Genomic DNA, 67,974 nt, shown 5'->3' on the forward strand with positions numbered 1-67,974 from the left:
CCAATTGCCAGATAATTAAATAGCATGATTTTCATTTCATATGGTTCATCCGCAATTTGGACAGTTTAAATTGAATTACTTATGAGGCATGTTTCTGCTTCTAGTATTTTTCTAATTGCCTGAGTATTATCCCTGCTGTGGAAAAGGTCAAAAGGCAGGCTGTCATCGGACGGAGTGAAGCGAAATCACTACATTGGTCGTCCGGACGATCTGGACCGGTGCAAGCTCTACCTGAGAAAGTAGCAGTCACCATGCGTACGAATGGATGGTCCCCACCATTTAAAAAATGGATTCGAATCTGAACCGTTGACGGATGCATGTTTACCTGTCCACACCCCACGGAATAAATGGTTTGCGTTACCACTCTCATACTTTGCCCATGTCCTAATAAAGTCTTAACTTACAACTTGAACAGTTACGAAGGCATGGCCCAGATGGTGGACTTCGAAGTCAAAATCAGTAGTCCGCGGACTACGAGATTAGCTCGCTAATCATATCTGAAAGAAAATCCCCCGATTTCAATGCCATTATATAAGTAGTCTATCACAAGCTCTCTCAGCTACTACTCTATACTCTGTAATCAGTCCTCTCTCTCTCTCTCTCTCTCTCTCTCTCGTTCTTACCGAATGGCTTCCTCAACCGATGGCAATACCGCTTTTCAAAACTGCTAGCGGTTTTAGATGGGGAAAACCGCGAGATGGTTTCGCGGGCTACTAGGCGGGAAGAAGGCCGGAGGGCCGGAGGTTGCGTCCGACGTGAAGCCGGCAAAGGAGAAGAAGAGATGGGGTTTCGTGAAATCTTCCAAGGACAAGGATCGTACGGCTCCAATAGCATCTGCAGAGGAGCCGAGGAAGGGGTCGTACAGAGAAGTGCCGAGCTCATCGTACGGAGACGGTTCCGTCGACCCGAACAAGCACGCGATAGCCGTGGCGGCGGCGACCGCTGCGGTGGCAGAGGCAGCAGTGGCAGCGGCGCAGGCGGCAGCGGCGGTGGTGAGGCTGACAAGCAGCGGCAGGTGCGCTGCGGCGTACGTTAGCGGGAGGAGGGAAGATTGCGCAGCGATTAAGATACAGGCGGCGTTTCGCGGTTACCTGGTATGTGCAATACCCGAAACCTCGGCTTGGAATTTCGCTTAATTACAATAATGCCATTATCGGAATCCTCTTCAGCTCCAAGAAACTTTCCTTTTCTGGTAGAATTAAAAAAACGCTTCTTACAAACGCCTGAAAATCGAAGTAATGACGGACTTCAGAAATCGTAACGATTTATTGAAGGCGTCCTCGTCAATCAGCCATGAAAACCTTTCTTGAGTTTGCATTTACTGCGGATTCGAGAGATTTTAATTACCATAGCTGCATAGCCACAGCAACTTCTCCGTTTTCTAGATGACGATTGACGAAAACGCCCTCGCCAATCCTCCCTAGCACTGCCGATTTCCGTCTTGAGATCTCAAAGGAACCGTGTCCCGCAGCCCGCTTGCAGATGATCAGGCCTTCTTCTGGTTACGAGGCCATTTTCGTAATTTAGAAATTCCTGGTTTTCCTACAAATCATTTTTTAATTTCTAAACTATTGAGTTACCCTTTTTTTTATTTTCCTCTTTTGTCCTTCGTTTTTTTTTAAATTGCTGAAGAAACGTATATGAAACCCGTGAATCAACACACGTCAATTCATGGAAGGAAAAGCCACGTTAGTGGAGAATCGATGGTGGTTTGTAAAAGGCAGATAATCGAGTTCTTCTATATGGGTGGTTAAAGCACCTTTTTCCCATTTCTGGGGTATATTGGTAATTATAGATTAATCATTCTAAACTTGTTTTTTTTTTTTTTACTTAAGTCCGTGTGGGTAATGATGTCGGAATTGGGTTTTGCTCGCTTTCACCGATACGGCTGCGTGAAGGATCTGCCGATTGCCCTTTTATTTATGGGGGAGATCCGCCATTTTCGCAACTGAAAAGAGCATTCCAGACTTTCGAGGTGTGGTTTGGTAATCCGTCGGACCACCAAATCAGTTCGATAGAAAATCCATCTAACCCACTCGTTTTCAGTTGGGTGGGTCCTGCATCTCTATGGTTGGTGTGGACGCGCGGATCGTGTAGTGACGAACTTACCACGATAAGTCCTGCTTAGTAGAATCTGTGGGGCCCACCGTTATGTATGTGTTCAATCCCCGGATCTCTACCTGGATGCAGATTGTGTAGTGGTTGACTCACCGGGCCTGGTGACTTAAAATCTTTTGAGCACAATCCACGCCGTCCATCTGTTGTTTCAGCGTATTTTAGGGTTCGGGCCCAGAATTGAAGCAAATCCAAAGCTGAAGTGGACCACACCAGAGGAAACGGTGGGACTTGAACGCCTACCGTTCAAAACTTCTCGAGGGGGTGGGCGGCACAGAAGTTCTGGATCAAGCTGATGTTTGTGTTTTTTTCCTTCGTCGATGTTTATGTGACCTTATGAACAGGTTGTATGATAAATAAACATAGCTATCAGCCCGAGGAAGATTTCAACGGTGCACGTTATTATCCCCGCTGTTTACTGTGTTGTGGTCCACTTGAGCTGTGGAAATTCTTCAATTTTGGGTTAATGCCTTAAAATGAGCTGGAAATAAAGATGGACGGCGTGGATAATGCCACACACATCACAGTAGGTCCCACAGAGTTTACTCACCCGGCTATAGCGTGGTAAGCTCCACGCAATCCGCGTTAGGTAGCCGGTTGGTGCATAGAATATGGCTACTGACTCAGTGAGTAGTCGTGCAATGTACCGTATCCAGCAGCTCCTTGGTTATACGTTCTTATCCACGCATGAAATGACTGCGTTGCCCTTGCGGATTACTCTAGGCTGTTAGCCTCTTAAAGGAGAATGGCACCTAGGTTGACCAAATGTGACGGAAATACCCCTAACTGTGGATCATCTCTGCAAAAGTCTTTCAATTGTAGTCCCTTTGGTAGTACTTGGATCTTCTATAAAGTCTAGGGTGCTTTAAATTCTTTATTTATTTATATGTAAAACATCCACTTCTTGGGTCTTAAATTTCAAGTCTTCATTGACCTTTTAATAATGAGAATTTCAAAAATAAATAAATAAGCTAAATCAAGCTGGAGTAATATGATACTCGGACAGGGTACGACGCCTGATAAGCAGGCACTCTGAAATTGTACATATGGCATCATAAATTAACTCGATTTGAAAGGATTGTCTGAAGATCATATTGTTTGGACAATCCTCACCTCTGATTTTTGGACACTTGTATGTTGAGATATAACCATTGGATGATTTTCATTCTTAACCGTCCAATATAAATTGTCCACGAATCTGATTGTCAGATGATCAGGTGCAAGTAAGGTTTGGTTCATCGTACATCTAAAGCTGGGAATCATGCTCCGGACATTTATTTAGCTCAAGTGCCTGCGTCTCATCCACCACCCTCTTCCCGAGTATAAAAGTTTCTCCCTATCTTTTTTCCGTATCTACATGTTTGTCAGCCATGCTGGAAAGATGCTCACTTTAGGGGCGGTTCCTGTAATTTACACATAACGGATCATGATGCCCCTCACAGCCCGTCCCCCACACAGAACCTGGAGTTGGTTGATCCATGCCGTTGATCTGATGGGCCCCACGCGGAGGGGTGCTTCTCTAGAGCCTCTCACCATTCTTGAAAGGGTTGAAGAATGGACGTCCAGGATCTTGTGATATAGTAAATTTTTGGGTCATCCACACGGTCGATAGTGGGGCCCATAGGATCAATGGGCTGTGTCCAACTAACCCATTTGCTATGAGTTGGCGCATCAGGGCATATGGTAATTTATCATAATAAATATACATGAGTAGTCGGAAGCTCGTGCGTTGCTTTTTCAGATATTTTTTCCAGTCTATGCAAATGTGGTGAGATGTCGCTCTCTTCTTCAATGTCAGACATTTCCCTTCAAATATTTTGACGCCAGCTACAGTAATGATTCCAGCAGCCCGCGTCTACCCCTTTTAAAATTCCCACCCACATGGCTGTGGCCCCCCTTTTCCCGTTTTGGATTTCATGATTTCGGCCTTTTTCCTTGTGCCGATGTGCCAGAAACTGATACGATGTCAACTGCTGTAAGATGGGGTATCTCTAACAGCCTGCTGGATTTCTTTTTTGCTTTTTCTTTCGTGTTTTGAAGGCGAGGCGGGCTTTGAAGGCGTTGAGAGGGCTGGTGAAGCTACAAGCATTGGTGAGAGGCCGCATTGTGCGGAAGCAAGCTGCTGAGACCCTACGCTGCATGCAGGCACTTGTGAGGGTCCAGGCACGCGTCCGAGCAGTCCGCGCGAATGCGTCAGAAAGCCGGCACGTGAGCAAGGGTTCCCAATCCCACCCGGTAAGCTAAATTCGCTTGTTTGTTTTTTTATTTTATTTTATTTTATTATTATTATTTATTTTTTTAAAGCTTGTTATTACACAACACTATCCGTTCACACTTCACTGTTACCAAGACCTCAGTGTTGAAACGAGGTGTCTTTCACTCAGTCTACCACTTGAGCTATGGATCAGGGTGTAAATCTCTCTCCCTCTCTCTCTCTCTCTCATGAATGTCAACTAAGACAATCTGATTAATGGGCCACATATAGCTATATGTTCCTAACCAGTAACCACGATGGGGCAGCCCATCTATATGTAGGGACAGCGACACTGTTTTCTTGGTGATCGTTTATTCCCTTCACTTGATAACTCCTCCTGTAATGTGCCTAAATCCAGCAGTGGATTTGTTTATTTACTGATCATAACAGAGTAATTTATACTGCAATCTGTGTGTGTGTGCTGGTTTCAGCTGTTGAAATTACTGTTTGAAGATGGTTTATTAACCTGCTGTGCCATGCTTATGGATTCCATAAATTATCTTCCTTTTTTTTTTTTTTTGAATCTTTTTGCAGGGCCCTGCAACCCCAGAGAAATATGAACGGCCAATTCATGTCAACAGTGCCCAACGTGATAGGTTTGCAATGCTCAAGGTATGTGATCAGTAGGGGGCACAATAGGCCCCGTTACTTCAATGCATAGGTTGGAATTGGCTGAATTTAAGATTGTTGATAGCACTTGCAGGGAAACGCTTCTAAACCAAATAGCACTGATGCTATCGATCTTGATAAAGTGCATGTGGGTTGGAACTGGTTAGATCGTTGGATGGACGAGCGGTCCTGGGATCATCGTGAAAATGTTACAAAAGTTGGAGCTGCAGATGATGAGAAGAATGACAAAATCCTCGAAGTAGACCCTGGCAAACCACACTTCAATTCCAAGCGACGGAGCAACAACCACCAGTCCTCACACTCTACCTTGAATAGCCAGAGCTTTGCCACATTGCCTGACTCGCCGTCAAAGGACTCCACAACCGCTCAACTATCAGCTCCAAGCCCATCTTCTGTTGAAATGCAATCGCTGAGCCCTCTGAGATTCCCCATTCAGGTTGATGAATCCGTCTTCAACACTGCTAACAATAGCCCACAGTTTTTCTCTGCATCTTCAAGGCCTGGGAGTTCTCATCGAGGGCCCTTCACGCCTTCAAAGAGCGACTGCTCCCGGAGCTTCTTAAGTGGTTATTCTGACTATCCAAACTACATGTCGAACACGGAATCATCAAGAGCTAAGGTCAGGTCCCACAGTGCCCCCAAGCAGAGGCCTGAATTCGAGAAATCTAGCTCTTTCTCCAGCTCAACAAAGAGGCTATTGTTCCATGGGTTTGGGGATGCAAGGGCGAGTGCCAGTGGGCCACAATCGACACAGAGATCTTCATCTTTGCATGCAAAGTTCACAAGCAAGGCGTATCCTGGGTCCGGCCGTTTGGATAGATTAGGAATGCCGATTCGCGAAGTGGTCGGACATCATAGTATAAACCGCAACAAATGCTAGAAGACACTATGCATGAATCTTGTTTTTCTGTTTGGTTTCCTTCCCTTTATGTTTTCTTGGTTTGTTTGCCAGTAACATCTTATATTCCGACATGTTTGTTTTCAAAGAGTTTCGGTGTTCTGTTTTATTCAGGTGTGTTAGCTTGTGTATTTTCAATGTAGATTGTGTATTGACATGAACTCATCCGTGGTACATTCTGTGGCCTCTACTTTTATAGAGGACCCACTCGGATAGAGCATAGGCTAATATCTAGCTGATTGATCTTAACCATCTACTTCTCCCACAGAATTTTTTACAGTCCATTTCACATTGAAATTACTTCAAAGTTGTATACATGGCATACAAATCAAATCAAACTGTCCCCCCAGTCTAGATGTATCATGAACAAAAAATAATACTTATTTCATTACCTGATTATTGGTCCTTGAACGTTTGTTGGACGGTTAAAGAATGAAAAATATCCAATGGGGTCCTAAAATCCAAAAATATGAAATGGGTCCTGTTTCAACAAACAAAATGCCTGGTCACTTCAATCTGATTTTGGGATTGTGCTTTAGGGACGGTGGGTTCCACAATTTGGTCCCTTCAATTGGGTTACGATTGGCGTATGATTCCTACACCGGCCAGGTTAACTGCTGGAAAAAGCTGTGGACTCCACCACGGTTTATGTGTTTTATCCAGATTCATCTGTTTTGCCCGCTCATCTTTTCAGCTTGAGCCCAAAAATGAAACCAATCAAAAGTTCAAGTGAACCATGTTGTATTTTAAATTATTTTAAAATAATTTGGTGTTTCAAAATATCCATTAGGACGGATTCTGGCTGTGGACATAGGTGCGCATGTGCCCTACAAATGTGTCTTTTCATTAAAAGGTTATATATCCTTTCAATTTTTGTTTTGAAAAGTTGTATCTTTTAAAGCCTAAGGGACACACCACTTGGATTTAAACCCAATAGTCATAACCCTTTATGAAAGAGTGTTTTTGCACCCTTAAAGGTATTTTCATAAAGTGTATAAATAGACTTTTGATTTTAAGTTTTGAAATGGATTAAAAAATTGATTTTCTTATTAAAAATTTTGTTTAAGTATTTTCTAGTTTGGGTTAAGACTACAAGTGATTCGAGCCCGTGTGCCGTGAGTGCACCGCTGGGACCAGGTGATAGTTGTTATATTCTGGAAGTTGATTGCTCTGGAAACCTGTTGCACTTGGGACGTTGTCCAAGGAGAGTAAATTCAATTTCAAGCCAAGTGACTCACGTCACGCCTCGGCTTCTACAAACCGATAAGTTATTTATTTTCTCATTTTAATTTTAATTTTAATTTATCCAAATAGTTTTCTAAACTCTATATATCCAACAAACCATACCATAGGAAATAATTTCCCTACTGTTGAAAACTTCGCGGGGTTCACATATGTTTTGGATCAAGCTGATATTTGTGTTTTCCTTTCATCTAGCTTATATGACTTTGTGAATAGGTCGGACAGCAAATAAACATTGCAGTGGGCCCGGGAAGTTTTCAATGGTAAGCCATCAACCCTCACTATTTCTTGTGTTGTGGTCCTTACCCTCGAATCAGCGGGCAAAATGGATAGACCCATAGATAAAACATTTGCATTATGGTGGGCTCACAGATTTTCTACCAGCCACCTGGCTGGTGAAGCGCTTACCAGCCAATCCACGTCCCCTTCTATCTGCACTGATGTATGCCACATGTACAGTTTCCGAGCTCCTGCTCGTCGAAGACTCTGCCAGAGTATCTTATAACTTGTCTTTCAAGGTTTGCTGTATTAGCAAAAGGGTGCCTGATTTTGGTTGGTCGGGATTGTTTCTCAATCACGCCATACCTAAAATTGTGTGATATTTTGTTCAGGCATGTCCAAAAAGCCACTCCTTTCTCAGGTGGGGGTTATCTTTAGGGAACGGATTGGCTACTCCCCCGCCACCAGCCAATGGCTGATGGTCGGTGCACTGTGGGCCCCACCATGACGTATGTGTTTCATCCATGACGTCCATCTATTTTCATAGATCATTTTATGGCATGAGACTAAAAATGAGATATATCCCAATCTCAAGTAGACCACATTACAGGAAACAGTGTTGAATGAACGTAGACCATTAAAAACTTTTTGGGGGCAATAAAAGTTTTGGATCAAGCTGATCTTTGTTTTTTCCTTTCATCTGCGTCTGTATGACCTAATCAACAGATTGGATGTCAAATAAACAGTACAGTGGGCCTAGGAGGATTTTAATGGTGGATATCCAATCACTATTGTTTTCCTGTGGTGTGGTCCACCTGATATTTATATCCCTCTAATACTTGGCATAAAGCCCTAAAATGATCTTTAAAAATGGATGAACGGAATGGATGAAATACATACATCATGGTGGGGCCCACAGAGAACCGAAAACCAGCCACGGGGCTGGTGGCAGGGGGAGTAGCCAATCCGTTTCCTTATTTTTAGGCCCTTGGCCCACGAGATTGTATTTCTGGATCATAGACTATAGGCCCCATCTTGGTGGTTTTCTGGCCCAGGTACTTTTATTACTTGTTCAGTGGACCATATGGATAGAGAAATTATATATCTGGATCTCTTTGAAAGCAACAGTTCATACTTTATACGCGTGTGAAACCGTCGGTGCACAACACATGGACCAAAAGCTATGCTTTGAACGCTATAAATAGTGGGACCCACTAAATTGGGCATGTAACACTAAAATCAGAATGGTCGGATAACCATTTCAACATTATCTTTGGGTCCATTAATGTTCCCCCATCCACAATAAGTTCTATGATTGGATGGTTTAGGTACAATGCATAGGTGCTGCATGTAGAGATGCCGGATGCGAATTGACTTTGGGCCGCACACAAAGTTCCGGTGGTCTGAAGCTATGTAGAGCCCCACAGATATGCCAGTGAGAAATCCACTCCGTCCATCAGTCTCTTCAGCTCACAATAGAGTGGGGCTACAAAAATCAAGCTGATCCAAAACTCAACTGGACTACGCCACTGGATTGAACGACCACCATTGGAAGCTTTTTGGGTGCCACAGAAGTTTTGGATCAGGATGATATTTGTGCCTACAATTTAACCTAGTGGTAATAACCTTATGAACGGTTTGGATGGAATATAAACACCATCGTTGGCTCCAGGAAGGTTTCAGCGTTGGATATTTCCATTCTCACTGTTTCCTGTCATGTGGCCCACCTGAGTTTTGGATCAGCCCGATTGTTGTACTCTCGTCTTGTGAGCTTGAGAAACTGATGGACGGAGTGGATTTCTCACGGGCATCTCTGTGGGGCCCACATGGCCATTCGCATCCAGAGAACGTACATAGACGGACGGAATGGATTTCTCACGCGCATCTCTGTGGGCCCCACATGGCCATTCGCGTTCAGAGAACATACATCGTTTGCCATCAGCCGTCTCCCATGGTATGTATCATGTAATTCCAATGGAGTTCGTTTCGCTCCTGTCGCGACTCGAGGTTCCAACATGTGTTGAGTCTGTTGCGACCCATTTGGGCCCACATGCTGCCATGTTACTACGATTTGAATCGTCCACATTCTCTTTACTGCCATACATGAGCTAGGGATCTATAATCACGCTTCAAAGATGATCCTAGCCTTTGATTTTTAGAGTTGAATGCGACCCGTTCGAAATCTTGTTTTCATTGTTCTAAATTCATTTATAGTCATTTATAAATAAAATCATCCCATTCAGTGGATTTTTTTTGGTCCTATAGGATGGCTTCCACAACGTGGACGGTTCCGATCATCGGACTACTCTGCATGTGGGCCCCAGTAGACGACGCCACACGCTGTATGCTTAGTCGCACAGGGACAAAACCACCTGATTGTATCAAGGGTACATTAGTAACTTTACGTGCTTGGCCGACGAGATGGTCAGCAACGGCAACCTTCCCACGACATGGTGGGCCCCACAAATCGCACGATTTGACGTGAAAAATCTCTGCCCCTTCAAAGTCCCGAAAGGAACGTCGAATCGTACCATTTAATGTTTTTGGCGGCAATAATCAAATATTACATTCCCAAATATCATCCGAAGCGATGCATTAGTGGATCCAAGCCGTTCATCATGTATTCTACCTGATAATCTATCTGCACATCCAGTGGGCCACGTGTATAAAAGAAAAGATCATTTTTAGTTGCTTGCAAGAAGAATACACGAAAACAGAAATTCCGGTGGGCCTGATTCAGGCAAATCGTCAACAAGGCTCCCTTGGTAATTTCCTTTTGCGCTCATCTACGACTCACGTGTATTTCAAATGGCGTGGCGTGTTTGGAAAAAGATATCGACACTGAAGGTACATGCGGGGACCACGTTGATGACTGGGACAACCTAGACTCTTACCACACATCACACTAGCATATGGCCCACCGAGTTGACGCCCTGGATCATAATTCTCCGACACTTCCACATGTGCAGAACTTCATTTTGGCCCATTCGGTTGTGGGTGCGAGCAGCATTCCTCTTGCACATGTAACTAGGTTGGCAATGAGCCGAGTAGGCTAACCCAGTTTGGCAGTGGGCTAGTAATGTAGGGTGGGCTGCCGACACTTTCATTTCCAAGATGGATCAAAGAAGGGCGGATTAGAGGTAGAAGTCGTTAAGATCGTTGGAACCTTAAAATAGGCATATCTTGCAAATCGGAATGAGTTACTCGACGTTTTATATATGATTTTGGGTAGGACAAACTACTTTAACTGACCAACCTAGCTATGTCGGGTTGCCCACACCAAGTTTGTGAGATTCCATCATATCGATGGTTGAATTCTATATTTAATTTTATTTTTACTATAAATAATAAGTTTTAGTTTAATTATAACTCTTCATCCATCTAGGAGTTGCGCAACTTATTATATATAAAAAATTTACTATTTATAATAAGTTACGAATTTTAAATAGTTTTAGTTATAAATTAGTTCATAAAATCTTAGTATCCTTATTTAAAAGGTTGTAGACTATTTATTTTAGCATTCAATATTCATTAAATTTATTTTGACTTCTAAAAATTATTTCTGAGTTCAATTTTTCCTTGTGGATTTGAGAAATCTCTACCAGAAGTCCAAAAATGCTTCATAGATTCGAAGTAGTTATCCTTGATGAAGATGGTGGTCAACCCCATCATATTTATCCTTGCATCAGCTAGTATTCCATTACAAGGTTTCCGTGGTAGTTGTTTCCATCCCTTGGTGTCTCTTGTGCCGTCTCCTTGTTACCCTTATATATATATATATATATATATATAATGTTCAAATTGATAGATAGTGAGTGTCACGTGGACATTGTGTTTTGAGTATATATATATATATATTTTTGTTGGACGGGTAAGCTGCATGAATCAGGTCTTGCAGCCAATTAGGAATGGATGCAGTAGTCGGGAAGGGAACTGGTACCATCGACCATCATTTCTCATCTTTGCTTGTGTAGCCCGCCAAATGAACGGACAAGCTTGTCCTTGGGAAAATGCTTGCATATCTCGTGACGGGAGTTTAATGAGGTTAAAATCCTGCTGTCCACCAAACTACGTACGTTACCCCTTGTTTGGCCTTTTATCTCATCCTGTTTTTACCATGGGATGGCAACATGAGTAAAGTTAGATTTACAACTTCTAAATTAACTTGGTATACTGCACCTAAGTTCTAAATTATTGTAATTTTTAGGCAATTTTATTATCTTAATGAGGCAAATGGGATGAAGGGATTAGGTGGCATATAAGCACATTGGTGGATTCTGCACATTACTAATGGTGAGTGGCTATTTCAGTTGGTGCGGCCTGCATAGTTTTAGATTATCATGATTTTTTAGGTCAATGGTTAAAATGAAGCAATGGAGATGATGGGTAGAGTGGATCTCATGAAAGACCTTCGTGTGGCTCTCGGTATGAGAAAATAATTAAAATGCGAGTGGATTTGGTGCAGCCCGCCTCACTAAAGACAATGTGGCCCTTACCTTGGGGCCACCTTGATGTATGTATTTTATATTCATGTAATTTGTCAATTTTTCAAATCATTTTAGAGTATGAGCAAAAAAAAATGAAGCATGTTCAATTCTTAGGTGGACCATATCATAGGAAACTATGGTGATTAATTATAAATGGGCTACAAAAGTTTTGGATCAAGCTCATATGTGTTTTTTTTTTTTTAACCTTCATCTGTGTTTATGAATGGTAAATGACAAATAAACATTATGAAATGTTATGATGAGCTCTAAGAAGTTTTTAACGATAGGGGGCATTCAATCACCATTGTTTTGTTTCCCATTTTATGGTCCACCTAATATTTAGATCATCTTATTTTTTAACTCATGCCTTATAAACAGTCTAGTAAAACAGATGGAGAGCATGATATACAATACATAAATCAAGGTGGGTCCCCATGATAAGCTTCACTATCTTGAGTGAAGCCGGGGCTGCTTCCAAACCCAAATCATTGGGCCGGACGGAGATCCAGTACTACCCTTCAGTATATCTAGCTACAGAGGTAATAACCGGGGTCATTCATCTATTTTGATAATAATTTTAGGGCATGAGCTAAAGAGGAGGCAAATTGAAAGGTTGAATATACACAACTCAGGAAGCATCGGTGGCAATGACGCCCATTGTTAGAACTTTACCAAGATCCACCTTGATGTTTATTTGCCATCCGACGTGTTCATAAGGTGAGACAGACCTGGATGAATGGATATCCTCAATATTTTCTCAGTGTTGCCATAACTTTTGGATCAAAGCATTCCCTCTCTTTCTTGTGGTGTAGTCAATTTGAGCCTACGACATTCCTTTTTGGGCTATGCACTAAAATGATTTGTCAAAATGGATGAATGACAGGATAAAAATTAAAACACAAGCATTAATGTCAACCTGACATATGCTCATCCTCCGTCCCTAGTTAGGTCCCCATGGTAGCACCTAATCCACAGCTGGAGAATGCACACATAGTTAGAGACTGATGGTCATGTGAGGGGTTTTGTGGGTCCATCATCATATATATGTTTTACTAGCAGAGTCTTTATTTTGACAGGTCATTTTATGGCATCACCCAAAATTGTGTAGGATCAAATGCCAAAGTAGATTACACCAGGAAACCAACTACACCATAGGAAGCAGTGGGGATTGAGCTCAAAAAGTTCCTAAGACACGCCGAGATGTTTATTTGCCATACAGCTTGGTTATAAGGTCACATGATTCGAAACTTCTGTGGTCCCAAGAAGTTTTGGACAATGAGCTTTCAATCACTACTGCTTACTGTGCTGTGATCCACTTGAACCTTCAACCTGCCTCTCTATTTTGAGTTAGTGCCTTACAAAATGTATAAATGGTGTGGATAAAACATATACATCATGGTGGCCCCACAGGGGTTGTACCCAATATGCGACCACACACGGATGCGTATCTCCTGCGAAAGGCTTTCCCAAGAAGTCCCTGCAACATATGTAGGGCCCACCGTGATGTTTTTGATAAATTCACTCATTTTAGAACAAGAAGTCAAAAATGATATAGGTCCAAGACTCAAGTGGGCCAAAAAGAGAGAATTAAACGTCTGCAGCTGAAATATCCATGGGGTCACATAAGTTTTGAATCAGGTTAGTATTTTTCTTTTCAATTCATCTTACCCCATTATAAATGACGTTGTGAAAGGTAGATGTAAGTATCACTGTCGACCTTAAGAAGGTTTCATTGGTAGAAATTCCCCTGCCCACAGTCTCTTTTACTGGGGCCCACTTGAGTCACGGATCCTGCTTATTTTTGCCTTCTCTAATATAATGAGCTCAAAAAATGAATGGACGGGTTGGATTTACCAAAAACGTGGCCTGAACTTACTGCGAAAGCCTTTAGCAGGAAATCCACGTCCTACACACACGTGCGACATGCTGACACACACGTGTGACATGTTAACACGTGTCCCACGAGAGTTGAGTGAGTTCGCCAAGCGTTCATCGCGTGTGAATAATAAAAAAATCAGCATTTAATTCATGAAATGGACGCGACTAAAAAGGACCAAAAATCGTAGCCTGACCGGCACTGAGCCATCCCACCGACATTTCCCGATATGGATCGCTGTCCTCCTGATTCCCTTGCCAAGGATAGATATAGCGTCCTCGTGCATCAGGACGGGAACAGTTTAAGCCCTGATACGCTCAGTTGATACAAGTGGGCCCCATGGTGAGATGATCCATAACATTTACATGATGGACCTCCTAAAGGATTGTGGAAAATTTTTGAAATCTTTTAGATTGGAAGATCCTGGACATCCATTAATCTAGCGTATTTGTCTGGACCGTTTATGTGTTGTTGTAGGGCACCATGGAGTAGCGAGGATATTCCGAGTTACAAGAAATTTTGGACTCTCTCATCGAAGATAAGGCCAATCTTTTTAACGGTTTTGATTGTCTAAACGTGTGCCTGGTTGGATGGGCTGGTGGATCATGGCACCGTAGACGTTTTTTTCATCGGTCTCTTATGAATATAGGTTCCTGATGCATCAGTACGTGAATAGTGTCTTGATGCGTCTGTTTTGTAAAGGCGGGGCAGGTCTATGTCATCCAGACCGTTGATACGACTGGACATACAATGGATGGTAACTCTATGATTTTTTTTTTTCAAATTAGATCTTATCTGTCCCGTTCAGGGCTTTTATTTTGGACCCTAGCCGTCTATCTTGAGGCTACTGATCTAAAGGTTGGAGTCGTCTGATCTTGGATGATTTGTAGGTTGGTTCCTAATGATCAATGGCCTGGATTCCCGTGTAAGAAAAGGCACGAAAGAGGCTGTGGGTTCAGCGATTCAGCTCCGTCAGCTCACTTGACTCGTTTTGGAAAAGCTCGCCTTGGGTTTAAATTGGATTTGGACTTAGCTGAACTGAATTTTGGAGCTTATATAAATTTCGAATTGAGTTTGAGTTTGCTTGAGCTCGACACGACTCCAACCTCAACTTGAATGGACTTGTATCGAATCAGCTCAGTGATTCAGTTGTTTTGGTACTGAGATTGATCACGAGTGTTCCTCAACTTGAATGGACTTGTATCGAATCAGCTCAGTGATTCAGCTGCTTTGGTACTGAGAAATGGATGCAAAATAAATCACTAAAATAAAAACTTATGTTATAAAACTATTCTCGTATCTTGATTTCGATGTTCCCTACCAAATGTTGGATGAAATGCCAATAAGTTGTTATTATTTTTTATATTACGTGAAAAATTAAAGATACACTTTATATGATTGAGAAAATATTGCAGTGGTTTTAACTCACCTCAAATTGGTCGAGCATCAAGCTGCGCTGGCCAATCAAACTTGAGGACCAAGTTGTGCCAAGCTGGACCGTTGAACTTCTGTATGGCTGCTTTAATAGCTTTTTGCCAGGGAAGCCACAAGCCCAGCCTGGCACATCCATTTCTAATGCCATCGGAACCATTGATCTAGTCCGTCAGCTTACATGAAATCATCTTAGCTGTCAAAGTGATGCCTTCTAAAATGAATGGTTAATAAAAGGTCGATACAAACTTAGGAACCAAGAAATGGTGATCAAACCACCCAATTGGCTAAACTTGCATCAATTAGATGCCTAGTGACTTTCAGGTCACGAGCTCTCTGCTTTGTGGCCGATAGAATAGACGGCTGCGATCAACAAAAATGATCAGATTTAGCCCACGTGGGCTCATCCCATATGTCTATCACATACAACCGGTCCACCAGCTTGGATCCACCATGAAGTTCATCACTGCACAAAAATCAGGCTAATCCAACCATATGGTAGACCACACATGAATGTGGAGTTGTTTTGGACCGCTCTCCATCGTTTTGTATGATGTGGATTGGATTCGCCTGATTTCATAAGAAGCCCGTGCAACAAAAGGTTAGGTGGGTCCCACCGTGATGAGTGTGTGACATCTAGTTCATCTATCATTCACCAGCTTATGCTAGCACGTGTGCCTGAAAATCAGACCAATCCAAAACTAAGTGGGCCACACCAGAGGGAACACTGAGGACAGGGAGGCCTACCCGTTCATAATAGGTCGAGTCCAATCAGGTTGAAGGGAAAATCCAAATAGCCATATCCAAAAGTTCAGTGGGCCCAAAGAAAGTTTCAGTGGTAGGCGTTCCTGTTCCAGCCCACTTGAGTTTTGGACTTATTTCTGGGCTCAAAGTCTGGAAATGAGCTGGCACAGGTGATGGACGGAGTGGATGTCACACACGCGTCACGGTGGGACATTCAGACCTTCAGCTTCGTAAGATGGTCAGTGACGTAGTAAACATGCATATGGTTGAGTAAGGTCAAACGTCTACTCAAGGAGTGGTCCACGGCCACATGGGCTGGAGACGTGAATTGACTCTACAATAGTATAAAAAGACAGAATACGTCCAAGTCATCCAACATGCACGTACAGCGTTATCTTCCCTCATCAAGGAAGGGTGTGGACAGCCTAAATGCCTAATGATCAGATAGGCCCACTTTTGTATGGGTAAGATGGCCTTGAAAATAGGCAATGCATGGTAAGTGAGCTAAACCGAGACTCGGCTTGGCCACTAGTTAACCCTAGCTCAAACTCGGCTCGGCTTGGTCCTCGAGCCTGATTGGCTAGCTCTGCTCGGTTCGGTAACTTCGGTTAAGTCTCAAACGAGTTCAAGCCTATGAGGCATTTTCTCAAACACATGGAGTGCACTTTCAATTTCTCATAGTACAGAAAACAGCAGCAGCAGTTTACAAGTATTTCATCAAACACTTGGTACGCAGCATCAAAATAAAGATATAATGATAGTTTTATAATGTAATTTTTATTTTTATTTTTTGTAGTGATTTGTTTCATATTTATACCTTCCTCGCCACTGGCCTATCCTGCAAAAAATATATGCACCCAAAACAACATTTCGTTGAGTCATTTCATCAAACACTTGGTAAGCAACATCAATATCAAAATAACTGAGTCACCGAATTGGTTTGATCTGAGTTCGATTCAAGTTGAGGTTCGATTTGAGCCGATTCGAACTCGACTCGAAATTTCTTCGAGCTCCAAAAATCAGCTCGACTCGACTCGAACTCAATTTCAAACCGAGTCAAATTGAGCTTTTTTGAGTCAAGTCAAACGAGTTAACCGAGTTACTGAGCTAACTCAGTTCGTGTACAGCTCTAGCTTTAGGTGATATTCTCCGTCAAAAATGGAAAATGAACTCTTACAGGTGTTGTTTTGGATGGGAGTGGATAAGGCGAGGTCCTTACCATGGGGCCCACTTTGATGTATGTATTTTATATCCACTCGGTGCATCCAATCATTTTCATCCATGGTCCCAAAAAGACGTAGGTCCAAAACTCACTTGGACCAAAACACATGAAACAGTGGTGATTGGCGGTTAAAAACTTATTATGGGCTACAAAAAATTTGTATCGAGCTGATATTTGTTTCTCCCTTCATATAGGTCTGTGTGAGTCATGACGTTATCAACAAGTTGGATTTAAAATAATCATTATGGTGGGTATTAGGGAGTTTTTAATGGTGTGCGTTCAATCACCATTTTTTCTTATGGTGTGGTCCACCTGAGTTTGAATTTATTTTTTTGGGCTCATGCTTTAAAATAAGCTGGAAAAACAGATGGACGACTCAACTCACCACCCAAAGAGTCAATCTTAGTCCCTGTGTCTTGAAACCAGGGTCTCTTTTCTTGCCATGTGCTTAGGCATCCGCAAGACATGAAATTTCATATACACTGGGAAGCTGTGAGATGGACGATTTGTGGGCCTCCATTTTGGAAGTGGACTGTTGCATTACCCAACATTGGATGGTTATTGATTGCTTGCCTTCAAGTGTAGAGGTTCTTAAGTAGTATCTCGTGAATACAGGGTCGATCCCATGGGGAGATGAATAAAAATTAATATGATGATTTGATTTTGGGATTTTTGAATGGATGTAATTCAACTGAATAAAATAACACCCAAGCTTCAAAGTTCTACACATAGGTTAATGTTCCAAAATCATTATGACTTGGATAACACAACTAGGATATGAGCATTATGGTCAGCCTAATCGGAAAATAAAACAATTTAAATATTTTAATAAATGATATAGAAGATTAGAAAATAGTGGATTTGCACTATTAACATATATTCTCAAGCGCCAATGATTTTAAGTATTCAATATCTATAGGATAATGAATATCAAAGAAATATAATAGGTTGAGAACATCTCCTATTTAGGAAATCTGATTGATCTAGGGGAAGCATATCCATCAATGTGGATCTCATATGATGGAAACATATGGATCTCACAAGAGGATAAAAAAAATAAAACCTAAATAATAGATAACATACATACACCATTCTTCTCATCATTAAAACAATCAACCATCATAATCTTAAAGAATTATTAAACTCATGTGCTTCCCTTCTATCTTGGGCTAGAAGGAACTTAAAAAAACATAACTATAATAGAGAAAGAAAGAAACAAGAAAGAATAAATACAAATAGAAAAGATCTAAAAGAAAAAAAAATAATTTATAAAACTTAATAAAATTGAAAACCCTCTAAAAACCCTAAATATTGCTATTGAATGCTTTGAATGATATTTAAGAATGTCCTACGAAGTCCTATTGATAAGTAGAGAACTTCAATTTTCGTACAAAGTTGAAAAACCCTAGAAAACGCCTCAAATATACGTATTTTTTCAAAATAGACTTCTCGCTGCATAGTTCGTTTAAAACAGACTTCATGCTGTGCAGTTTTCTAAAATAGACCTTAGAGCTTTAGAATACACTTTTCAGGATGATTTCAGGATTCTTCACTTCAAATCTTCGATTTTTTTCATTCCTCACTTGGATTTCTTGGATCTTTGGCATGTGAATTCTTCAATCTTGATTTTTTAAGATTCATCCCTTGCCTCAGTGATTTTTTAGCATCAAATTCTTACTTTTTAGCACCCATTTTCAATTCAAGCTCTTAAATTTACCTTGCAACACATACATGAGTAAAATAGAATATTAAGATGATTTATGTTCACATAACCAAGATATAAATGGAAAAAATTATGTAATATTTGAGTCTCAACACACCCTTAACCAGTATTTTGCTAGTCCTGAACAAAATGAGTGAAGAAAAATAAAAATAAAAATAAAAAATAATTTTAAAAATAAAATGAAAATGAAAAAAATTCTAACTACACCACTTTCACAGGTAATCTCGATTGCATTTAACATATGCAACAAGCCTTTAAACCCCTAGGTTTCCCCCAGTGGACGAGTTATAGTCTCGTGAGGGTTTCCAGAAATGTTACCCACAAACATTGAAAACATGAAAAACAGTTCGACACTTAAAAATTTATACAATTATGCCTCCATTCATCATATGAATTCCAAAACAAAACAATACTTACTCTAAGTCTAAAGTTAGTTAGAATCTCAATTTTCTAATCCATCACATCCTTGAGTTCAGAAACCTAATCAAAATTTAGAATAGTTATGATCCAATATACTTAGGCTCCATGACACTAGTATAACTTTGAGAAATATGCATATTCTCTATCTTAACTCCTTTCAATCATCCCAAGAATATGAAATCTTTAGTTATCTCATTTTCTTCATGTCATTTCTTCTTTTATCATCATATCCTCATTATTATAGACCACCCTTAGATGAAGATTTCCACCGAGTTTGCTTCATAACCTAAGGTATCGTACTTGTAATGGTAACAGTAATGGATACTTAGTTATTCGGATTACTGACACGATTGTTATGATCATTGCATTCATGCTTTATAATAAAATTTTCTTTTTCCATCATTTTTTTCCTTCAATATTCTCTCTTTTAAGCATATATCAATGGTACTAGTTCATTTTAACCTTGTTTAAATTAAAATTTGTTATTCTAGTTCAGATATCATATTCCTCACTTAGTTAGCTAGGGTGTATTGTGAATTCAGTATATCAAATTACAACTCACTTTAAACTAGTGATTAGATAATTGAACTCAAGTTTATAATTTTCAATTGTTAGAATTCTGACTTCTATCAACCTAGAATAAATATTAACTTTGCGTTTGGAATTCGCATAAAATCATGTTTACATTCTTGTATATAAATATGTTATTTTGAAAATGTTGAAAAAAAAATTCTCCATAAACCTTAAAAAAACTGAAACCTAAAAATAATAATAATAATAATAATAAAATAAACTAAAACCCAAAAAAAAAAACCTTCACATGGATGACCATCCACACCCCCAACTTAAAATCTATATTGTCCCCAATGTAATGATAATGTAATGCAGAGAACATAAAAACAAAAGAAAGGGTGGATAGTACCTACCATGAAAAACTCACCTGCTATGTGACACTAAAAAAAAATTGAATATGATACAAATCCTACACAAATACTCCGTTTGACTAGGAACATCAATATGAATATTCTGGCTCATGAAGAGGGAATGACTCCTCTCCCAAATGAAAGTTTTCCACATAAGGCTTCAATCTCTGACCATTAACCTTGTATACATTGCCATACGTGGATTCTTAATTTCAACAGCCTCATAAGTATAAACATTTTTCATAATGAAGCGGCATGTCCATCTTAACCTTAACTTTTCCGGAAAGAACTGGAGACGGGAATTGTACAATAGGACCTTTTGCTGAGGTTCAAAATTCTTACTCAGGATATTTTTGTCATGAAAAGTTTTGGTCCTCTCTTTGTAGATTTTAGAATTTTCATAAGAGTCTCTCATTAGCTCCTCTAATTCATTCAACTCTAATTTTCTTTGTCCACTTGCTTGATCCATATCAAAGTTTAACTTCTTTATTGTCAAGTAGGTTCTATGTTTCAATTCCACAGGCAAGTGACAAGCCTTCCCATACACTAATTTGTATGGAGACATTCCAATCGGGGTCTTATAAGTAGTCCTATAAGCCCATAAAGCGTCGGATAGTCTGAGGGACCAATCCTCCCTATCTGGCCTTATAGTTTTCTCTAAAATGTGTTTGATTTTCCGATTAGAAATCTCAGCTTGCTCACTCGTTTGTGGGTGGTATGGGGTGCTTATTTTATGCTTGATGCCATATTTCTTCATTAAAACCTCAAATGTCTTATTGTAAAAGTGAGACCTGCCATCATTAATGATGGCCTTTGAAGTTCCAAATCTAGCAAAAATATTTTCCTTGAGGAATAGTATGATCACTTTGTTGTCTTTGGTCCTACTTGAAATTGTCTCAATCCACTTTGAAACATAGTCCACACCAACCAATATATAAAGAAATTCAAAAGAAGATAGAAATGGGCCCATAAAATCAATACCCCAACAATCAAAAATCTCCAATGGTAAAATTGGGAATAAAGGCATCATGTTGTGCCAGGACACTCTTCCCAACTTTTGACATCCATCACAAGCAACACAAAAAGCATGGTTGTTTTTAAATATGGTGGGCCAGTAAAAACCACACTGTAGGATTTTTGCAGTAATTTTCTTAGTAGTAAAATGGCCACCACATGCTTCCATGTGGTAAAAAGAAATAACACTCTAAACTTCATCATCTGGGACACAACGTCTAAAAATTTGATCAATCCCATATTTATATAAATATGGGTCATCCCAGAAGAAGTTCCTAATCTCGGTTTCAAAATGCTTCTTATCTTGTGACTTCCAATGATATAGCACTTTTCTTGTTACAAGATAATTCACTATATCCGCATACAAAGGCAATTTGGAGATCACAAATAATTGTTTATCAGGAAAAGTGTCCTGGATATGCATATCCTCAGTGGAATCATTTAACACCAATCTAGAAAGGTGATCGGCCACTACATTTTCTATTTCTTTCTTATCTTTTATCTATAAGTCAAGTTCTTAGAGTATGAGGATCTATCTCAAAAGTCTCGATTTTGCATCCTTCTTAGATAATAAATATTTCAAAGCTGAGTAGTCCGTGAAAATGACCACTTTGGATCCCAACAAGTAGGATTAAACTTATCCAAACAAAAACTACTGCAAGTAACTCTTTTTCAGTTGTTGAGTAGTTCACTTGGGCCGAGTTTAGAGTTTTACTCGCATAGTGAATAACGTAGGGCCATTTATCTTTCCTTTGGCCCAAAACAGCCCGTATGGTATAATCACTTGCATCACATATTAGTTCAAAAGGAAGTGTCCAATCTAGTAGACACATGATAGGTGTAGTGGTAAAGGATGATTTAATTTTATTAAAGGCACTTACATACTCATCTGTCCACTTAAATGGAACATCCTTTTGAAGAAGATTAGTCAAGGATCTAGTAATGGCACTAAAGTCCTTGATGAATCTTCTATAAAAACCAGCATGCCTTATAAGTGATCTAATATCTCTAACAGTTCGGGGGATAGGTAGATTAGCTATAATGTCGAGTTTTGAGCGATCTACCTCGATTTTATTTTTGGAGATAACATGGCCCAAAATAATTTCTTTTTAAACCATGAAATGACGTTTCTCCCAATTTAAGACAAAGTGTTTCTCTTCACACCTCGACAAGACAAGAAATAAATTGTTGAGGTATTCCTCAAAACTACTCCCAAATACAGAGAAGTCCATGAAAACCTCAGGAAACTTTCCAACCATATTTGAAAAAATATTTAACATAAACTATTTGAAAGTTGCTGGGGCATTACACAATTCAAATGGCATCCGTTTGAAAGTAAACGTGCCAAATGGACAACTGAACGTGGTTTTCTCTTAGTCTTCCAAGGCTATCTCTATTTGGTTATATCCAGAATATTCATCAAGAAAACTATAAAAGGAGTGACCTGCTATCCTCTCTAAAACTAGTAGAGGGAAATGGTCCTTCTTTGTGACCTGGTTCAATTTTTTATAGTCAATGCAAACACGTCAACCAGTAGTGACACGCGTTGGTATGAGTTCATTATTAGAATTCTGCACAATAATTATTCCAGATTTCTTTGGGACTACTTGAGTTGGACTCACCCAAACACTATTGGATATTGGGTAGATGATTCCCACATCCAATAATTTGATCACCTCATTTTTTTACAACTTCCAACATGTTTGGATTGAGACGCCTTTGAGGTTGTCTAATTGGTTTGACGTCATCATCGAGGTGAATTCGATGGGTGCATATGGAAGGACTTATACGGTTATACCCTTGATGTCAGAAATGGTTTAGCCCAAGGCTCCTTTGTGGTTCCTTAGAACTTTCAACAATTTAATCTCTTGATCCTTGTCTAAAAATGAAGAAATTACCACAAGATAAGTTTTATTTTCACCTACGTATACATACTTAAGCTCATTTGGTAGTGATTTTAAATCAAGTTTTGGAACATTGGTTGGTGATGGCAAAGGTCGCAAGTCCTTGATATATAGAATTTGAGTGCGCGGTCTCCATTGATACATACCGATGTCCTGAGTGGTAGTGCTCTCATTATCATCAGAAATTTTAGCAAACACTTTTTCTAAATCATAATTTTTCAAGTCCCCAATTACTTGAATCAATTCCTCAGTCAGACTAGGTTCCAATTCTTCTTCTTTTATCAAGCAGTCCATAAAATTCAGCTCATGGATCTCATTATTATCAATGGGCTACTTACATAGATTGAAAATATTTAACTCTAGAGTTATGTTACCAAAAGACAAGTTCATCATTCCATTCCTACAATTTATGATTGCATTTAAAGTTGGTAGGAATGGACGACCTAAAATGATGGGAACTTGAGCACTAGTATTTACACATAGTTCAGTGTCTAGTATAATAAAATCCACGGGAAAATAGAATTTCTCCACTTGGACTAGCACGTCCTCTAAAATTTCCCTTGGTACCTTAATAGAGCGATCAGCGAGTTGGAGTGTAATCATGGTTGGTTTAAGCTCGCCTAACCCCATTTGTTTGTAAACTGAATAAGGTACTAAGTTGAGACTTGCACCCAAATTTAGCAAAGCATGCTCAATTTGAAAATTCTCAATAATACAAGGAATAGTGGGACTTCCCGGGTCTTTGTATTTGGGTACAACCCTTTGTTGAATGATAGTGCTCACTTTCTCAGTAATGAAGGCTTTTTTGTACACATTTAATTTCCTCTTTATAGTGCACAAGTCCTTGAGATATTTAGCATATGATGGAATTTGTCTAATGGCATCAAACAGAGAAATATTGACAGTAACCTTTTGGAGCACATCCAACACCTCTTGATATTTCATGGGGACAGTTGGATTCCTGAGTCTAGATGAGAACGGAACTAGAGGCTCACATGACTTAGTCTTTTTATCCTTTTACTGTTGCGGCTCTTGAACCATAGCCGGTTCATCATTTTTTTGAGACAGTGGTTCATCCTCCGGTATTTCTACCGGTTGTATTATCTTGTTATCGACCTCTTTTCCACTTCTCAAGGTAATGATAGCCTTAGCTTGTTCATGATGTACCTCACTTGGATTTGAGTCTCCAATAAAATGTGTGTTTCTAGGGTTTGACACAGGTTGAGAAGGAAGGGTGCCTTTTTCCCTAGCGTTTAGTTGAGTCTCAATCCTAGCCACGGCTGTCATTAATTCCTGATTTGATTGGATTAGAGACTGATTCATTTAAGCGTGAGAGTTCATGAATGCGATCAATGCATTCTCCACAGATAATCACTTTGGTAGGGGCACATATGGTGCATTGTTAGGTGCCCCAAAGAAGTTATTTTGTGGAGGCATTTGAGGTACATTAGGCGCATTAATTTGTGATCCATTCATCCAACTAAGATTAGGATGGTTACGCCAATTTGGATTGTACGTGTTTCTCATTGGTTGCATAACTGACATTTGGTAATTATTTATAGCATTTGCTTAATCATGCTCATGGGTGATATTTTGTACAACTGAGATTATTGGACAATCCTTTGTGTCATGGTCTGTACTACCATAAATGCTACAAAAATTACCTAAGGAAGTGTTTGTTTTAACCATATCAACCTTCCTAATTTTCAAGGCTTCGACCTTTCTAGCAAATGCAGCAAATTTTACATTAAGGTCGTCTTCCTCTCCTAGGACATAGATTTCCGCTTTCTCTTAAGGAATAAGTCTAGTTTGGTCTGATTTAGAAGAGACATCCCATGTCTGTGTAGTCTCTGCTAACATATCTAGAAAATCTCAAGCATCATTATGATCTTTGTCAAGAAAGGTTCCACCACACATCATCTCTATGAACTGACGGGTATCCATGGTGAGCCCCTTTTAGAAAGCATCAATCACGTGCCATGGTTCATAACCATGATGTGAACAAGTAATTAGAATGTTTTTGAAGTGCTCCCAAGCTTGAAAAAATAGTTTATTCCCCTTCTGGGAGAATGACATGATTTCTTATTTTAGCGCATTTGTTTTGTGCTTGGGAAAGAACTTTTTCAAAAACTTTCTACTTAAGGCTTGCTATGAAGTGATGATATTAGGTCTTAGAGAGTTGAGCCATGCTTTGGCCCGATCCTTTAGAGAAAAATAAGAATAACTTAAGCTTAAGTACATCCCTATTGCCATTATTTACTTGTAATATTGCAATTACTTCCTCAATGTCCTTGAGGTGCAAGTAAGGGCTTTCAGAATCCAAGCAATGAAATTTAGGAATTAATTGAATCACACCTGGTTTAAAATCAGTGTTCCCTGTATGAGTAGTGAAAACTATGCAAAATGGTAAAGTTGATCTCTCAGGGTGTAAATGTTCACGTAAAGTCCGTGGTTGGTTTAACACATTCCTACGAACTTCACTTTCATCCTTAAGAAGAGGATTATGTTGATTTTCTCTATTTTGATTTAGAATTGGATCTGGTAGATTTGGATTTGGATTATCAACTGGGTCTGCCATGGAATTCAATTGATGTTGAGTGCCTCTTCTAAGTGAATGATCAAGGCCTAGAACTAGGCTCCCTTTAGAAGGGAGTCGATTGTTTTGATCCCTACTCCAACGGGACATAAACCATCCACACCACACAATAAATACCACTAATTCAAATAGCAAGTATGATACTTAAAATAAAAATAAAAACTTAACCAACAACCCAGGTGGCAAGGCCGACCATGAGGGTTCAATCCACAAAGAAAAAAATCAACAACCCAAGCGGCAGGGCCGACCATAAGGGTTCAATCCACAAAATAAAATAAATAAATAAATAAATAAATCAACAAAGTAAAACTAATGCAGAAATTAAATTATGCTAATTTGGAAAATAGATTCAGCGGATGATCTTTGTGATCAAACAGCAAGTGTAAGACAACCATAGCACTTGGGTGATAAAATTCCAAGCAGGGCAACCTTATGTCATAGTTAGTGCTTGAAAGACTCAATTGAATTTATTTTCAAAGAAAAAGAAAAGAAAAAAAATCTATAGAAAATTTGAAGGGTTTAGAAGAGAACTTACCTTAGAAGAAAACTTACCTTAGTTATCTTACACAGATCTGATCTATCTTAGTCTCTCCCTGGCAACGGCACCAAAAACTTGATTGCTTGCCTCCAAGTGCAGAGGTTCGTAATTAATATCCTGTGAATACAGGGTCGATCCCACAGGGAGATGAATTGCGAGAAGGAGTGCAAAACAAACTAAGTAAAACAAAGTAAACTAATGATTTAATTTTGGGATTTTTGAATGGATCTAATTCAACTGAATAAAATAACACCCAAGCTTCAAAGTTTCACACATACGTTAGTGTTCCAAAATCATGATGACTTGGATAACATAACTAGGATCTGAGTACTATGGTCAGCCTAATCGAAAAATAAAACAGTTTAAATATTTTAATAAATGATATAAAAGATTAGAAAATAATGGATTTGCACCATTGACATATATTCTCGAGCGCCAGTGATTTTAAGTATTCAATATCTATAGAATAATGAATATCAAAGAAATATAACAGGTTGAGAACATCTCCTATCTAGGAAATCTGATTGATCTAGGGGAAGCCTATCCATTAATGTGGATCTCATATGATGGAAACATATGGATCTCACAAGAGGATAAAAAAATAAAACCTAAATAATAGATAACATGCATACACCATTCTTCTCATCATTAAAACAATCAATCATCATAATCTTAAAGAATTATTAAACCAATGCGCTTCCCTTCTAGCTTGGGCTAGAAGGAACTTAGAAAAATATAACTAGAATAGACAAAGAAAGAAACAAGAAAGAATAAATGCAAATAGAAAAGATCTAAAAGAAAAAAAATAATTTATAAAACTTAATAAAATTGAAAACCCTTTAAAAACCGTGAATATTGCTCTTGAATGCTTTGAATGATGTTTAAGAATGCCCTAGGAAGCCTTATTTATAAGTAGGGAACTCCAATTTTCGTACAAAGTTGAAAAACCCTAGAAAACGCCTCAAATATACGTATTTTTTCAAAATAGACTTCTCGCTGCATAGTTCATTTAAAACAGACTTCCTGCTGCATTAGTTTTCTAAAATAGACTTTAGAGCTTTAGAATACACTTTTCAGGACGATTTCAGGATTCTTCACTTCAAATCTTCGATTCTTTTCATTCCTCACTTGGCTTTCTTGGATCTTTGGCATGTAAATTCTTCAATCTTAGTTTCCTAAGATCCATCCCTTTCCTTAGTGATTTTTTAGCATCAAATTCTTACTTTTTAGTACCTTTTTTCAATCCAAGTTTTTAAATTCACCTTCCAACACATACATGAGTAAAATAGAATATTAAGATGATTTATGTTCATAAAACCAAGATATAAATGAGAAAAATTATGCAATATTTGAATATCAACAGTTATTAACTTTGAAAAACTCATAAACTAAAAATACCACATTGGCCTGTTAATGCAAGTGGGGCCATGATCATAATTTGTTATTGTTGGAATTTGGTCAAATATATGTGATCAATTGTGAAGGTGCACCTACCGATAGACTTACAAAGATATAGGAAGATGTAGACAATGTGGGAAGTTATTTGTATACCTCCATTTAATTGCAGTGGCTATACTTATAAGGTTCTTAGGTGGTTTCAAGATTATTATTATTTTTTAAACACACGCGCACACACCCCACACACTCACGCTGGTGGAATTTCACCACCTATGGATACTCGAACCCTCGACCGGGTGTTGAAACTCCTGAGAGTCTACCACCCGAGCAAGAGTAAGGATCCAGGAGATTTCAAGACTTGCTATCTCCATGGGATCCACTAATTCGCTCGAGAGAATTTACTCTCGAAAATATCGTTGTGCTTGCTTCGGTTGACGTGATCTTCAAGTGGGATCATTCTAAATCTTTCATTTCTTGGGCACAAGGCTGAATTCTCTCCAAATTTCTCTTCCCGTCTCTAGCCGTAGACAGCTCAAGTCAAGGTCTTCTCAAGGTCATCTCTATGTTAGGAGAATCACTTGCTATATCTTTTGAACTATGTGATCTATTAGCTTGAAACAAAAGCTTGTCCTAGTCCTCTAGTTATTTCGCCTTTGAGACACCTCTCTCTTAATTGGTCATATTTCTCGTATAATGGTCTGGTTTGATTTTACCTACAACATAATCCACTCCTTTGATCGTATGAATTGTATTGTGAATGTGAACTAAGTGTTTTGAGTATATAATCTTTAGATTTGAACCGCCAACCAATGAGAATATTTATATTAACAAATATTCCCTTTATTCCATATACAAAACACTAAAAATCATATAACAAGGTTTAAAAGGTAGCAAGCAGTATACTGACCTAAAAGTATCAAACCATGTAAGAAGGCGGCCCATGTTTTAGAGAAGCAAGGTCAAGTCATTTGGACCAACCTATTAACAAGCTATGATGTGAGGACTAGCTTGGAAAAGGTTTAACATGAGCCCAATCAGGCCACGTTTCCAACCCAAGACCAACGTGGTCCCAATGTAGCTAAGTACCAAAACCGTTTCCGAAGTGTGCCAGGCGAGCTGACATGGCATGAACCTACCCATTGCTACTCCTAAATTGGTGGTGGAACCTGCAGCCCAACCTGATTTTTATCAAGCCAAAAAATAAAGGGGTACCCTTGCCTGGCTATTTAGTAATTGGGCCTTCAATTTCAAGCCCATTCCACCTTAAAATTTCAAACAGGCCCATCTTGGGGCCAGGATCGGGTCTTTAATGCATTTGCTATTACAGTCCTGAGATCTGGATTGGAATCCAGATGGGTCAGACCCTTCGTGGCCATGCCTATTTAAGATGATCCAATAACAAAACACAAAAGTGTGGCCCATCTAACGAGTGGATTACCCTAACCGTGGAATTGAACCATCATCCTTATGTGGCCTACCGTTTACGTGGCACAGATTTAAGACACAGGTGGCTTCTTGTGGGAAAAGAGGTGGTGAGTTCGTCTGGCCTGTGTCATGACTCAAGATAGCCAGTGTGCGAAGTAGCCATGTGGAGCCAGGCAGAGGGATGGCCTTCTGATCAGAACTGCCCATCCGTTAATCTCTTTTTGGCCCATGATCTAATAATCAATCTGGAAGGATGATCTTGGTCATTTATTTATTTTTTCAACTCAAGCCGTTGATAAATATGGTTTTATGAGTTGATAAGCCATTGATAAGCCACTACTAAGAAGTTTTATGAGTTACTACACTCAAGTCGTTGATAAGCCGTTGATAAATATGGTTTTAGATCTAATAATCAATCTAACATTCTTACTCCACTCAAGCCGTTGATGAGCCACTACTAAGAAGTTTCATGAGTTACAAAGGAAGCTTTGAGCACATACTGTACACACGGGATGGTTAGAATGGTATATTGAGGGTAAGTTTCTTAGTGTTGTAAGATCGGTGGCTCATAAATCATAATAATAAAGATACTTGTATCATGGTATAGCTTGAAATAAACATGTTATGTACATGTATGTGTATACCATAGTTATGGCACATCTACATATGCACGGGCACCTAATTAGGAAGTGCATTAGCCATGCTTAGCGGACTTGGTTTAGTGCTTGCCTAGCGCATCCACCCAGTGGATAACTTCTAATTTGTTAAGTGCTTGCTATTTCTAATTTTCTTAATAGGTTAGCCTTATTTTGAGAATCACCTATATAAAAATCAGCTCTACCTACTTATCAGCTGAGACAATGGGAAAGAATATAGTCATTGATAAATAGCAACATACAAGAGTGGTCCAGTTGATCAGTGGATGGGGCTGAATTTTGTACCAAGTGGTCCATGGTGGGGCCAACCTATTAAATGGGTTGAATATCTCATGCGCTTTGGGAAATTAAAAGTATGCCTACGGTCTACCTGGTTGGACTTGAGAATTGAGTGTGTATTGAAGGTTCAAGTCTTACCAGTTGACCACAAGTTAAAAGTCAATCAGATGGAATACTTCTATCATGTTGATGGCATGAGGATTACCTTAAGAAAACTTAGTCCTATTTACTTATCCAGTAGGCCACACCATAAAAAAACGACATCAAGCCATTGATAAAAAAAATTAAAAAATACAACATTAGCTTATTCAATGAGTGGATGTGGATGAAATTTGCGCTAAATGATCTTTCTAGGTTCTTGAATTTGGCTGCGTGGAACACATGTGAAGGCTAAATGATCTTTCTAGGTTCTTGAATTCGGCTGCGTGGAACACATGTGAAGGTTGTGAGCATGTCAGAGCTAATTGGGTTCGATTCATATGGTGGCCACTAACCCTTGAGGTGAGATTGTGTGAGGCTCGGTGTTGTGGCTCAATTGTTCATCTAGTCAACGAAGTTTTTTTATTCAAATGGGCTTTCTTTGTTTTTTTTTTTTTTTTCTTCCATTGAAAATCTAATAACTTGTGAAGGTACAACAATTGCACAGTCGGAATAAACAACAATAAAAGATATATATGGTTGAGGAAAATAAGAAAGAATTACTACTATGGACCTCCTGATTCATAGCAACAAATGCTTCCCATGGAGTGTGGCGTTGAGCATACGCGGATGGATTCCTCGCGAGGCTCAGTCGTGGCTCAACCGTTCCTCTATTCAGCTATCTATCACGTGATCATTACCAAGATGATTGCTGAATGTTGAAGTTCGCTTTTCGAATGAGTTCTTTTTTTTTTTCATTGAAGAACTTATGACTTAACAATTGTATAATCAAAATGAACAACAAGAATGAATTACCGCAATGGAAAGTTGCCCTCCTTATTCACAGCAACAAATGCTTCCAACAGCAGCGTGGTGATGAACATAGGCGGATGGATTCCTCCAAGGGATTGAAGCTCTATTGATGCATTTTCATGTTCTGCACCCAGACACGAACCAACATGGCACACTTGTGCTAGAATCAATCCATTAATCAGAACGGCCCACCGCATCATGACACAGTTATCTGTCATTTCCTCTCGTCAGGTGGGCCCTACGTGCAAAAGTAGTGGACATTTATAGCAAATGACCAATGCTCCATAATCAACAAGCCAATTAAAAGAAAAAATGTTTTTCCGGGTCCACCACATAAGCAGAAGGCCTTCATCTTTTCACAGCGCATCTACATTCTGATGACGGATCGGATCTTACACACGTGCACCATATTTGCACGTGCGGTATTTAAGTTCCTTGTGAATTCGCAGACCAGAACGGTTGAACCGGCGATGTGAAGGCTTGCAAAAGGGATGCGGCTTCAGTGGATCCCTGACTGTGAGGGCAAGCGATGTATGTACCTTACATCCACACCGTCCATCCGTTTGAAAAGCTCATTTTATGGCAAGATCCGAAAAAACGACGTATTTCCATACCTCCGGTGAACCACACCACAGGAAAGAGTAGTGATGGAATACCCACCGTTAAAAACTTCTTGTGGCCACAAAAGTTTTGGATCGAGTGTGGTCCCTTCATCCGCGTCTTTTTAACCTTATCAATAGGTTGGATGTCAAGTACACATCCCAGTGACCCACAAGAAGTTTTTAATGGTTCGTATTCAATCACCACTGTTTCAAGTGCTGTGGTCCACCTGAGATGTCGATCTGCTTTATTTTTTCGATCATGCCTTAAAAGGAGCTTTCCAAACGGATGGACGACGTGGATGTAAGGTAAATGCATCACGGTGGACCCCACAATCAGGGCGTCGATGTAAAACACATACATCGCGGTGGGCCCCGCAGTCAGGGATCCACCGACCTTGGTGGATCCGCGCATCCACGGAAGTCGCGTCCGGCAAAAAGGGTTTGGCTCTGGTCGGCGTCAAAACATTGGTCCTCATGAAATCGAGAGAAATGGTAGGAATGCTCTCGAGTTTCAGATTAAAAAAACGATTCGCGGTACTCACTACACGTACGTGAGATCCAAGCCACTTATGAGATAGGTTCCATGATGAGTAGACCTAATCTGAAAATCAGGACGGTCCGTTCGCCAGATATGCCACAGTTGTACATTGACCATTCGTTTGCACGCGTATATCTTTCCCAATATGCGTAGCACAGAGCACCGACGTCTCCGATTGCGGAGAACACAGCACCGACTTGGTGCGGTGTGCTGCTGGAAAAAGATCCGTGGGACCCACTATAGTGTATGTGTTTCATCCACTCCGTCCATCAATTTTTACAGATGATTTTTTTGGGCATGAACCCAAAATGTAAACATAGAAATCTCAGGTGGACCACACTACAGGAAACAGTGGTGATTGAACACTCACCATTAAAAACTTCTTAGAGTCTACCTAATGTTTATTTTCCATCCAACCTGTTGATTAGGAAACACAGACAGAAAGGGAAGCCACAAATATCAGATTGATATAAAATATATGTAGCCCCTAGGAGGTTTCTAATGGTGGGCGTTCAATCACCATAATTTCCTGTCGTGTGGTCCACTTGAAATTTATATATGCCTTATTTTTCGGTTGAAGCCTAAAATAAGTGAAAAAAAATTGATGGACGGAGTGGATAATACACATACATCATGGTGGGGCCCACAGAACTTTTCCAGCAGCACAAAACGTGCTGTGTGCTACACTACGCAATCGGAGTCCAATGACCAGCGAACTAGTCTGATGTGTGGCCATACGAGATTTCTGATGAAGGAATCATTAATCATATCTCTAACACGTACCATATCACCAAACGTGCTACGATGCCTGTCCATCTAACGCGAGCGAGTACACGCAGTATTTCCCACGAACCATTCCCCGCCATAACTGACGCATCAGAATCGAGATCTGTACTCGCCGGAATTAAATCACACGCGGCGCGCGTATTTACGCGTGTTTTCAATTCTACAATTGTAGGGATGGTCCATTAATCGAGACCGTTGGTCTGTTGAGACATGACCTGAAGACCTCAGAGACCAATCCCGAGATTCTTTCCAGCTGAGTGGATGGCTGACAATATATCTTCTCTGATTGTCTATTTGTAGGCCACAGATCTAATCTCTCGTATTTATATATCATCGAGACTTTCGAGTAATAATCTATCCATCTGGAGAGAAAAACATGCTAGCGGTCCAGATTATAGAAACACTGGCCACGGTGGTCATAATTAAAAACTCGCGCATACTATTTAAAGACGCTGGTCGCGTATCATACAATAATACTTCTTGCATCTCATTTCCGTGTTCATTTTGCGTCTGTCGCGACTGAGAATCGGCGTCTGTCACCACCCAAAGGGGCAGACTTGCTTAGTGATCCTACAATCGGAACCGTCCATATCGTTGAATATATCATATATAGGATATTTTAATAAAATTATTCTGAACGGATGGTTTGACCATCATTATCTGCAGATAAAGTTAGAACATTGAAAGAAATTTGAGTTCCCATTAAACTATAAAAATCAAAGGTTAGAATCGCCAATGAACCGTAGTTACGGAATTATGGCATATAGATAGAAGTAACGAGAATATGGACGGTTGAAATCATCGTACCATCTCAGACTGTGGGCCCCAATGGGTGGTTACATACGCATATCCTGAGTCGCGACAGAGGGAAAACGAACTCTTCGTTTCCTTTACCCCCATTCACCCACCTGTGCTCCTCTTTCCAATCAGAACTCATTCTCTACACACACTAACCTCATTGCAGCTCTCTCTCTCTCTCTTTCTCCCTCTCCCAAAACCCCAGAAACCCTAGAATTCCCTCAACCCCAATGCGGATCTGAAACCGGTCAGATCCGACCCGACCGGATCCGACCTGATCTTCCAAATGGGGCACGTGAATCTCCCGGCATCCAAACGCGCCGCCCGGCAGTGGCGCCTTCTCGACCTCGTCTCCGCTGCTTTCTTCCTCGCCGTAGTCGCCTTCTTCGTTCTTGTCTTCACCCCTCTCGGCGACTCCCTTGCAGCTTCCGGCCGCCAGTCGCTCATCCTCTCCACGGGAGCTGATCCTCGCCAGCGCCAGCGCCTCCTCGCCCTCGTCGACTCTGGGCAGCAGCCGGTGATCGAAGCATGCTCGCCTGACGCCATCGACCACATGCCGTGCGAGGATCCCCGGCGCAACAGCCAGCTCAGCAGGGAGATGAACTTCTACCGGGAGCGGCACTGCCCCGCACTGGAAGCAACTCCGATTTGCTTGGTCCCGCCTCCGGACGGGTACCGTGTCCCGGTCCCATGGCCGGAAAGCTTGAACAAGGTAAGCAAAATTCATTATCATTTCTCTATGTATGATCGAGCAATGTTTCATTGCAGTTGCTGTCACCAAATTCAGTTCTTTTTTAGTGTTATTTCTTTTTCTTTTTGAAGATTGTTATTTCTTAAAAATTCAGTAGCGTACTAGCCTGATTAGGGGTAGATTGGCTATTTCTTTTTCTTTTTTTATTTGTAATTATTTCGGCAAATTAAGTGTAGATAGAATTAGGGGTAGTTTCATCATTTGTTAGTTGCCTTCAAGAAGTTCATCATTGTGGTCAGTTTCCTAGTTAGGTTAGAACTAGGATGTATCTGACTAATGGAATCAGAGTAATTCATATTTGAGAAAGGTCCAGTTTTTGACCCACATGTCCTAGTCATTGTGCACTCAGGAACACATGTATAGAATCTGAATGGTTCATTTACTGGGCCAAACCTCAAAATCACATTGGGAAACTGATCCTAATCACTGATTGTAGTACTTTTCAGAAATAGAAATGGGCAACTATGAAAAGCGATGGTCCACATTTCTTTAAAAAAGTAAAAAAAAAGAGAAGCCATGTTACACATTGAATGAATATTCAATAAAACTTTCTTCTGCATTGCCTTGCCAGCCACTAATAGAAAGGCAGCTGTGAGGATCAGTTAACAGGATGAATATTCAGGATTGTCTTCTTTCTTAGTGAAGATCCCTGGAAGCTAAGTTCGAAGATGAGATCAAGGTTGAGTTGTAGGATTCTGGCAAGTCACTCGGTCTATTGTCTCCCCTTCCACATGGGAATGTACGGGAGGTTGTGGATTGGGAATGCTGCAAGGCTGTCTTGAGAAGCAACAGCTTGCCGCGTTACATTGTGCTTGAAGCATGACAAGTACGAGTAGTTATGTTTTGGAGCCTAGGTTTCAAATTTGGAGGCTGGGTGATTATGGTGGTTCACTTTGTTATGAGAGGGATTTTTATGGAGCTTAGAGAGAGAGAGAGAGAGAGAGAGAGAGAGATCAAATGGGTAATCGGAACTTTTGAATTTGCCATTTGCAGTTGAAGCAACCATTGTTTTAAAACCAGATGGTCAGATTAGGCCCTACGACGGTCTGTGTCACTAAAAATCTGGAAAAACTCAGGCGGTCATCATTCTTCTTTAAAAAAAAAATAAAAATATAAAAATAAAATTGAAGAAACTGTGAAGTTTCCTTTCGGCCAAAACATTTTGTTTCCATGTAGTAAGAGAGGCAAATGATCTGGAAGTCTTTCCTTTCCCCTGGATGTAATAAAATTCATCATTTCTCAAAAACTACAAAAAAAAGAAGCTGTTGGGGTGAGAGAATGGAAATGTTTTGTTGGACAGCAACAACGGACAAAAATCTGACATGCAAAAGCCTCAAACTTCATAATTTCAAGCCTTTGAATGTGTGCATGATGTGTAGTCCACAGGAAGATTCATTGGGTCACCAGTCTGGTCATTTGTCCATGGCGGAAGGGGTTCGGAAACAGTTTCTCAATCTCATGAGCAGAATTATTGTATTGCTGAGATATGAGCAGATTGGATTGAAGTGGAGATGAAAAGAGAAGCCGTTGGTGGGGTTTAAGAGAACATTGGAAGGAACTAGGTGGTACCTTTTGCTTCCTGTTACAGGGTACCATTTAGGTTTGGCTTAGAAGAGTAGTTGTTGATGGCTCATTGTTACTAGAATAATTTTAAGTTTACTCTCTTTCTAGCCATGGTGTTTTACTTGAACCAGGATATATACATGATGGAGCTTGCTAGATGGGATTACTATTGTTAAAGTCCCTTGATATACACTGATACGCTATCCTCTAACAGCTTGAGCTTTTAGAACAAGTAGTTGTTTGACATGGTATCAGAGTGGAAGGTCTTGTGTTCGAATCCCGAGAGCAGCAAATATGCCTCCATAATATATTCTCCCATGGGGGCCCATTGTTTATGGTGTGAGTGAGTGTCCCTCCACCCCTGCCTAGTATGTTCCTGTGTGGAGTTCCAACCCTCACGTGTGGGGGAGCGTTAACGAATACTCTATGTTCATAATGGCTGTTATGTAATTGTGAGGGTGGTGCCCATTTCGCAACACCCAATTAGAGAGAGAGAAAAAAAAAGAATGAAAGGGAAGAGGCCAGCAACAGACCTCTAATAGCCACAACAGGTCACAATGGATCAATACAAAACTGTAACAAGATGTTACATTTTTTTTTTTTCTTCCTTTAAAAAATGTATGTTACACTGTTGCCATTATTGACTACCTTGGACTTATCAATGGTGTTTAGGAGGCTACAACATTTAGACGGGTGTCCATTTCCAAATTATCGAGGCTACACTTAGACAGATTTTGGGTCTCCCATCTCTTTCTAACGAGCAAGAGGGGGGGAGGGGTGGTATGTTGGTCCCACATGGCTCGGACAAGGTTATGATGATGATTTTTTATATGTATTAATGGTACTATTAAATATAAAATTTTATTATTTAAGATAATTGGATGCTTGTGTGAGCAAGTATGAGTTTTAAATCCAATGTCTCCAACAATGCATTCCTACATGTTTCTGTGTCGAAATTATGTAGGCTACAAAACTTAGACAGGTTTTGGGTCTCACATTCCTTTATATTGAGCAAACAGGGTGTAGAACCACATACACTCCATCAATTACAGGTGGAAGATGATTTGCCTAGTGTGATTATGGTGGGGGGCTAGATGAGTTATTTCCTCATTAGAGGATTGCAAACCCATTTGGTTGTTTATGGACAATCTAGCTCTAGCAAGGCCTATGTGAGCAATTGATATTGATCAATTTTGAATGTCTGTCGGCTTCATTCATTTGGTTTGAGCTCTTCTATCTCCTTCTTGAAAGATTTTGAACATTGTGTCTTTGCTTCTAAAACAAGAATATGCTTGCTCATTTTGTAGTGTTTATGTTGGCTGAGAATAAAGTATCTTTGTCCCATGTTGTTATTGATGTTCCATTGCTTCAGTCTCTTAATATAATTTTGGTGTATCGAGATGCACACTAGAATCTAATTGAATGCTTAAGTAAATCTCAAGCACAACTGACCAACTAAGTAGTAAGTACCCTGTGGAAACCCTATATCAAGATAGTTCACAAACATTTAAGATGTTCAAACACTTACCTTCACATGCTTCATCAATTTTTGGTAACGAGCCGGTGTTCTCCTTTGTAGAACTTGTAGAGAAGTGTAGCCAACCGCTTCTCCTGGTGGTAGTAGAAGCATGGTTCTGAAAATCGGTATTGCATCGGCCAATATGGGCGTATCGTGTCCTATCGGCTCGATACGATACGCGATATGGGGCTGTATTGGCTGTATCGGAATCGGTTGGACCGTATCGGTCTGTATTGGCCCATATCAGGGCCGATATGCCCATAAAACTCCAAATTATATTTTTTTTTACAAAAATTCACTCATGTCTCCTATTCTTCTTTTCATTTAAACCATGGAAGAATCTTAAAAACTCATTTTAGGCTAAGATCTAGACCTATTTTGGGATCAAAACAAATGATTTGAATGGGATTCAATAAATCGAAGTGAAGTGGACCATTATGGGAAAATTCGAAAAGAAGGGTAAACATTCACTTTCCTTTTTATATTTTCATCTTCTTTTTGTTGTATTTCCAATGCAATGGGCCATTGTTTACCAAATCATGTTTAGTTTGTGTTCAATTAGGGCCAATTTGGTTGACCTTCGACATGTTAAATCGATGGACAACATTCTCATCAAAGAATGATCTGATACACCATTGAATACATGGTCAAAACACACTAAAAAATGATAGATTCATGAATCTCTCTCTCTCTCTCTCTCTCTCTCTCTCTCTCTCTCTCTTTTCTTTTTTCTTTTTTCCTGATAAATTTTCATATTTTTTTGCTTCAAAAAAGTATTCTGACTGATATGGGCCGATGCGGGCCTGATTCCGATACGCGACGCCGTATTGTATTATTTTTCTGTGGGGCCGATACGGCAGCGGATACCATTATTCAAAATTATGAGTAGAAGCTGATGGCAGCACAAACTCCTCTTAGAACACCTTGAGAACAGACTGATTGTGCATTGACAAATCTGAGTGTCGAGTCGTGCATTCCTTTCTCTTGTCCATAATGTTGTTTATATTCTTCCCTGAAAGTTCCTCAATTTGATGCTTCAACATGAATTTTCCAGTTTGGTCCACTATTATTGTATGGTAAAATATCCTGAGAGCATTTTTGTAAATATCAATTGTTTGAAAAGTATCTGCGAAACACTATCTCAATGTTACTTAAAATGCTTGTGGTATTTTATGTAAGCTTTTTTATGATATGGGAAATTATCCAGAACCCTGCCTACCCCGAGGCTTCGTCAATGTTTTCTTGCTCCGAAACTTTATCCACTCGCAGAACATTGATTCCTCGTTGCTGGGGTTGCTTGATTGCAATTCAGAAAGTCTCTTGGTAGAAATGTGCCTGATGTCTGTTTAAATATCCTCTATGCAGTAACATCCTGGATCACTGTTATCTGCTTCAAACTCCAGGCCAGAAATGCACTTGATACCATATGCACATCTGAAAATCCCCTCGACCAATGTAGCATCCCCCACACTATCATTCTCCACCTGATACTCGTAGTTTTGGAGATGATTTGATCTCTGAATCTCGGACCTTCTAATGGTAGTAGCAGTAGTCACTAAAGACAGATAAATTTGCTATGTGCATGTAATTTCCAGAATATATGGCTACAACCAGTGGTGTAACTTTTGTATGGGCATAATTTCTCCTTTCTCTGCTGTCTATAGGCCGTTCTTGCTTTATTTGCAGGATTTCACTATTGGGTGGGTAAAATCTTTGTTCGGACATATCCTGAAACTCTAGGTCAAATCCATTTTTGGATCACTTCTTTCGGGGTTAATCCAACCCCTCTTTCCCATGCATTTCTTAGGGCTTTCGGGTATACCACGTCGCATTCCAGATTATCCAGATGCTTATGCTCACCAAAGACAGCTAAATCTGCTATGTGCATGTAATTTCCAGAATATATGGCTACAACCAGTGGTGTAACTTTTGTATGGGCATAATTTCTCCTTTCTCTGCTGTCTATAGGTTCTTTACATAGTAATACTCCGTGAAATGGGCACTTGGATTCAGTGTTGCACTTATGTCTCATTAAAAATTCTCTCATGGAAGTCCTTTCATAAGTGGATTATTTGCTTTCTCTTGATTTTCCTTGTCATTTTTCGGTGGTTATTTTTCTGTTGCTTATCATATTGGTCTTATACACTTACTAATCAATATCTATATATAACAAGGTATTCTGTATCGGTAACGGTGATACGACCACCGTTACCGATATGGGGGCGTAATGACCGTTACAACCCCCGTAATGGTTGAAAATTTTCTTTTGCTTGAAAAATTCTGAAAAAAATATCTAGAAAATCCATAATAATGTAAACATTCCAAATATGTATTTTTTTTTATTTTTTTTTAAACATGTTTATGACAGTGTAATGGTCCACTCTTTGGTGAGAGTGTTCTATTGGGCTGTCTAGTAAATTTGTGAACATGATTATATGTCTTTAATGTTTACACATCACCATCAAGCATTAGAAATAGAAATCAGGAAAAAAGGCATAATATATTACTTTTTCCAATTTTTTGAAAAAATGGCCCTCGGAGCTTCTATTTGCTTAAATCACTTCAATTTAAGGTTTTAATCTTAAAAACTATAGTAAGAGTGGTCGAATTCTGTTGTAAAATGATCTAAGAGAGTTTTTGGATTGAGAAAAATGGGAAAAAAAAAATGAGGAGAAAAATGGATTAAGTAGAAAAAAAAGGCCGTTTTTCGATCATCATGGGGGTAACGGTTGTTATAACTTGTAACGGCCTATACAACCATTGTAACGACCGATACGGTCCCCAAAAAACCAACTGCCCTGTTTCACCCTTGTATCGTGTAACAGTCATGGCTGTTACCTATATGTATCCACCTTTACGGGCATATCGTAATGGATATGGAACACCTTGATATATAATGAATGGATGAAAAACCAAGAAACAAGAAGATTCATATAAAACAATTGAGTTAATCAAGTATAGTTGTCAACTGTGGAACAGTACATGCTATCAGCACTTCTTAAACTTTTATTTATTTATTTATTTATTTATTTATTTTTACGTATGTAGATATGGCACAGCAACATGCCGCATAACAAAATTGCTGATAGGAAAGGTCATCAAGGCTGGATGAAAGAAGAACGCCCATACTTCATTTTCCCAGGAGGTGGCACTATGTTCCCTGATGGAGCTGTACAGTATATTGAGAAACTTGGACAGTACATCCCGACAAGTGGAGGCACCTTGAGGACTGCCCTGGATATGGGATGTGGGGTAGGAGCTGTAACCCTATATTCAGTTTGAACTCTTATTGGTACATGCAACCTTTTGACCTACATGATTGCGACTTTGAGGATTACATGGTTCATTTGTCATGCAGGTTGCCAGCTTTGGTGGGTACATGCTTAAGGAAGACATTTTAACTCTTTCATTTGCTCCAAGAGACTCTCACAAAGCACAGATACAGTTTGCACTAGAAAGAGGAATACCAGCATTTGTTGCGATGCTTGGCACCCGCCGGCTTCCATTTCCTGCATACTCATTTGACCTGGTGCACTGCTCTCGGTGTTTGATCCCGTTTACTGCCTACAGTGAGTCCTCAGTTTCTCTCATGTGTTTCCTATGTGCTTTTCCACATTGTACTCTCATATTTCCTTGGTATTGATCAAGAAGGAAATTTGGAATTGCAGATGGAACATATTTTATTGAAGTGGATCGGCTGCTGCGGCCGGGAGGATACTTTGTTATCTCTGGTCCACCTGTACAGTGGCCTAAGCAAGATAAGGAATGGGCAGATCTCCAGGCTGTGGCCCAAGCCTTATGTTATGAACTAATTGTCGTGGATGGAAACACTGTCATCTGGAAAAAGCCTTCTGGAGATTCATGCCGTCCTAACGAAAATGAGTTTGGGCTTGATTTGTGTAGTGAATATGACAATCCAAGTGATGGATGGTAAGTTTTCTGATAATTCTTTTCTAGTTTTTCTCAGCAGTAGTTTAGGCTGATGATTGTGATGCACCTTCCATCCTAGTGTGAATCTGCAATTCAGATTTCCTCAACCTTGGATGATGGAAGTGTGTATCTTATATTGTGCACCCATGTTAGAACGTGCACTTAAAACTTGAACCCTTTTCTAGGTACTTCAAATTGAAGAAGTGCGTCAGTAAGGTATCTCTGAAGGGAGAGAATGCTGTGGGATCCATTCCAAATTGGCCAGATAGGCTAACAAAACCCCCTGCAAGGGTCTCTCTCCTTAAAAATGGAATCAATGTGTTTGAAGCTGATACGCGACGTTGGACCAGACGAGTTGCATACTACAAGAAATCCCTCGGCATAAAGCTTGGAAGTTCAGCCATCCGCAATGTTATGGACATGAATGCATTTTTTGGAGGCTTTGCAGCATCACTGGTGACTGATCCTGTCTGGGTTATGAATGTTGTTCCTGCTCGCAAGCCATTAACCCTTGGTGTAATCTATGATAGAGGTCTTGTTGGGGTCTACCATGATTGGTAAGTTTTTGCATATGCCTGCTGCCTTCACCTGCTGTAGATATGATAGTGATGATGATATTACTAATAATGATAATAATGTCTCACCACCACTACCACCACCTTCACCATGATCATTATCATAGCAATTGAACACTTTGACAGGTTCCCTATCACCACCATCATTATCATCATAAGCAGACTAACATAATAGTGATTGAACACTTGAACAGGTTCCACATTGATGGCTATTGTATTTAGAGTATCTTTGTAACTGAAATTATGGAAAGATACTTGATCAGAAACTGAATACAATGTAGGGAACGTTAGATACAAGGTCCTCAATGGAGGTCCTGTTTGTGGATTGGGCTAGTCTTATAGAAGGCCATAGCTAGAACTTTTTTAGGAGTGGGTTCCAGGGATTCCCTTTGGTTGGTTTTTTTTTTTTTTTTTTTTTTTTTTTTTTTTTTTTTTTTTTTTTGTGATTTTTGTGGAGTGACAACTGAAGGGAAGTTTTTTTTTTTTCTCTCTCTCTCTCTTTTTGAAGGAAAACTAAAGGGAACATTAGATAGTAACCGCAGGAAAGGAAGGAAGAACATCATGCATGTTATTAATTAGTTATATTTTTACTAGATAAAAATAAAATAAAGACTTGGAAAGTTAGGCCTACAATGCCGGAGTGAGCATAGCCTGCTAAAGGCTTGGAAAACTAGGCCTATAATGCTGGAGAGAGATTAGCCTGTTCTTCCTTGCTTCAAATCACTGCAGATGCCTTTTCCTTCCCTGACTTATGGAGCTCTGGAAAAGGAGATTATCATTTCTCTTATCTCCTGAGTAATTATGGTCTGTAATCCATTAACCATGTTCAAATCAACTTCCTTATTGCAGAGTACCTTCCAGAACCCAAGCAAACTCTTCAACCTTAGCTACTTCTAGAAATCGGGCTTTAGCTTCACCTGTTATGTAAAGAACTCTTCAACCTTTGCTACCTCTAGAAATCGGGCTTTAGCTTCACCTGTTATGTAAAGAACTCTTCAACCTTTGCTACCTCTAGAAATCGGGCTTTAGCTTCACCTGTTATGGAAAGATGAATCTGAAATATGATATGAGCCTTGAAGAAGCAAAAGAGACCGGAAAATGTGGAATTATCAGGTTCTGATGTATCATGATATTAATAATTTCCTGATGCTCGCCTTTTATACAATTGAGGCTGATGGTACTGTGATCTAGACCAGTGATCAAAGGGACCCTGCTGTGGATGGCAGATTCCCTGAGAATCTTTCAGTATGGAAGTTCCTAGCTAACCAATCTATGGTCATTCTGGGCAATGGTACTTCTATCTATTTTGTAAGCAACCGTTGAAGAATTAAGATGTTCCATTCTAGACGATATCTGGGTCATCTGTGCATCCTGGTACCCATCAGATCAACAGTCCGGATCACCAAACCACGGGAACTACGTGTGGAATGGGGTGAATCCGACAATTTTCACATCCTAATGCATCAGAAGCCGATCATAACTATTGAAAAATTATTTTATCCATAATATGAACTTCATTGAAACAGAAGGCAAAAGAAAGAAAACTGGGGGGAGCACGAAAATATAAGCCAATGTAGGAAAAGAGTCGGAAACTCAAAGATCACTCTGGTTGGCCCCACCTCTGAGGAGTTTCATGATTTTCCTCACTGTGGTTGGCCCCACCTAAGGACCTTCATGATTTGCCTCATGACCAATATAAGAGGAAGCATTAAGTTCCATTGTTAGTAACTGGTTCACTCAAGAATATCCATTATTTTCCAAGTAGAAAAGGCAGAGGACATCCAACATATGACATTTGAGGAGTCTCCCTCTATCATCAATGGCATTCACCACTATCCTGGAGAAATCTTAGTCCGCAGGACACTGCCCGAGCATCCACCTCATCTGAGTCACAGTGACCTACGTTCTAGAAAATTTTAAAAACAAACCCAAATGATTGAGTCATGAATTGCACAATTATAACTACAGTGGATGGTTATTTGGCATAGTGTTAAGGCTTCCTTTATTATCTCTATTTCCTCAATTTTACAAACCCCCAACCCAAATCTTATACTTGGTGCAGTGAATAAAGTAGAAGCTTTCACACACACACACACACACACACATGCATGTAGAACTTAGGAGGTGATTGTTATGGATGCTTAATTGTATAGCTAATGGGGGTTTAATTGATGTGAATAGGTGTGAAGCTTTCTCAACGTATCCCCGAACTTATGATCTCATCCATGTAACCAGCATTGAATCCTTGACAAGAGATTCCAGTTCGGGCAAGTGCAGGTATTTCAAATTTATCACCTTGAGCTGCTTGGTTTGTTTTCTGTGGAAGGAGGGGATTGCGTTGAGACCAGTATCTCTCCCTACCTGCATTTTTTTTTTTTTGGTCATCTTTCTAATCATCCGAGGGTTCATTTTTATGAATTTTTGGGTTCAATATGTTTTTCATCAACATGGTTCTTTTGCCTTCACATATTATTTCAATTCCAGCTTCATTTCCATGGAATTGCAAATGAATTTCCAGTTTGGATTGCAGATGCCATCTGATTGATGTGATGGTGGAGATGGACCGGATGTTGCGTCCAGAAGGAACGGCCGTGATTCGAGATATACCTGAAGTCATTGAGAAGGTGGGACGCATCGCACATGCCATACGGTGGGCAGTGACGGTGCATAACACAGAGCCGGAATCAAACGGGAGGGAGAAACTGCTTGTGGCAACCAAGAAACTTTGGAAGCTGCCTTCAGCCCCCCATTGACACACACTGTTGTTGTTCTTTATAGCTGCTGTTCTTTATTTTTTGAAGCCAGTAAGTCATGCTTCAAGAAATGCTTTTCTTTTTCTTTTTTTCTTTGTAAGAAAGAAAATTCTTGAAATTTTGTCATAAATGCCATGTAAGTTATTTTCCGATCTTGCCTTGGTTTGTTCCTTTTCACCTTTGGAGTTCCATTTCATGGATGTCATCATCTGACCATGTTCAAGAATTCTAGTTCCAGATGCGCCATTTTGAAGGGCCAAACATGAAATGACGTGCGCACCAACATGGCATGTGCAGCATCCGGAACATTCATGGAGTAGTGACTGTGGTCATGTTCCTTGGCTGAAAAAATCCGGAATGAGTTAGGAGTGCGTTGGAATACAAAACACTATTACACTGGAGTGATTGTGTATCCTCAATGGTATTAGGCCGTCTTGTGATTAGAATGCAATGGAATCCAAACCTTCCATTCGGGAGCTTGTATTTGGAATGCAGTGGAATTCTTAAGTACATTCACAATAAATGAATTTGATTAACAAAATCAGCTTTAATATCCCAAATTAGTATACAAACATGATATTTGAAAGAAAGGAGGTAATAAGCCCACTGAAATATTTAGTCAGCTGAAAACAGGAAATAATGAGCTTTGGTTGGGCCAAACATAAGGATAACAAATGAGCGACTCAATGACATTTTCTAACTGTCAATTTAGATGGCCAACTTTTGGACGGTTGGGATGTTCTATTGATGTAATTTTTGTGTTCTAGCCAATAACTAGATTGTCTTAGGGTATCACAGTGTGTCATGTATACAGCTAAGCTACACCACAACAAAAACTTGAGATTTTAAAACATATCAACAATATGTATTTCAAATACTTCTGATTCCATTATCTAAATACAAGGTACCAAATGATGGATTGGGGCAAAATTTCCTCAAATCCATTGAAATCCCCTAAAATACAAGGTGTCAAACAGCTCCTTATCATGTGGTAAAACATAAGTGAAGAAATGGATTGTTGGAAAAATGATGATCAATATGATGCTCACCTTATGAGGACAGACCCATCTTTAGGATATGACACATGCACTAAAGGACCATCTAATGAACACGTCTTGGATATTGTTCACATGTACAATCCGGGCCTGTATGGGGAGTTTGTGTTTGGCACCTGAAAAAGGGGCATCTGGGATTAGCATTCCTCATCTCAAATAAGCATCAGCCAGATGATGTGGACCACTTGCAGAGATAGCCGTTCAGCTAAGGGGATGTATTATATATCAAGCGGTAAAGATCGATTTATGGATCGTAATCATGCAATCACGGTCTAAAAGTCAGGGGCACACTCACATTACCATCTGATCACCATCAGATAGTGGTATGAATTACCCACATCCAATTTTGGATATTGGTAAATTAAATGATACGGGCCTGTTTGGGAGCTAAGATTTGGAACATCCTGGATTCGGATCTCCCAGGATTTAAAATCCTCCAGTTGTGTATGGCACCTTGGATTCCGAATCCCCTGTGATCCAAAAGTAGCTATTCATGGTATATTTACAAGGATTTAAATTTAATTACTAAATTAACTTTAATATCCTAATTAGTATAAACATGTAACATTTGACATAATGGTTGTAATAAGCCCATTGAAGGGCCACAATCACAAGATCATATCCAATTCACTAACCAATGATTTTTAACTGATAATTTATATAGACAATGTTTGGATGGTGCAAATCATTATATTAAAGTAATTATAGTGATGCAATTGATAATCTGATTGTTTTGGGATATCATTAGTGGGTCATGTGCCCAATAGATTAATTGCCTAGTGACACACATGTTACACATGCAATTCTTAGAAGAATTTTAGATGTAATCCAATCTTTCACCTTGAATTTCAAACCCTTCTTTGAGGGGATTTAAAACCCCCTGGATTTGAAATCCTCTATTAATGTATGCTGCCCAACGTAACAGGGGATTTGAAATCCCCCCAAAACCCCCCAAATTCATGGTGCCAGATTTGAAATCCCTTCAAAACCCTCGAAATCCATGGCGCCAAACGACCCCATTTGCAGAAGACTCCTATGGAACCTTCCATAATAGGTGGGACACTGTCTTGCATCAACCTGATCCAGACCATTCATCTGGTGGGTCCCACCGTGGCTTGGCAAAAAATTAGAAGTATATATGTAAAAGAAAATCTCTCGACAATAGATAATTTTAACCCTCTGATATGGGGACTCCATCCCATTGAATGAGAACATTTTCTGTACCTTTTCACTAACCGACCATGTACAAACCACTGGTTGGATGCTATTGTCCACTTTGAGTGAATTTTAGACCGTCGCCTATGCATGGTTGGACACACTAATGCAATGCTGAACTCAGAGAAATTGGCAGCACCGTACGACTTCCACTTTGTACCAGCAGGGCAGATGATGCCTTGATCCAAACTGTTGATATGATGGGACCCACTACGGACTGGCCATGCACCAAAAATATCACATGTCGAACATCCTACTATCTCAAACGGGGGCAAGAAAACAGACGGTTGAGAAGGAGCAGCAGTGATCGACATTCAATTAAAAGAAGGGGGGCGGGGCGCAAATACTTAATAACCATAATCTTCCAATCAAAGATATGTTGAATGCATGGAATATCCAAGGTGGGGCATATGTTTCACGAGTTTGGATTCTCTGCAGTGGTGGATGACCGTTCATAATCATATATTAAATATGATAACTGCTGAAATTGGTCAAGTGAAGTACCCGTGGCCTAATGGATAAGGCGTCTGACTTCTAATCAGGCGATTGTGGGTTCGAGTCCCACCGGGTATGATTTTATTTTTTTTTAATATAATTTTGTTTCTCTACCCTAACATCGAAAAATCTAGACCGTCGATCTTGGTAAGTGTGTATGCTTTTTTTGGCCAACCCTCACGTGCCAAAAATATTGCTAGACGGTCAATCCGTTACTACTTTAGATGGGACTAAATAGCTGATAGGGCACTCTAATCGGAAGATCCAAACCATCCAGCCAGTGGCTTCATACCAACGGTCAGAGCTAATCTTGTCCTGGGGCTTATGGATGGTCTGCCGTCTAATAATCATGTGCAGACCATTCTAACCATATGCATATATATTAGCTAAAACATGAAAGAACTCTTGAGAATTTTCCACTGTTCACGTTCAGCTGCAACAATTCAACGTTACTCTTTGCTTGATAATGGGCCAACCCCCACATGATCACCCGACCATCTCTGCCGTGGGCCATCTATCATATTCATTTTCCAAGAAGATGGAAGGTCCTGATCTTCCCACCATCTACACGGTGGGACCCATATATAAATTAAAATTTTATATATATATATATATATATATATATATATATATATATATATATATATATATATATATATATATAAATGCAACTGGCGTCAAATAACAACTGCTATATATTTTTGCCTATCCTTCCATCACGATCCAATTAACTGCATCACGTTTCTTTTGCCTATTCCCCCCATTTCACGTTATTCTTGCCTCTCATCTTCCCATCATGATGCGGGGAATTTGTGTTTGGTTGCACTAAATATAATGAAATTACTCCGTCATGTTTCTTTTGCCAATCCTCCTGTCATGATGCCAGTAATCTGCAAGAATCAGATTTATGGATGTCACATGCATCTGTTTTAATTTGGAGCAATGATCCATCCTATGGCATCCCTGGGAAAAGGGGGCCCCACAAAACCGCTTGGGAGGGCAAATGGGTCAGGTTGGCTGATGCGTCACTTAACTCAAACTGATTAAATTAAACAGGTCTGGGTCCAAAGGTCCAAACCAATTACCAAATGAGCTAGGAAACATGCAGGTCGAAACCATCGAAAGAAACAGCACACACATATAGGGAATACAGTTAGAAATTAAAATAAAAGAATGCCTGATAAAATAAAAATACATCTCTGCAAATTTGCACCACAGGGAGAAAACCCCCAGGATGCATCATATAGCACACATTACTGCCGCATCCAGTGGATGGCAAAGGTTTGGCATTTTGAACTATGTACACATGAATATCATAAAACTGAATGTGGGTTTTTTGTTTACCTTGACGAGAAAGAAGAAGAAGAACATCGCTATCTTCCAAATCTTCCTCTTTATGTTTTTCAATTCCGACAACTCCAACTGGACGTTGGCACACAGCTCAGATAGTGGCACCAATGGCAATGGTCATTCCCATTCTCACCTCGGAATAGCATCACCAGGCCAACAGCATATCTACAAGATAAATAATTAAAATGATTACTCGGCACTTCACATTCTCAATACAAAACAAACCCGCTAAACTCAAGCAGCAGTGTACGAAAACGAGGAGGGCAATGTTGAGTATGAGCCCGAACTTGTATCCATGATCTCTCTTGACTATGACTGCATGAGCGTGGTGATTTCTTATTTCCACTTCCACGATGGAGAACTCATAGTAGAAAAGGAAAGGAGAATGGACACATGTCCTACTCTTAACTAAATATGGACTAGCTATTATTTCCTCTCTCAAGGACATCAGCTTGTTTTTGCAACTACTAAATTCTTGGGTAAACAAACTCCTAGTTGAACTAGGCTACAGGTGAAAATACCTCTCAACATGCAATGCTGTTCAGACATTTAGGAAAATGGATCTACTTGCATGATGATTCCTCAAGCACCCACAGTGGGCCTGTCCCATGGGACAAGGGTAATTTGAGGATGAGAACACAAGATCAATCATCCATAGTGCACATGCAGTATCTCACACACTAATTTCTGTAAGGATCTCTATAGAACTTAATTTTTAATGAAAAAAAATACCTATTGCAGATTATCTTAGCTGAAAATGGAGATAACTAGAGTTGACTCTTAAGATATTATCAACTTGGCATCTCTGTAACATTAATCTTGAAATGAAACTAGACACCACCATTTTTAAAAGTCAGAAGCTGGCACAAGCAATCTAAGGAGGGCAAGCTTAATTAGGGTTGAAGGGCCCAGAAAAATGATGACAGGGAAGACCTAGAAGGACTTCAATCTAGGTGATGAGATTGGATATGAAGGCCTGTTCACTTGTTGAGGATAGTGTCATAGGAATGGCTGGCGAAACAAGATTGGTAGTACCCCCCAAAACACGACACTCCCCATGTTTTCTGTTTCAGATCAAGCATTCTGGATTATGGGTAATTCGCAATCAGATCACTATTTTTGGCAACCCAAAACTATGGCTCTTTATTATTACTATTGATCAAGTTAATGCAAATTTATATTTACAATCAAGTAATTTATACTTCTAGTTTTACTTAGTTATATTATAACATGAAACATGCAAGGTCTATAATGATAACATTTGTCATTTCATACATAAATAGCAATATGAATTTATATATAAAACGATATCGCACATACAGTGTGTTTATTGGAATGATGCACATGATCCTAACCCTACCATACCACGTATTGGAGGAAGAAGTGTACTGTGTATCCATTCCTGTACCACATACCAAAGTGATCCACGAGTAACCTTGTTTATGTGTCATAACTGTATTTTTTTTTTTTTAAATCACATATTTGTAGGCCACTAAAGTATTAGGATCTTTCAATCTAGGAGGTTTTGGGCATCTGCCATCCATGCCTGGGAATCAGATCAATGGTTTTGATCACCAAATGTGGGTGTGAGCAGTGCAGACAATGGTTTGAAAGTTTGTCCAATGCGACTCGGTATTGGTTCTGTCTGAAACAAAACAAACCACCACACTGATATAGGACTGAGTCACACTCCAAAACCACTGAATTATATTCATGGTGCAGACTGGGTGCACCAGGAAACTATTCACACCCTGCTTCATCAGTGGCTACTGCTCATGAACTAAATACTGAAGTTATACACCAGGACAGTTGATCATGAAAAGTGATGTCACAGAGGGCTAGGGTGGCTATTGCTGATTCCTGGCATGTTCACTTTCAAGTAGGACAAGGTAATCAGGCCACTATTGCAGGTGCTCTCATGCAGCCAACTAATGCTAAGCTAGAACTGAGCCAGAAAGAATATGCACAAAGGAAATTAATAGGGGAGATTTATGTTCACCAGCACTTACCCAACTATCAGCAAAACCACTGCTGTCAACCACAATATGTACTGGTAAGCTTTGTACTTGGACTTGACCCGAACTTCAGGCGGAAGGTTGTGGCGATCCATCCAACCAAACTGGGGCCGGACCAAAAAAACAAAGCCTAGGAGAAAACCCGAAAGGAATCCTCCGATATGGGCGAAGTTGTCAACATGAGGTAGTATTCCAACAGCCAAGTTGATGACAATAATAATCACGAGAGTCAGCAGGGCTGCAGCCTGTAAATGGGGAAAACACATACATAACAAGATGGATGAACTAAATAAATGCAGCTAAAAACCCATGAATGGTGCAATCACTGCATGAAAAATATGCAATGATGGTACTCAATACTCACCTTGTTGGAATAGATAGTCCAGTTTGTAAGAAGCTCTGAAAGCATTGCTCCTAGCAGTCCAAACAGGGCACCAGATGCACCAACAGAAATACTGTTTCTAATGAAAAGGGAAGAGAGGACACTGCCACCAAAACCTGATATGAGGTAAATTGTGCCAATCCGCACTGCAAGATCATGAAAAACAGTTTGAGGATCAAATATTATTTTACAGTCAAAAGCCTGAAGAATGGGAAATCCAACCAACTCCATTGACATCACCATTCAGGAAGTATTAAAACTGAGATGAAAGACTAAGGCACTATTTGTTAGATGCCTAAAATGAGTTCCATCTCATATTAAGATGAGATGAAGTCATTTTTAGGCATCTACCAAACAGGGCCTAAGATTTTCCAAATTGAATAAGTAAACGCTTGCAAAGAAAATAATCTTCTAAATCCAGCAAATCGCTACACAACCAATCACAGCTAATTTGGAAAATAAAAAATAAAAAATAGAGGAAGAAAACCCAATAAGACGAATGCTAATATGAAGCATAAAAAACCTACCAAAACCAAATTGTTGTTCCAGGCGAATTCCAATGAAAACCAAGCTAAACATATTCGCAAGCAGATGAATGACACCTGCATGCAACCACATAGCAGTTATAAGCCTCCATCCTTGATGCTCATGGACCACTTTGTTCCACTCAAGGGCTCCTAACTTCTCTAATCTGCAATGAAGTTAAATCAGAATATCAATTTCCATCTCAAAACATAAAAATTATAATCACTTTGTTGTTGCCAGAATTCAATTACGCTGGTTCAATGTAAGTGGGTCTCTAATACTGCCAATATTACCATGGTTACTCCTATCTAAGAAAGATTGTTCATAACATAGCACCACAAGCAGGTGCTGACAATATTACTCATCATCATCATCTAAGCCATATAGCAACTAATTGGTTTTGGCTACACGAATCCTGTTCCACCATTCGTCTCTATCAAGAAATGACTATTTAACTAAGAAAGAGAAATAAGCAACTGCTAATTGGATGGTCTTATTGCTACCACTAAAAACCTTGTACTCAGACCCTACATGGCAGGTATGAGATCACAAGTTAGAAGCAGCCCCATCCTCCAAACAAGTTTGCCACTAGTAATTTGTTTTTCCTTTTGCTTGACAGAGTCTGGAAAGAATTCACAAGCCTGTGTATTTATTAAAAAAAAAAAAAAAAAATTAGTTACTCTGATAACTCACTTATAGTTTATTATTATTTAGGAGAAGTGCTAAGGCGATTTGCATGAGGAGGGATTGCAGATGCGATGTGGCACACATGTGGGATCCGATCCATTCATCAAATGGAGGCCACCATGAACACCCCCAACTCAAAAATAAAGGTCAACTCATCAGGTTAGCCACATGTAACTCAAATACAGATTGTTGGTTTTTTTTTTTTTCTGATCGTTCATTGTGTGGTCCACCTGATGAGTGGAACAGCTTTTGTGCCATGGCATGTTCACAGTGCCACCCAATGATGACTGTCTTGGATTGCGGACATCTCCATGTTGGCACATGTGCCGTGATTGCCTCTTCTATCTCTCATCACACGAATTGCTTGCCAATGAATGTTATATATCATAGAATGTAAAGATATGAAAATCAACGGTTTCCATCAGTGGAACATACATGATAAACACAGATAAACGTGATTTGCTACAACTGACATACCTAAATTCAAGAATGCAAGAACGTTTTGCTTGAGATTCAACCACAGACCATTCATGGCAGTGCCATGTTAGGGACGATCAAGATCTCAATTTAACATATAAGTACCAAAACTCTCCAATTCGAATTGAGTCCACGAGAACCCAATTTCTCAAATAATCACCCAAAAACAAAGTGAATAAGAACACCAAGGATGTGTTTGGTTGCAACTAAAATCATGATATTTAATGGTATTTTGAACCAACTTATACTGATTAATTAAGGAATTTCATGATATTTGGCGCAACCAAACAGATCATAAGACTCAAAAACATAAAATTGCCAAATCGCATCCATTCCAATAGAATTCTTGAAGTGAGAAACAAGAAAATCAGAAAGAGGATTTCCAAGAACAGAGAAGAAATTGAATCTTACGACGACGAAGACGGTCCGAAGAGCGGATTCTGACGGAGCGGCTGGAAGGAGAACCTGCCAAGGAATCTGGCCACGCACTCTCCATTTGTCTGCCGATTATTTGGGCAGTTATTGATATACATGGTAACGATGAAAACCGCGATGTTGGCAGTGACGAAAGACGGAATTGCCCAAGATGTCGACTTCCTCTCTGTGGTCTCGTAGTAGTAAGGAGTATTTGCTGCTGCGTAAGGGTAGTTTCGTCCATCTTTCCCAGCTCTTCTGCTCTCCAGATCTTCGTTCGCCATCTCTCTCTCTCTCTCTCTCTCTCTCTCTCTCTCTCTGTGGGCAGATTCTCTCTCCGTCAGTCTCGGCGGAGGGAATGCCAAAAGATATCTGAGAACTCTCCCTCTCTCTCTCCCTCTATTGGCAGATTCTCACTATTTATCCGTGGGCTGATTCTCTTTCTCCGTCAGTCGCGGTGGAGGGAAGGGCGAAAGAAAATAACTGAAAAAAAATCGGTTGTAAGAAGAAACGCGGGATCGAATAACCGCTTTCCTCTGTTGGAATTGATGGAGAGCGGACCTCAGTGGGGGTTACCGTACGCTGTGGGGCCCACTTTAATTAACTTTCTTCCGCTAAACTTACAATGTGGGGCCCACTTTGATGAACTTTTTTCAGGTCATTTAAGGATTGAATCCTGATCCTCTGCTTACCAAGCAGAAAAAATCTACTTGTTGTAATCTAATTGTACCACATCATCATACACTATTTAATATAATGGCACTGGCAACGTCACGAACTAATCAAGATTTACCAAAGCGATGATCCAAATTCTTAAGATATTATAAAATAAAGCATAAGCAGATTCAAATTAATAGTAATTGTTCATTAAAAAAAAATTATAAGCTTAAAGTCTTAAATAAAACATATTTTTATAATTTTTTATACCCACGTCCAGTAGACATTAACAACATCGATGTAAAATAAACATTATAATAGGCCTTAACAAGTTTTAATGGTAGGTGTCCAATCATAACTTTTTCCAGTGTCTTGGTTCACATGAGATTTGTATCTACTTTATTTTTGAGATCACGTCCATCCAAAATTGAGCTGGAATGGACTCCGTGGATATAACACAAATTCATCAAAGTGGCCCCAAATGGTAAGGATAACATCTATTAAGGTGTGACCGGTAACACCTAACCCATTCCCGAATCCGGTGAGGGCATAAATGAAAAAGTAGACTTTCTACTTTTTCTGGTAGACCGGAATTAGAGTTCGTAATTTAAAAGCAAGGAGAGAATAAATTTGTTGCTCTGGCAGAGCGTCCTGGCTAATACGCAGGCACTGGGCAATTATTTAGAAGTTGCATACGTGGCAGATAAGTTTAACGGTGTACATATATCACGAAGTAAAAATTTCACGTTGTCTGAACATCGGATTAATGGATATTTACTGGACGGTTAAAAATGGAGTGGATTAAGTGTTACCGGGTAAGCTACATCAATGGGTTTACTCTTACCGTGGGGCCCACCTTAATGATGTGTTTACTGAACGCCCACCATTAAAAAATTCTTACTGTGGGCCGTAATGTTTATTTTCCATCCAACCCGTTGATAAGGTCAACCAGACCTAGATGATGGGAAAATATAAAGATCATCTTCATCCAAAACTTTTTTGCCCCACAAAATCTTTTAGGGTTATTCGCCACTTTTAACAGTGGTGTGGTCCACATGAGATTTTGGATATGATTAGGTTTTGGAATCACCGTCTAAAATGATATGGGAAAACGGATGGAAGGCGTCGATCTACAGAAAAGTTAGTCAAGGTGGGGCCTACAGGGTAAGGGTAACACCCGCTAAGGTGTTAACTGGGTAACACCTAATCCGAAATCATCAGTTAATACGCAGATGTACGGACGTCGATTAGCTACTGACAGGTTGAGTAGCGAGACTTGCTACTGAAGTGACGTCACCAAGTTCTGTAGGCCCAACCATGATGTATGTTTTGCATCCACCCCGTCCATCTATTTGGAGAGATGATATTAGAGCATGATGCAAAGAATGAGTTAGATCAAAATATAGAGTGGACCCCACCACAGAAAACAGTGGAGAGAGTGACACCCACCGATAAAAAGTTCTAAGGGCCACAAAAGTTTCCGATCAAGCTGACATTTGTTTTTTCTGCTCTTTCATGTTTTTGTTAACACATGAACAGGTTGGATCTCAAAAAAACATCATGCTGGACCTTTGGAAGGTTTCAACGGTGGGCATCACTTTCAGCACTGTTTTCTGTTGTGGGGTCCACTCCAGCCTTGGATCTGCATCTATCTTTGGCTCATACCCTAAAATGATCTCTACAAATGTATGAATGGTGTGGATACAAAACATACATCATGGTGGGACCCACATAACTTGGTGACGTCACTTCAGTAGCTAGCCTCGCTACTCAACCCGTCAGTAGCTAATCCGCGCCCCAGATGTACAGTTTCACAATGCCACTTATATGAGGTTGTTGTCATCAATGCTTCGCAATCAGGCCGGGCCATTTAGCTTGATCAAAAGAAATGCCACTCACTAGAAATCGTCCCTATTGAATCATAAAATATAATCTTCAAGCATTGTAATTTAATGGACAAAAACCTTTGCATCACGGACTTGTATAATCCGAAATTTCCAGTCATATTTTCTTGATGAAATTATTTTTCCTGAGCATCTCTATGGAGGTGTCGTAGGCACTCTCAGTGAAAAAAAAAGTTGCATAAAGTCATAAACAAACTCCCAAAGGCCATTACCATTTTAATTCACAGGAGGTTTTGACTAGAACCCTGGTTGCAGATTTGGATTAACATCAAGATTTTGGCAGAATTAATTTGCTCTACATGTTGTTCTTCACGTGGCTGGCCAACAGCAGCTGCCAAGCTAGCTATCGTTACGAAAAGTTTAGTGATGCAATTATCTTGTAGTTGATTAGTAAACCTTTGTCAATAGATGTGACCACTACAAGTAGACATTGATATCACGAAAGTGACATCGACAAAGTAATGGACAAAGTTTAAAGAGGTTTCTGGTTTAGAACAAAAGATGGTTAATGCGCTGAGATTCTAAGCTATAATGGATTGGAGGCATCTGTGACTCACATGGCCCATTGTGTATTTTTCCATATGTGCGTATATATAACATTAAATGCAGACTCTTTGGGGCATCTGTGATTCACATGGCCCATTGTGTATTTTTAAAACAAGCCCACACGATCCTTCATAGTTTGTGGTTTGTGTAGTGAGGCACTCACCCCCTTCTACTGTGGTACGAAGACTTGCAGGACCCACCATGACTCATGTCTTTTATCCATGTCGTTGCCAATCATTTTAGGACGAGACAAAATTGGTGGTATATTCAAAGCTTAAGTGCACCACACCACAGGTGACCATGGGAATTGAACGCCAACCAATGAAAATTTTCTAGAGCTTACAAAAGTTTTGGATCCTGCTAATATTTGTGTTTTCCATTTATCCAAGTCTTTATGACCTTATTAACAGGTTAGATAACAAATAAACATCACCATGGGCTCTAAGGGAGATTTCAATGGTGGACATTATTATCCTCACTTTTATAGTAATGTGGTCCACTTGAGCTTTGTATGTGCTTCGATTTTGGGTTCATGTCTTAAAATGAACTGGAAAAATGAATGGACGCCATGGATAAAATACATATTCCAAAGTTGGTCTGACTTAAGTTCCAACTTAACAGTTTTCAGAAATGATCTTACCTTGACAGTTTTGTTCAAACTGATCCTGTACTACCAGTTTTGATTGGACTGACTTTGTTTTCAGTTTTATCGAAGACTAGCTGTTAGAGATTCGTTGGATCCTTTTTGTTGTAAATATTGCATTCAGATCTTTGGACAAATGATGGTTTTAAACATTTTAGAAAACTTAGTACATCTTAAACCTCATAGGCTCTATTCCAATAAGATCCATGATATCTACTTAGTGATTCTTTACTCTAATGAGTATTTTAAACTCATTTATAAGAAAATTATGATCACAAGCCTTCTCTAGATTTTAAATACCGATTTTATTAGCAAACCTAGTTTCTATTAATTTCTAAAGTGTCCATCAAAGTGAATCCCTTGAGAGTTTAACTTTCCTTTAGTTATAAGATATTCTACTTGAATTCTCATTACCTTAGTTACCTCAATGGAATATCGCATGCAAGATATTTGATCTTGGAGCTGAAGCATTGACGTCAATAATTGGGGGAGAAAAATGAGAACTAATTGAAGCATATGAGAGTATCCATCAAGCAACCCAAGATGTCGCATCAAATTGACTCAATTCTATAAGTAAATGTCAATTAGTGAGTTCATACTCTCTTTGCTTGTGTAAGATTGAGAGTAAGAGTTTGTAACCTAAATTTGATAGGTTCTTATATAGGACCTAGACTCTTATGTAGGATCGAATTCACCAGACGTGTGTGTACATGTTAGTTTTTGTGGGAGCTTCTGGCTGGAGCAAATGTAGGTCCTTGAATTAAGACTAATGTTATTGATTAGCCGATTGAAAACCAAGTAAAGTCTCTTCCGCGGGCCTTCAATAGGAGTGTATGCTAGGTGAGTCCTTGTGTAGGCCACCAACATGGGTGAGTACATAGTAACTCCTTATGTAGGCCACTAACACGATTGAATACGTGGTATGTTCTTATGTATGGCTGTAAAAATTAGAGGTGAACCTGATTTAAAACATCTAATAGTGAAATTTGGCATCCTTTGGAAGAGTGTGTCTGCCAGGAGTGGATTAATAAACCTGAACCACTATACATGCTTGTGCTTGGGATTGTCATTTATGTATTTTTTTAATTATGCTTTTGTGATTGATTAGTGAATTATATGAATGCATGATTAGATGAATGCTAGAAGTTGATAGTTAGCATATCTCACATACACATGTACACTATCATTTATAAATTAGTTGCTTAACTGACATATTTTTGGTAATCTATGTGATTAAACTTACTATTTGCTTCAAAGCTTTAGTGTTAATTGTTTTTACTTAGTTTGAATTAACATATTAGTTTAATTTAGTAATTGAATTTAAATTGTTTAAATTTTAATTGGTCTTAATTACCCCCCTCTAAGAAATAATCATTATTCTATAATTCTGTCAAGCTTCCACATGTCGTAGTATACTATTCCACACAATTTCAGTAAAGTGTCTTAAAATCCCACGACCTTTTCACTACCAATTAGGATCACCTATGTTTTTGGAATAACCTACCAAAATTAATTGAGTTGATTTTTAGAACTTATGGTTAAGATAGGGTGACTTACATGCCGATTAGGGTGTGTTTCACCTAAGCATTAAGGTGAACTCTACTTCAACTAGTCATACCTTAAGACAATAGATAAGGCATGTAGACTGGCACAAGAGACCACTGTATATATATATATATATATATATATATATATATATATATATATATATATATATATATATATATATATATATATATATATATGAATGCTTAGATGTGCACCAATTCGCACGGAACTCGTGTGAACATTTTTTAGAACTCATCATACGTGATGTTACTCCAAAATCCGAATGGTCCACGTGAAGCCGCACCTCATGAAACCCTTGGGCCCAATTTTTACTTTGATCCAAAACTTTGGTGGGCCATGAAAAATGAAACATAGTTTCCTCCCTTGATTTGCATTTCTCTTTTCTATGGCCCACCAGAATTTTAGATCAAAGTGAAAATTTAAATGTTGGGGTTTCATGGGATTCCACATCACTTGGACCGTTCGGATTAGACGCCCATGACACGTGTGTAAAGGTGCATACATGCGCAGGTGCTAAGGTGAGCATAACACACACACTCGGGCATGCACACACACATGGTCATGCTCATGGGAACTCCCCATGAGGTTGAGTTGTGTGGGCTCCACTATGATATATGTTGAACATCAACACCGTACATTTGATGGGTCCCCTTTAAATTATGGGATATCCCCAAAATTAGTTGTATACTGAACTCCAGTGGGCCATACCATCTAAAATCTCATGTGAACACATGCCTAAAACATATAAAAACACTTCGTGGGGCCGACACAACTGGACCTCATGGGGAGTTCTCATGAGCTCGACCGTATAGAACCTTTTCCTATATATATATATATATATAGGGAAATGGTACCATAAGGTCGAGTTGTGTGGGCCCCACTATAGTGTGTGTTGAACATCAACATCGTGCATTTGTTGGTTTCCCTTTAGGTTATGAGATATTCTAAAAATCAGCCGTATGTGGAACTCAGGCGGGCCATATCATCTAAAACCATATGAAGACATGCCTAAAACATATGAAAGCACTTGGTGGGGCCCACCTGAGTTTTGGATGCTGCTGAAACTTGTTTTGACCCCTCATCCAAGTGGGACACACAATGGATGGTCTGGATTTATGAACTACATCTCGGTGGGCCCAATAAATGATTATGATTTTTTTTAATGGGAGCCTAACCCCTCTCAACTGTTGTCTGTGGTGTGGTCCACCCAAGTCATGGACTGACTTGATTTTTAAGCTCATGGCCCACTATGGAATGTTGCATCTGACTGATAGGGTAGATGTTCGACACATATCATGATGGGGTCCACACATCTAGTCTCATTTCATGTATATATATATATATATATATATATATAACAAATTCCTTAATTTTTACTCTTATCCTAATTGATATTGCTATAAAAATATGATATTTTAATATCATTTATTCTTGTAATATTAATGGCAATATTTGTAACATTGTCAGCTCTGTTTCCTACGGGCCACACATTGTATCCGCCTTGGTATGGACTGGGTCTATGTCATTTGGTTGTGGTCCCACACAAATAAAATATAATTAAAAACCACACTAATTAATTATTCCATCCTAATCATTCGATTCACAAAATTGGTGTGATCTTGTTCCCCCATACACTGGATCCTCTACCATGCTAGTAAGATATGCTTATTCTAAACTTTGTGTGTAGGGCCCACCAAGATGTTTCCATCACATCGAACCTGTTCAGTAAAGTTGCCTACCATGAAATTAGTTTGCCAGATAAATATTCAGTTTGGACCAACCACCATGTAGGCCACAACATTTATTTGATGATTTATTATTATTATTATTATTTGGGTTAGCTTGTTAGTACACACCCCACTGTTAGCACATACTCCGCTGTTAGCCACCCCCACTAGGGAATCAATACAAAGACCTCAATTGGTTGATGCTTTCAGTTGGTTGTGCATGGCGTTTTATAGGATGGCTATCATGTGAGCCTCACCATGATCAAGGAATTTTCAAATATCAAGCCCATACAATCATAAGTGAACCATACAATAGAAAACAATAATAATTCATTTAAAAATAAAAATAAAAATAAAAACCCTCCAAATTCAAGTGGTGGCCACATAATGGCTGGAACAGTTTCATTTTTAGGACATTCCACATTCATGGTTGGGTGATCCTTTTGGACGGATTCGGTGCCATACATACGCTGCAATGGCCTTACCTGCGAGGTTCTGTAGAATAAGTTTGACCTTCAACGCCCGGATTGGATACTGACAGCCAGAGTAACAAGACTCGCTGCTGAAGTGACGTCACTAAGTTCTGTAGGTCACACCATGATGTATGTTTTATATCTATACCGCCCATTTATTTTGAGAGATCATTCTAAGACATGAGCCAAAGAATTTGTCAGATCCAAGCTAGATTGGACCCCACCACAGGAAACAGTTGAGAAGTGACGCCTGCCGTTAAAAACTTCCTAGGTCCACAAAAGTTTTCAATCAAGCTGAAATTTGTTTCTTCCCTTATTTAATGTCTGTGTTAACTTATGAACAGGTTGGATCTCAAATAAACATCACGGTGGACCTTATAAAGGTTTCAACATTGAGCGTCACTCCCTCTACTGTTTTATGTAGTGGGTTCCACTACAGATTTGGATCTGCCTCATTCTTTGTCTAATGCCCTGAAACGGTCTCTCCAAGTAGATGGACGGTGTGGATACAAAACATACATCATAGTGGGACCCACAAAACTTAGTGACGTCACTTCATACTCAACCTGTAAGTGTCTAATCCGCGTCCCCGACGTCGAAAAGACGCGTTTGGCTGTCTATTTTTAGTTGCGTGTGGGGCGGCCACTTTTCAAATATTTATACATTTTTTTAATCTACGACTGTTTCCATTTTGTCATATTGCTTTGTCCATGTTACAACTTACAAGTGGCCAGCTTCCTGCACTTTAAATAGTGGAGAAATGATCCAGTGATATCAGAGCACTATAATTTACAGTGCTCCTAGTTGCAGGGGGACACTTGGACCGTCCAAACAAACTGATCTGAGCTGTCCATTAGGTTCAAAAGAATCGCTTTTGTCGGATAATCCCAACCATCCATGCACGCTTGGAAAATGAATGATCATGAGAAAGAAGGCCCAGGTGACTTCCGATCAGTGTGATTTTGGCAACGAAACCCATGAACTATGTGATGAACCTAATGGACAGCCTGGATCAATTTATTAAAGTTTGTAAGTGTCCCAATGCAGATAGGAGTATGGTAACTTATGGTGATCTGTTTATCATTCAACTCCAATAACAAATAAATAAATAAATAAATAATATTATAATTGGTCCCCATCACATATAGAGGTGGGCATATTGGACCCGATCAGGTGGATCCGACTCGATCCGACCTGACTCGGTATCGTTCCGAACAGAACCGACGGCCTAGATCGGCCCTGATCGAGTCTGTCCATCCAGATCCGATCATTTTTCGGGTCGAATTCGGATAGTGGTGTATCCGGACAGAACCGATCCGAAAATCCGGACCGAAATGATCCGACCCGACCCGACCCGGAATGTCAATAGCCCTCTATTTTACAAAATATCTCCGTATCTTTGGCTTTTCATTTGGCGCCAAAAAAAACCCGCTCAATATACACTTGAGCCCCAAACTCTATCTTTCTCTATCTCGCTTTATCTCTGTTTATCTCTCTCTCTCCCTTTCTCTTGAAGATTAAGGCAAGAAAAAAACTACTTACATATCCTACGGTAGATTAAATACCTTTTTTTCTGCAGTTGAGTTTCAGAGAATTCTCTGTCGAAGAGATATACACTGCTATACGGTGGATAGCTGTTTACGGAAGAGAGAGAGAAAGAACGACGCAGCAGGGATTGGTCGAAGAAGAAGAAGATTTGCATACGGTGTTTACAAGCGTGACGGTCAGATTCAGAGACGCGTGACGGTCAGATTCAGAGACGGAAGCGGACGTTAGCAAGTTCCGTGGGTCTAATCACGAGGTATGTGTTATATCCAAACCGTCCATCCATTTGGCAATATTTTATTAAGGCTTAAGACAAAAATAAGATAGATGAACTATTAAGTGGACCACACTACGGAAAGCCGCAGGGGTTTGAACGTCTACCACTGAAACCCTTGTTGGGTTCACATAAGTTCTGGATCAACATGAAATTTGTTTTTCCACTTCATTCAGGTCTTTGTGACCTTATGAATAGATTGGATGGAAAATAAACATTATGGTGGGCCTACAAATTGTTTAACGGTGAAAATCATCATCTCTGCTGCTATTTATGGTGTGGTCCAGATGATCTTTGGATCTGATTCATTTTTTTGGATAATGCCCTAAAATGATCTCTAAAAATAGATGAACGGTATAGATATAATAAATACATCACTGTGGGGCCATGTAACTTTGATCTCCTTTGAACCGTTCGTACAACACGGAGCTCAATGACCGTCAGTGCTCGTCTTCGCACAACACGTACCCAAAGCTATTATATAGCTGGCGTGAGCTAAGAACATAGGCAGTACTTGCGTACTGAGTAAACTCGGTTGGGCCCACCGCGAATGCATGTAGTTCATCCACGCCGTCCATTCGTTTTTCCAGATTATTTTATGGGTTCAACCCAAAATTGATGTATATACAAAGCTCAAGTGCACCATACCACTAGAAAAAGTGGAAGTATTGATTTCAACCGTTGGAAATTTTTTAAGGCCCTCAATGATGTTTATTTGTCATCCAACCTGTTCATAAGATCACAAAGACATGGATGAAGGGAAAACACATATATCAGCTTGATCTAAACCCTATATTGTCCCCAAGAATTTTTCAACGGTCGATGTTCAATTCACACTGTTTCTGGTGGTGTGGTCCATTTGAGGTTTGTACTTTGGGATAATGCCCTCAAATTACGTTTCAAAAGAGATAGACGGAGTGGATACAATGCATGAATGTCACTAGGGCCCACTGAGTTTACTCAGTACGCTTACTGTACAGACTACTAGACTAGGCAATCTGCTTGCCGTCATGAAGTAAAGCTTCTTCAGGAAGCTTTTGCGGTGAGATTTTTTATTCCATTTGGTAAACTACTTGGGACCGTTTTAAATCTTTTTTTAGTTTATCCACACCGTCCATCAGTTTTTTCAGATCATTTGAGTGGTTGACGCTAAATTTCCACACCATTGAAAAAATGGACGATCGAACCTCGCCCAATCGGATCCGACTAAGTTTTTCTGACCGAGTCGGAATCGGATTGGTTCAGACTACTAGGGATTCGGATCTGTTTGAGTTAGATGACTCAAATCCGGTACTGGATCTGTTCGAGTTCGGGTCAAGCCATGCGGACTTCGATTAGGGTCGGGTTAAATAAATAAATAATATTATAATTGGTCCCCATCACATATACTTATTGCAAGTTTGTAATCTGTGAAACGGTCAGTCTACTGAATAGTTGACCGTTGGGGTGGCAACAGGCTGGGTAACCTGGCTCAGCCCGGCCAGGTATGGCCAAAGCTTTGGTCCTTAATTTGGACCGAGGCCTGGACCCAAGATTGAAATCCAAACACAATGTACGGACCAGGCTAGGGCTGATGATGAATGGCCCAGCCCGGCCCATTAAGTGGGTCACAGTTATCTTTCCCATTTATAGAGAGAGTAGCTTTGACACATTTTTTGTCACAATAATTAGTTGTGGGGAGAGAAAAATCACGTTGCCCTCTGATCAGAAGTGCAATCTTGTCCTTCCAACCTTTTTTTAGGAGTTGTCTATTTTTATTTTTCTCCTCTTTATATGTATCTCACATGAAAGACCATAAAGGCCCTGTCAAGCCCATCATGATAGCTCCATAACATCTACATAATACATTTGTTGAATCATGGTAGGATGTTAGCCTAAAAACCATGCCTAGCTAAAGCTCTAGTGGGTTGTAACATTAGAAAATGTGGACATAGACGTTGAAACCCCTCTCTCTCTCTCTCTCTGTCTCTCTCTCTCTCTCTATGCATAGATTGAATGCATGTAACCACACCCCTTTTCTCTATCTCTCTCCGTCTTCTTTTATCCCTTATTAATTACAAAATTAACGGATCATGTATATATCAATAATGGAGACTCTACATTCAAATTTTAAAGGCGTACTTGATTGGGAAAACATTTTTTATGCTATGTCGTAGCCGAGGGTTGCTTGGGTTTACATACTTTATACTTTTAGGATAACTTTCAATGTAATTTAGGATTTTCTCTCTTATGCAAGGAGACAAAAACATGTATTTATAAGAAAGAAGAACAAAGAAATTTATTCATCATATTTCTCTTATCTAAAGTCTCAACACTGTAGGTTTTCATATTCGACTTAATAAGCATATATAGGAACTACTGTTTAAGTGTCTCACCCCTTACCTATTTACAATAATCACAACTGTAGCGAGGACAATTGAATCACTCAATCTAAATCATCCAACAATCATATCTAAATTGATGATCATGTGTGGCTCACCTGATAGAGTCTCACACCCAAGTCATGTTCCATTGATCAAGTCATTTTTACATCAGATTTGTTATAGGCAGAGATTATTATAAAGGAAAATCTTAAATTTTACCTTTTCAAACCCTTGATCACTTGGCTCTTTTACTCATCAAACACCTTTTTAGGTAATGATCAATATCCCAGCCATAAAGATCGCCATCCTCGAAAATCAAGCTGATCCACTGATGATGTATGCCAATCCTATACGTTGAGTTGAATCATTAGTTCTTTGTTGATTCCAGCAGTGTGGCTCACTTATGAGTCCACCAGCCTGATTTTTGTGGCAGGTGGTCTTTAATGATGGACCAAATATCTTTATTGATGGGCCATACCGCTTGAACGGCACCATGCCCATGTCCTACGAAACTGGCATGTTTGCTGGAAAGATGGTATAAAAAGACAAGTTTTGGCACCCTGCCTGTAGTTGATCGGTTCTAGAGTTTCTGGAGGGACGTCGTTTTTCACATACAACCGGTTTTTCTGTACAATGGTCAGAAGTCAGGACCAGTCATCCTGCAGAAACGGCATTGATTGGTCACTAATAAAAGATTGCTTTATGTGGACCATCCTGAACATCTAATCAATGAACCTTTTACCACTGGATGTGAAGTACCATTGCTAAATTATTGTCTTTTTGGTGTGTGCATTTGTCTGATGTCCGCCACTAGGGGTGTACATTGAGTCGAACTCCACTGGCTGACCTCAGCTTGAACTCGGCTCGGCTTAGTCCTCAAGCTTGACAGGCCAGCTTGGCTCAGTTCAGTCCGTAGCTCGAGCCAGCTTGGGCCAAGTTCGAGCCAAGATCGGGCCGAGTTCGCCATTGAGGCATTTCCACAAACACCTGACTGCACCTTCAAAATCTCTTTGTATGTGAAGCAAAAGGAATGGTTTTACAGGTATTTTATCAAACACCTTCTAAGTAACATAAAAACCAAGAAAAAAATGTTATTTATTTCTTGTACATGCCTTCCTTGCCACCAGCCACACTTGGTTGAGTCATTTTATCAAACGTTTGGTGAACAACATCAATGACAAAGTAACTAAGTCACTGAACTGGTTCGATTCGAGCCAAGTTGAATCGAGCTGGGGCTGCTCGAACTCATTTTGGAGCTAAAAAAATCAGCTTGACTGCGCTCGAACTCAGCCTCGAACTGAGTCGAAGCAAGCTTTTTCGAGTCGAGTCGAGCGAGCTAACCGAGCTAGCTCGGTTCGTGTACAACCCTATCTACCACCTTTGAAATGGTTTAGATTATCCATGCTCTTGAACTGTGATCGTCATTGCTGGAGCTATGAAATGAACGGCTTGGATCTACTTCATTTATGCCACGTGTGCAGAAATTGCATGGAGGGCCAGTACTTCCCATGCATCCAGAGGCACCGGATACCGTCCTTATTCCACGAGACTATACCATTACCAACATGCATATGAGCTCTAGTTAACAAATAGGCCATTTCTTATAAGTTTTATTTTTTTATTTTTTTATTTTTTTATTTATTTTAAAGGTGAGATGGGTCCCTTCCATCAATTTTGTAGGCACTGGCCAAAAGACTTTATGTTGTTTATTTTTTAAACTCGGTCTATGATAGTGAGGGCCGGCCAGATCCAAATCCATTATGGGAAGTAAACCTTGTAAGTTATGTTATTCTGTTCTAACTAGTGTGCACGGTGTGTGCAACACATGAAGAGAGAGCAAGAGAGTGCAGCTAGACTATGAGAGAAAGAGAGAGGATAGTAGAGCTGGGCATTGTGTCGAGCCGGACCAAGTTAGGGCTGACCTGGTTCGATCCAATTTTGAAATATGCCTGACCCAAATTCAACCCACCTTGGTACCAAGTCCAGCATGCCTAAACCGATCCAAGTCCAGGCCTGCCTAGACTAATCCGGACCGAGTCTGACTCGGTCACAAGTACCAAGTGATTAAGTCGGGTGCAACGAGTATCCACAGGCTGAAATCACAAGTCAAAACCTAGATGCACTTACAACATCTCTATCAGCTACATGGCATTTTAGATCCGAAACTTCATATCTGAATTTATATATGTATGTCTGTGCGTGCGCGCGCATGTGTGAGAGTCAAGTCGAGTCAATACCAAGTTGGATTGTGTGTGTGTGTGTCAAGTCGAGTCAATACCGAGTTGGATTTTGGGTCAAGTCAAGTCAAGTTGCAGGGTGACTCATTTAACTCAATTTGAGTTTGGATTGGATGAAGTTAACTCGATTCGGATCGACTCACCCACTTGGTTTGGATTGAGATCTGAATGAGTCAAGCGAGTTAAATTTGCCAAGTTGACTCATTGTGTGCCCTCGTAATGAGATTTCACCATCTATGGGATCCGAACCTAAGATGTCATGTTGAAACTCCTCAGAGTTTACCACTGAGGCAAGGATTGAATCCCAGAGGAGTGGCTGCCGGCTGCAGGCAGCATAAGTTGGAGTGGGGAAGAGGGAGAGAGTACGGGCTAGTTGCATGAATCCACACTACTGCAGCATCGATCGAGAGGGTAAAATCCCAACTGTCCGTTGTTAAGAACACATACTTTGAAATTCCCTAATACCCTGGCCTATCTTGAAAATCCCATTTAAACGTCCTCTTAAATATAAAAACGTTTATTGCTCTCATAAGCATAATCGTGCGTTTGTTACTCAGTCACATTATATACGGTATAGATGCAATCAGCAACCAGTGCATGGTAGAAAAGTTGATAGAAATCAATGTAACAATTGTTACGGACATGCTTCCAAATCCCATGA

General features: G+C 39.8%; 3 protein-coding genes and 1 non-coding gene across 4 annotated transcripts; 3 read left to right on the forward strand and 1 right to left on the reverse strand.

The window, feature by feature from the left end:
- The first annotated feature begins 548 nt into the window (after positions 1-548).
- On the forward strand, positions 549-6,006 carry LOC131232629 (protein IQ-DOMAIN 22-like). The gene is made up of 4 exons (XM_058229000.1): positions 549-1,094; positions 4,156-4,350; positions 4,904-4,981; positions 5,073-6,006. The coding sequence occupies exons 1-4, from the start codon at positions 681-683 to the stop codon at positions 5,877-5,879; spliced, it is 1,494 nt and encodes a 497-aa protein (XP_058084983.1). The 5' UTR covers positions 549-680; the 3' UTR covers positions 5,880-6,006.
- A 27,780-nt stretch (positions 6,007-33,786) lies between these two features.
- LOC131232642 (probable pectin methyltransferase QUA3) lies at positions 33,787-44,915 on the forward strand. The gene is made up of 7 exons (XM_058229027.1): positions 33,787-34,381; positions 40,551-40,754; positions 40,861-41,071; positions 41,171-41,432; positions 41,618-41,989; positions 44,189-44,284; positions 44,538-44,915. The coding sequence occupies exons 1-7, from the start codon at positions 33,956-33,958 to the stop codon at positions 44,758-44,760; spliced, it is 1,794 nt and encodes a 597-aa protein (XP_058085010.1). The 5' UTR covers positions 33,787-33,955; the 3' UTR covers positions 44,761-44,915.
- Positions 44,916-47,530: 2,615 nt separating this feature from the next.
- TRNAR-UCU (transfer RNA arginine (anticodon UCU)) lies at positions 47,531-47,603 on the forward strand. The gene has a single exon. It is a non-coding gene; the product is annotated as a tRNA-Arg (tRNA).
- A 1,063-nt stretch (positions 47,604-48,666) lies between these two features.
- LOC131233290 (RHOMBOID-like protein 2) lies at positions 48,667-53,781 on the reverse strand. Its single transcript, XM_058229940.1, has 5 exons — positions 53,373-53,781; positions 51,800-51,963; positions 51,255-51,418; positions 50,885-51,135; positions 48,667-49,040 (listed from the first exon to the last, which is right to left on the reverse strand). The coding sequence occupies exons 1-5, from the start codon at positions 53,657-53,659 to the stop codon at positions 48,929-48,931; spliced, it is 978 nt and encodes a 325-aa protein (XP_058085923.1). The 5' UTR covers positions 53,660-53,781; the 3' UTR covers positions 48,667-48,928.
- Between the last annotated feature and the right edge of the window lie 14,193 nt (positions 53,782-67,974).

Source organism: Magnolia sinica, chromosome 18, assembly GCF_029962835.1.
Source record: "Magnolia sinica isolate HGM2019 chromosome 18, MsV1, whole genome shotgun sequence".
Taxonomy (NCBI): domain Eukaryota; kingdom Viridiplantae; phylum Streptophyta; class Magnoliopsida; order Magnoliales; family Magnoliaceae; genus Magnolia; species Magnolia sinica.

Bases quoted from the DNA above. Each gene is read 5' to 3' on its own strand.
- LOC131233290 (XM_058229940.1), bottom strand. From the start codon at position 53,659: ATGGCGAACGAAGATCTGGAGAGCAGAAGAGCTGGGAAAGATGGACGA. The intron at 51,964-53,372 runs GTAAGATTCAAT...ACTTCATTGCAG, and splicing joins TTCGGACCGTCTTCGTCGTC to ATTAGAGAAGTTAGGAGCCC. The intron at 51,419-51,799 runs GTAGGTTTTTTA...ATGATCTTGCAG, and splicing joins GGAACAACAATTTGGTTTTG to TGCGGATTGGCACAATTTAC.
- LOC131232629 (XM_058229000.1), top strand. From the start codon at position 681: ATGGGGAAAACCGCGAGATGGTTTCGCGGGCTACTAGGCGGGAAGAAG. The intron at 1,095-4,155 runs GTATGTGCAATA...CGTGTTTTGAAG, and splicing joins CGGCGTTTCGCGGTTACCTG to GCGAGGCGGGCTTTGAAGGC. The intron at 4,351-4,903 runs GTAAGCTAAATT...ATCTTTTTGCAG, and splicing joins AGGGTTCCCAATCCCACCCG to GGCCCTGCAACCCCAGAGAA.
- LOC131232642 (XM_058229027.1), top strand. From the start codon at position 33,956: ATGGGGCACGTGAATCTCCCGGCATCCAAACGCGCCGCCCGGCAGTGG. The intron at 40,755-40,860 runs GTAGGAGCTGTA...TTTGTCATGCAG, and splicing joins CCCTGGATATGGGATGTGGG to GTTGCCAGCTTTGGTGGGTA. The intron at 41,433-41,617 runs GTAAGTTTTCTG...ACCCTTTTCTAG, and splicing joins GACAATCCAAGTGATGGATG to GTACTTCAAATTGAAGAAGT.